The following is a 72,089-nucleotide window of genomic DNA, read 5'->3' as shown; positions in this document are numbered from 1 at the left end:
TCATTACAACATGTAAATCTGTATAGCAGCACGTTGGGCCAAAATAATATCAATGTACCTTTTATTTTTAACATCCTGAATGGAAAACTATAAAATGCAAAAGGCAAAATATCTATTTACGCACTTTATTTTCAGCACTTTAAGACACAATCACAATAAAAATAAGTTGTGTCATAAACTCAATTAATCATGGAGATTATGTTGTTATGTATGGTTTTAGGAATATTCAACTAAGGACATCAAAGCAAACTTTACTTTTTAGCATATCAAGCTTTTAGACATTATGGGTGTGAACACATTTTCAAAGGGTGCTTTATTGTGCTGCTCACTTTAACTGTCTGTCAGTCACAGATTTGCAACTCGGGAGAGAGGGACTGAACCGTCCCTCTCTCCCGACCCACTAGTCACCTAGCCTGGTCCTGACCTACCCAGGGAAGCTTTACTGTCTGTGTGCATCCATGGTTCACTGTGAGGGAAGGGCTATGTCTACGAGTGTGAGGGTGGACATGTCCCCATGTTAGTGCGTGTGTACACTGTGTAAGGTGTGAAGGAGTGAAGTATTATGTGCGCAGTGTGAATGCTAGCACATAGCAGCTGTGATCGCCTACGTTAGCTTCTTTCCTGCAGGCAGAGTACTTTATTAACAACTGCAGCAGTAGGGTGGCTGGCACTGAGCCTTCCCAAAAGCACTGTATGTTTAGAATCTGTGCCTAATAGTAGTAGGCAGCGACCAAGGAGCAGGTGCTGCAGACATTTAACCGGGGCTTTGAATCTGTGGGAAGCAGACGGTGTATACCTGCGTTCTAGGATATGGTGCAGTTCACGTTTACACCCGGTTTAACAGAACCCCGTGAAATGAGGCAGGCCCAAATAAAAAGAAATACATGCAGTGGTTACATTCACAGACCCTGAGCCACCACTCTGTGTGGGTAATGCAAAAAGCGGTGAACTCACAAATTTACTTTTGCACCCAATTCATATTGCCATAGAAAGCGGTGCAGTGGTATAGATTGTGCTGTGTTGTAGATATGTAGCTTTGTGTGTGTGTGCTTGGTTTGTTTCATCGCCATACAGTCACTGCAAGCAGTGCCGGCCTTATATGCAGCAGCGCACCGGGCAGAAAAAGAACAATTTGGCGACCCCCCTACCACCGAGCCCCTCGCTGCAGCACCACCATGCTGCATTTTGCATTGCTTTTGTGATGGTGTTTTGTATGCCTAGCACTAACAGTCTATCGTGCTTGCGGCGCGTGTTCCAATGGAGTACCTTTTAAAAGAGTGTGAGTTAGCCCGCCTGCACACAGCTGCACTGCAGACTACACCAGCAAAAGTAAATCACAGCCAGATTTGTTAATGCTGCTTACAAAACATCAACATAATAACGCGGGAAAGGTTACCAGCAAAATCAGTGTGCAAACCAAAGCTTTACATTTAAGACCCTGCGACATCGGCGTCATTAAAATATCGTGGTTACTGGGAGTAATACAAAACGCGAGCACATTTGTATCTGGCAAAGTCCTCACAGAGGGAAGGCTAAGCATGGAAGCAGTTTCCTCTTGCACCCCAAATAGCTGAGAGAATTACTGGTGAAACAACATGGCAGCCTTTTATGGCCGAAGATACCTCCACATAGATGGTGTGTGTGTTACCCAGTGATGCCTTCCGGGTGACAGCTCAACTGCAAAATGAGTGGGCCCAACAACGCATAAGAACCCTCTATCCACTCCAAACCAATAGTAAACGTCCATTCAAGTGCTTAACAAGTCGCCTGCAGCAAAAAATTAAGAAAAATCTACCTAACTGTTCTGTTACAAATGAAACCTTCCTGGTTACAGGGGAGATACTGTGCCCGCTACTGCAGTAGTACAAATAAAATTAAAATATGCTAGGGTCGGGAGAGAGGAACGGCACTGAACCACCCCTCTCTCCCGACCCACTAGTCACAGGGCCTGGCCCTGACCTAGCGCCTGCATCCTGCACTGCAGACTACTGCAGTACAAATAAAATATGCTCGTATCACACCCATGTCTGAGGCGGGCGTCCAACCCACCGAGCTATGTTCCGCACATGGGCACAATATGTACATACAGCTGAACCCAGCACTCTAATCGCCAAATCATATTTAGACATATGCTTTTTCACCAAGTTTGTCAACTTGTCAGATAGTTACTCATGGTAAATGAGTCAAGCTCACTGATTTCAGCATGCGCACACAGTTGCTTCCACAATATTTGTGATTGTATTGTGGAGAACGACATATTTTCATGCTTAGATCACAAACTTTGCTGGAGAGCCTTGTAGTTGTTTTTCAGCCACACTCTCTGTTCTGGTCTTTTGAAGCCTTTTCAGAGGGAATGATACTTGCTTTGCCAACACGTTTCCATGAAGAATTCTTAAATATTCTTAGGGTGGTTTAATGCTTTTAATTGAGCTTTGTGGCACACAGGACAGCTTTTTAGAGCCAACTATGCAGCAATATGTGTTGGTGCACAGCTAAAGATGGGTTGGGGTGACGTATAGGGCCTGATTTACAAAGCGTTTTTCAATGGGAATTTTCCATTGAAAAACGCTATTGTGAATCAAGCACATAGAGTACTGCTTAAAAGGGAAAACGATGATCCAATGAACATTGACTCAAATCCCAGCTCACCAACGCGATCAAAATGTGTGATACTGGGCAGATCACTTTACAAACTGGGGTCACCGAGAAGTGATTACTAAATATATATAATAATGACAGTTTATATAGTTCATGCAACAGGCTGGACTGCCTCTTAGCTCCAGGTTCTCGCTCCACATAGCTAAGTGAATTAAACGATACTACAATATTTGGTGGGTGGTAGGGGCTTGAAGAATCCCATTCCGAATTCATTCACAGTTCACCATGTTCAGAATCTGGCAGCCCACAAGGCCTGCCTTCTGACCAGCCTTCCCTTCTCGGATGGGCCGGGAGAGAGGGATGGCACTGAACCGTCCCTCTCTCCTGACCCACTAGTCACCTGTCCTGGCCTTGACCTCCCGCCTGCACCCTGCATTGCAGACTACTGCAGTACACATAAAATATGTTCGGGTCGGGAGAGAGGGACGGCACTGAACCATCCCTCTCTCCCGACCCATAGTCACCAAGCCTGGCCCTGAGTGGCCTCCCGCCCGCACCCTGCACTTACAAACCCCCTCATTACCTACCTGGCAGCAGCAGCCCGCAGGAGGTAACAAAACTCCGACAAGAGAGAAGCTGCTGGCTGGGTCACTGACCCACGCTTGCGCATACTGAGGGCACGTGCAGAAATGAACCGGACTGCACCTGAATGCGCAGGCTTGGGCCAAGGCTCTGCCATTTATACTGTCTGCAGCTGCATTAGACAGTGCAGTCATACAACGGTCCTTACCTATAATTTTATTCTAAAAAGGAGCGCTCAGGAGCGGTTTCTTTTTAAAATCAAAGTATAGGAATGGTAATTGAGGGGGAAAAAAAGTATAGGAGCACCGCTCCCTTCCGCTCCCGCTCACTTCAATCACTGCCAATGGGCCTCATTACGACCCAGGCGGTAAGTTACCGCCTGGGCCGTGACTTTACCACCATGGCGTAAACTACGTTTACGCCATGGTGGTAGGCGGACTTACCGCCCATTCCGAGGTCGGCGGGGCGGTAAGTCCCCAATCCCCATTTACCCTTCCCCATTCCCATTTTTGCCCCATAGGGCATAATGGGAGTGGGGAAGGCGTTAATTACGCCACCGTAAATTACGGTGGCGTAATTAACTCCATGGTCCCTTAGCGCCATGGATTTTAACACCGCGGTGTTAAAACCTCCATGGCGCTAAGGGACCTCGTACTCAGGCGGTAAGGGTCGGCGCTGTTTACGCCGCCGTAAACCCCTTACCGCCTGAGTCGTAATGAGGCCCAATGTGTATTTTGAAGGTATAGCAGATTGCCAAAACACTGAGAATCCCATCTGCATTTACTAGGTATAGGATAATGCCAAAGCACTGAGAACCCCTGAAGCACTTATCGAAGGGATAGAGTGAATTATATAGACATTTTAATCTACTGCTAAACCCAAATGTGGTAAGGGATGTGGTTAGGGTTGGGGAGCAGCATATCCATTGTGTATTATTCACCTGCTACAGCAAAAGCTCTTTGCGTGGGAGAAGCTGCGGTAGTGTGCGGGCCTCTGTGCCAGCCCCCCTGGTGAAGCGGTAGCTGCGGATCTTGATCTCTACAAAGAAGAGCGTTATCTGTCTCAAATGAATCTGGTGCATCTGGAAGAAATGTAATGGTGCAAGCAGTGTCTTTGCACATTGCACATGCACAAAGTGCTAGAGGATGGAGTTCAGGAGAGAAAGAGGAAGTTGAGAAACTGCCAACTGAGGCACAAGTTAGAGGAGATATGACATCACCTCAGCAACAATGAGAACAATGCATAGATTATGAATAGGAAGGGATTCCTGAAAATGCCCAAAGATTAGTCCACACCCCCTAATTCAAGACTGAGAATGAGGCACCACTTCTTTGACGATTCCAGAGATAGCGAGGGGAGTTGACGCGATAGAAGAAGATGATTCAGGGGTCAATTGGAAGCACTATTCACAGAAAGCAAGCCCCCCTAACACTGCTCAGGCACAGTCTTTTCCAAACGTGGTAGGAAAGAAGCATTCTAGTTGTAATACAACTTTGCACCCTAAACCCAGTCACATCAATAGCACCAGCTTCTCTGTGACAATCATCCTCATAGCATCCTCTGCAAACTACACCAAGCAGAGCTTGAGAAGGAGAGGAAAAGCCTGTCTTGGCCCTCCCATAAAACAAGGTGTGTAGTGAAATCCTATGGTGGAAAATCATCAAGCTCATTGTGCCACCTGCCAAATAGATAAGTATAGTATCGTATGAGGGAAGAAGGGTACCAACGTGGTTACATTTTCCCTGAGGGCCCACATGAGAAGGCATTATCCACATGCCTGGAAGAAGGAAAGGGAGAAAGGGCACACGCACACCCAAGACTGCAAACAATAGGTACGTTTGCACAACCATTGTGCCCTTCTCCTATAGGCACCTTGCTTGGATGGCCACACAGCAGATTCCTCAGATAGTAAAGATGTGCGTGCAAGCCTGCTAACGTGGCACAGATGGAGTGGCAAAGGAAAAGGTGGCAGAGACGGTGCTTACAAATGACTTCATGTAAAGGTGGTGCCCTCTCCTTTGCTTTCATAGACTGTGGGCCTCATTATGAATTTGGCGGGTAACCCCAGCAGGTTGCCACCAAACTCGTAACACTTTTCTGCCACCTGATATCCCGGTGCCACCGGGATACTACAAGTCCCTGCGGCCCGGGATGTCGGTCGGCCAAATGTGTAAGTCCCCATTCCCGTGGAGTACTATGGATGGGGACACGGAAACACCGGCACCGCTGCTAACGGTGCCGGCGCTTCCGTGAAAAATATGCCTGCAGGGGCCAGTGCCTCGGCAGGTCAAACCTGCTGGGAGTAACGGCCCCTGCAGGCATACTTGTATTTTGGCGGTCCGGAAAAGGTGCCGGTACGTTGTTACCATTATTCCCAGACTGCCAGACTTAGAATGAGACTGACAGCAGTGGTTGTATTCTTTGCCTTTGTTTGGAAAAGAAGAGTCACATCAAAAAAGTGATGAATGCAGAGCTTTGACTTCATCATAACTACTATCTATGCTCTGGCCAGCCATCCTTAGCATCATTTTTACCCTGTCTGCGACCTCAAGTAAGGGGACCAGCCACAGGCAAATGAGTTTTGCTCCTGTCACCAAAAGGTGCAGTCCAGTCCAGTCTGCTAGGCCATGTTCCCTCTGTACGTAGACACAAGAAACATAACACAAACCATGTTCCAATCTTGTGATCTAGCTTTTGCTGCCTGATTTCTCACGTATGGAAGGAAGATGATAGAAGGCTGTCGAAAGAAATACCAATGGCTACGATTAATTCAAGGTCTTCCATTTTGGTTTCAGTGTGTCTTCTAAAGTGAGAAACTGTATGGTCAGATGTGGGTGCATTGCTTGCAATACCTAGGTATGAGGACACCCAGCTGCATCTCATGATTAGGTCAACTAAGGGCGAGACATCTCTGGGTTTGATGGTTGGGGTGCACTGCTCCTATTGGAGGTAGGTGCACGACTGGTTTGCAAAGGGATGGTCCACTTCTGTAATGGTGCAGACAGGCTAAATAAGTAAGGCTTTGAAGGATGCCCAGAGTAATGCCGGTGGTTATGATTAATTTTAAATCCAGCACAACTATTTCGTTTTTTGGGAAAGAGGAATTTCATGTTCCTGTGATGTTACTGCCCGCAATGTCACTTTCCATGAAATCACCTGGGCTGGAGGCTTCAAAGTAATGTTTACCTGCGTGCCCCCAACAAAATGTGAAAGTTGGCACCCCTGGCAAAGCTCTTAACCTACCATGGGGAAGGTGAGAGGCAGTGCAGTGAGTATCTGCGTGTCACTCTTCCCTCGTGGATGGGGTGATGCAGAAAATGTTAAATGTGATATTTTGGGTTTCTATCCATGTAGAACACAGCTTAATTATAAATAATCTTCCAAGCTCTATACTGCCATGTATATCCTGATGACTGAATGGGCTAAACAACATATTGCGCTACATAATTGCTGATCGGTTAATGGGTATTTACCGGTATACAGTGCCAAATACGTGCTGATGCGCAAATGGTTAATTAACCATGCTTAGTAGCAATAAGTTGCTAATGGGTAAATAGGCAGTTACCCATATATAGCAGCAATACATTACACATGAATGAATAAGCATTACGCATGCATAGGCGCATTCCATTGCTAAAGAGTAAACAGGCATCTTGCTTTGCACAGAACCATTGCATTCGAACGCACTAGCCATTTGCACATGCGCAGTACTTAGAATGTGGTTCAAGGCGCACCAGCCAGCAATTGCGAATTGTTACACTGATCTGGATCAAGAGATGCGCTCATGCCTAAAGGTAACTGATTACTAAATGAAGATTCACGATCAGGATTGTATCTCGTGGGGAACGAATTTCACTGTTCTGTGTAAGTGATCAGAACCTGGCAAGTTTCCCAGTAGCCAAAATCATATTTTCAGAAGTCCACCACCACAATGGCCACTCTTTTGAACGAGTGATGGAAGCTGCAGCAGAGAGACCGACGAGTGCTCACAGAACCGGAACTGCTATAACGGTCCCGTTCAGTGTGCACGAAGGGAACCACAACCACAACTCCCGGAATGCATTAGATTATTGTGCAAAAGCACAGGGCTCGAGCAGGTGCGTGTCCAGGAGTGGTGTTCCCAGTGGCATCGATTCAGCGTTCAACGCTACAAATAGCCTCAGATAGGCACCAGCACCCGAGAGTGCAGGTGGCACGGGCCTGCGTGTATACATGCCTGTGCGTGCACTGGAGGCGCGTGTTCTTCTCCTCCTTCTCCGCCTCCTGCTTTCTATCTTGATCTTGTGACATCCCGCCAGGAGGTGGGAGAAGGGCAGGGACGCGTCCACTTGCTGGCATTGCCGGAGCCCACGCGCTCCCTTTCTTCTTTCTCCAGCAGTGCCCAGGCGCCCGGTTTCTCGCATCTTTTCAGCATTGGAGAGCGCGCAGTAAGAGAAGATGTGCTCGGAGGAAAACAAAAGGCCTCTAGTGCCCCCTGCCAGCCGCTCCTGGAGCAATGCATCGGTCTCAGGCATTTCAGATGGCATAGGAAGGATTTGGAGCCTTCCAAAGGCATATGGGCGCAGAAGACGCACATGCAAGCTAAATAAGATGACATATAGGCAGGCGACAGACGCAGACATGCAACACAGAAAAGAAAAGAGTACATCAGAGAAGCCCTCACACAGCCTGGCAAGCAGCAGGGATGAAGGAGACAAAGCGAAGCTAACAGTAATAATAACATTGGGTATTCACAAATGCATAAATAAATATATCTCTATATATGAAAGTCAAAATGTGTCTGCGGGTTTGTGGTGGGATTTGTGGGTTTGTGGCTTGGTGCAGCATTCCTTATACAATTCCACACCGTTTCACCAATCTGCACCACATTTTACATAGGTACCTGTTAGACCCCTCCGGACAATACTGGCTACATGGCATTTGGACATCCCACCCCTTTGCCTGGATTTCGCCAAAGGTTAAAATGTGTTTGTGGGTTTGTGGCTTTGCAAAGCGTTGTTGATTATACAATTCCACACCTTTTAAACAATCTGCACCACATGTTGCATACTTACCTGTTAGGACCCTCTGGACAATACTGGCTACATGACATTTGGACACCCCATTCCGTTCTCCAGATTTCAACACAAGTGAAAATGCGTTGGTGGGTTTGTTGCTTGGCGAAGCGTTGTTCCTTATACAATTCCACACCGCTTCACTAATCTGCACCAAATTGTGCATACTTACCTGTTAGTACCCTTTGGACATTACTGGCAACATGACATTTGGACACTCCACCCCTTTCCCTGGATTTCAGCAAAAGTAAAAATGTGTTTGTGGGTGTGTGGCCTGCGGACAAAGCCGTAAACCATGTTCACTGGGAAGGGAAAAACAGAGCAAGACAGGAAAAGATAAACAGAGAAATAAGGAAAGAGAAAAAAAGAAGGAAGATCAGCGCCACACAGGGAGGAACGAGAATTACCTGGAGCTCTGGCCACTGCAGCCTACGCAGCCGGTGCTCATCACGGAGTGCACTGGGTCAGCGTAGACTCTGCCCAGATGGGCAGGACCTGGAAGAAGCCCAATGACATCAACACCCGTTAACTTCCACAGAGGAAATTGACACGAAGCACTGCCCCAGAGGAAATAAGGGCTCTGGTAGCTCTAGATTGACACTTAAAGCACTGCACTGTCACACTGGAAAAATAAGGGCTTGTTAAGCAAAGGCCATACAAGCAGTTCTCTATCTGCATGTGGACTGCCACGGAGAACAGGTTTAAGGCAAAGAAGAAAGTCAATCCAGGGAGCTATATGATAGCTCGGCCTTGCTCAAGAGGAGTAAATCAAGTAGCCCATAGCAGCCACCCGTGGCGAAGGGGGGCAGTCCAAGCCGGGAAACAACAAAGGAAAGATTTTAGAGGGACTGTACTGGGACATGTATTATGACTACACTGTGCGGAACTTGGACTGACACTTAAAGACAGACTGCAGCTGCCCAGGTTATAGAAAGGGATGCACCACTGTTGGGAAAAACAGGAAATGTATGACAGAGATCGTTAAGATGTTGTGGATGGATAACCTGCTCAAGCCGCACATTGATAGGGGCTTGTTGTTGATGGGTATCTTTTATCCTGTATAAAGAAAAACAAAGAAGCAAGGGACATTGAAGGGGGCACCCCATGAGAGAAAACCTGTTTAATTAGGTTTATGTATTTTTATATAAAATGCCTGTAAGGGTAGAAAAACTGCCCTCCGGTCATGGATGTTATTTGGGGGTCACTGGGGGTAGCATATGCGACCCCTGGTGGCTGGTCAAGGAATGCAGAGGCAGTCTGAAAACGACAGTAAAGCATATTCGTAGAGCACTCTGTAAAGTTGGAAACTACCCTATGAAGTTGTACTATATCCTCAAAACTGCATGTGGAGAGTAGTGTTTGTCTTTATGAGCCAGACAGGCTGGATTCCCGAGACTCGGAGATTCATATTTAGAGTCAAGTTGATTGATTTAGGTTTTTGAAGCCTTTCATTTTATGAACAAATACTCCACGTTTTGAAATGATTGTGCCTTATTATCCCGTATCCAGGTAGAATAGTTGGTGTCATATCCTAATTCTATGTATACCGCTTCATGCTCCCGACCCCTCCTGCTTCTAAGAGCTGCAAACATAGGTATTATTACTGTGATATGTTATAGTACTTCAATTATCAACAACAGAAGGATGAAGGGCTGATTCAGCACTGCTGGAAAATCAACTTGGAAAGTGTAGGCTGGCACATGCAGCGGTTGAGCTTTTAACTCACTACGCTATCTAATTGTGACGTAGTATGTCGTTGAATCAACTGTGCAGTCAAAAAGAAACATGTATTCAGAATTTAACTCACCCCGCCAGTCCATTTTAAAACACTATGGGGCTTATTTTTTATGAGCAATGCCGTAAAGAAAATGTGCAAAAAAGGATTGAGTGAGCCTTTTCCACATTTTCTTTAGGGTATGGCTAATTGTTTTAATTTTGTATGCAGGAGAGATGGAACGCAACTTGCGATTCCCCCTCCTTTCTTCTTCTTCACCGTACAAATGCCAAGTATTGGCCGGATTTACACTCAAGCATAAAGCTGGCAGACTTCATAGCAGTCATTGTACATGATGCCTGCCATGCTGACATGGCAGGCAGCATGTACAATTAAACTCTGCCTAGAATGCTCACATGGTAGGCAGCATTTAATTGTAATTGCAAATGCTTCCTGCCATGCAAGCATCCTAGGCAGCGTTTGCTCGTTTGCCCGATGGAGTGCAAATGTGCAGGGCAAAAGGTGGTGTACACGTGTGCATGCTGCCTTGTACGCTCTACATTTGCACTCCCCGGTGCCAATTACCAAAATTTGGCATCAGGGAGCTGCCTATATGTATGTCTAACATGTAATGGGTCCCGTGCCAAATTACTCTTCGGAGCAAAATGAGCTCCAATGTAACACAACACTACATTTATCATGTTTGCTAGTGGGCCATAACATTCCTTCTGCTTCTAAGCGCTGGAATAACACGTGTTATGTTAATAAGAAATGTAACCCCCAGAGCCAAAGCATTGCTGAATGGTAAGGAATGCACATTTAAGGACACATGGTTGGTAAGATAGAACTGCAGATTAAATGCTCATTGGTGGAATCGAAATGTGATCTGCAGGTCACAGGTTTGAACCCCAGCAAGGCGTTATCAACCTTTCATCCTTCCGAGGTTGACAAATTAGTATTTATTTCCTTAAATGGGTAATTATCATTTTATATAGAAATGTTTTATGTAAAGTGCTTTAGTGAAAACGACAGATACGTAGTGGATTATTATTATGAATGCCCAAAAGCCAACCTCAATAAATGCAAGCACAGGCTCAGAATAATGTCACAACCTACGTCTGCAGCCTCTCTGCCAATCCCTTGCCCTCTTTCTCCCTTTCCTTTCCTTCAAAGACCACGATCTGGAAATCCCTGATAAACATATAAGCCTCAGTGCTGTGAAAACACTATTGTGGTAATTGTGTGCAATATTATGCTTTCTTAAAGAATATACTGTTTTTGCTTGCCACAGTTTGCACACCGAATTTACACTGGCATCAAGCTGCCATGGGCACCATTATGAAAGGGGTTTGCAGTGAAACTAGTGGCATATAGTAAGGCAAAGGTGGGATGACAGAGTGTTTTACCTGGCCATGTATTGTGGGTATCATCATGAAAGTGTTTTACACTGTACTACTGGTGCATATTTGAGTGCAGGAAGCATGAAACATATATTACGTGGCCATGCTGGCATATATTGTGGATACATGCTAAGCACCATGAACATATTATTCACAGTGGTTGTGCTGGCATAAATTGTGGGCACAATCAAAGTATGTTATAGTGAGAATTCTGGCATATAGAGAAGACACAGCATCATGAAAGCATTTTCAAAATGTTCTTCCATTGTACTGTTGGCGACATCTGTTCGCCTTTCTCCATGAGTTGCCCTATAGAACAAATACTTAATGACATTTTATCCAATTTTTCTCACAATTTATATTGTCAAATTCACCCTTTCTTGCTGTTATTTAAAAAAGTGTTCCCGGTGAGACCACCTGCTTCATCACTCAGGCTAATGTATGGGACTATTAATGCAGCTCCATTGAAAATATTCCCCCACCACCACTAACTTTGAATCATTTAAAATGTCGGTTCCCCTTAGGACTCCTGCACTCACACCTCCACGAAGTCCTAAAGTTGCCTTCGCCACTGGTCTGAGCGAGAGGACTATAGATGTGCTTCTCCTCATGTACACCAATGACTGCAATGAATGTAGAGGGTGTAGGCAAGGGCTTCACTTACTTTATTAAAGATCATTTGCACATTTAATATGGCAGTGGTAGCCTGGGAGAAAACGGGTCTCGTCGAAAGGACAGCAGGTTTGAGGTTGTGCTTGTTTGTTGAGGGAGCCGAGAGATTGAGCTGAAGAGGGAAATGTAACTTTATGGAGGGAGGACACTCCCTTAACTCCATGGGCCTCATTACACGGTAGGCGGAGAACCATGGTGCAATTAGCGCCATGTTTCATGCCGGTAAAATACCGGCACCGCCTTGGTGGAAAGGGGAATTAGCACCCCATTCCAAGGTTGGCGGGGCGGTAATTCCCGCTTCCGCCATTGCCCTTCCCCATTCCCATTTTTGCCCCATAGGGCATAATGGGAAAGGGGAAGGTGCTAATTACGGCACCGCAAATTGTGGTACTGTAATTAGCTCCCTGGGTCCCTTTGCGGGTTGGTTTTTAACGCCTGCAAAAAGCAGGCATTAAATTCCCCAACCCGCAAAGGGACCTCGTAGTAAGGCGGTAAGGATTTACCGGTACCGGTAAAATACCGGTACCGGTAAATCCTTACCGCCTACCGTGTAATGAGGCCCCATGTCTTTTTGCCCCTACCGTTCTGCTCAGTCCTTAATGCTCTGTACAGCCCCTTTTGCTTTTCTCTCTGCCTCTCTTTCTGTAGACTCACTCTTTCGGTCTCTTTCTTTTTCTGCACAATATTCCGTTCTGCCTCTCACCTGTCTCATCCCATTACTGCCTCCCTCTCACACCTTAACTCTTTCCCCACTGCATCAATCCATTTCTCATCATTTTCCATACCCTAACATTGGGCCTCATTCCGACCCTGGCGTTAACCAAGGCGCTATTAGCGCCTTGGTTGACGCCGTTATCTCTCCGACTCCGCCATGGTGAATGGCGGAATTACCGCCCCATTCCAAGGTTGGCGGGGTCGGTAATTCCCCATTCACCATGGGCCCTTCCCCATTCCCATTTTTGCCCCATAGGGCTCAATGGGAATGGGGAAGGTGCTAATTACGGCACCGTAAATTACGGTGCCGTAATTAGCTCCAAGGTCCCTTTGCGGGTTGGTTTTTTAATGCCTGCAAAAAGCAGGTGTTAAGTTCCAACCCGCAAAGGGAACTCGGAATAGGGCGGTAAGGGTTTAACGGCACCGGTCTCGTTACCGGTGACCGTTAACCCTTACCGCCCGACTCGGAATGAGGCCCATTATCTGTCTTTCTGTGATATACTTCCTCACAACATCTCCTTTTTATGTCCCGGCCTCTCTTGTATGATTCTTACTTCATCACTTTCTCTGGTATTTCAGGGGCATGTGAGGCCAGGCTTAGCATATGATGGAATCAAATACACACATGAGGATGCACATCACTTATTGCAGTGGCCTGCTATCTTTGCCTCTCCATATGTTTTGGACGAAATCTCCCATCAGCCTTATGCAGCATAATTGATTGTGAGGGATCTTTATTTATTTATTTATTGTGCATTTGTAAGGAGCTTATACATCACGTAAATTGTGTTTCAAAGTGCCCACAGGGCAGCAGGGAGGGAACATGTCAAAATGTGAATGAAAATCAAATATGACCAGGAAAGATAGAGGCAGACACACTAGGCCTTGTGAGCATTCAGAACGTGCAAGTGCAGAGAGAGAGAAGGGATTAGGCTGTGTGGGGTGGAGGGGGTAAGTGTTAGGTGTACTAGGAGGGAAGTGCTAGTGAATGAGCAGCTGTAAGTGCCCAGGTGAGTGCAGTCAGCTTCTAATAAATAAGTGTGGGCCTGTGGTGAATAGGCCAGTGGGTGCCAAGGCAAGTGCTGGGAGCAGGCAGAGACTGGAGGCGATTAGGTCTGGGAGGCCAGGACCCAAGAGGACACATAAAGGCCCTGGCCACCAATCTCTGTGACTGTGAGGTTTAGCAGAGGAGGGAGGAAGGGAAGGATACAGTGAAAAGAAAGTCTTGAGGATCTTCTGGAATTTGAGGCGATCCGGGTAAAGACGAAGAAGAAGGGGGAGGCTGTTCAATAGGAGGAAGCCTACTGAGGAAAGAGACTGGCCACCAGCTCGCTGTTTACCGAAGTGCTTGACACACACAGAGTTGGTGCCGGAGGAAAGTAAAGCTCTGTAAGGATAGTATTTGGTGAAAGCAATGTGTAGATAGTGTGGTCCCCGGCCCCAGGCAGCCTTATGGATGATGCAGACGGTTTGAATTTGATCCTTGCAGTCACCGGGATCCAATGGAGAGGTTTTAGGGCTGGAGAGAGGAGGTCCCTGGGCTTGAGGACAGGGATACGTCTTGAAGCCATATTCTGGATTAGCTTGAGGGGTCGTAGAGAAGAAGAGGGCGGATTAAGAAAAAAGATATTGCAGTAGTCTAGCCTAGAGAGAACCAGAGCTTTGGAGACATTGAGCTTCTGGGGGAAAGTGAGGAAAGGAAGAATTCCTTTGAGGAGGTGGAGTTGAAAGTGGGACTTCTTGGCAAGGTCCCAAATGTGAGGGCGGAAGGAAAGTGAGGAGTCGAAGATGACTCCAAGGATTCTGGCTTCAGATGAAGGAGAAGGGGGAGAGCTCATAGAAGATGGCCAGAGTGATGGCAAGAAAGAGGGAGCCAGTGTCCCAATAGGAAGGATCTTGGTCTAGCTGGCGTTGAGGAAGAGATCATAGGAAGTACGCCAGGACTGGATGGCAGATAGGTACTCAGGAATGATAGAGGAAGTAAGGAGAGGGTCAGAGGGAAGTTTGAAGAAAAGTTATGTGTCATCTGCGTAACATTGGGACGATAGCTGGTTGGACAGGAGAGGTCTGCAGAAGGTTTTTCAGGAGGGGGTGCACAGAGGAGTGATTGATGTAGGAGATGAAAAATCTCGTAGCAAAAAAGTGGTTGCAGAAATCAGCAAGTACAGGGCAAGAGAGACAATATTGTCCTTAATAGTTCTGGAGGAGCAGGGGGAGGAGACCTGTTTGGAGGAGACCTTCATGGAGCGAACAACTCTGGTGACCTCATCAGGTGTGATAGAAGAGAAGGTGGAGAGAAAAGCAGATGGAGGTTGGAAGGCCATACGAGGCAGGGGGTGGGGGTAAGGGAGGCACAAGTGTGCCCAGGATGTCCTGAGTTTTTGCAGAGAAGTGTGTGGCCAGAGAGTTCAGAGGGCTTGGGAGGGAGAAGGTGAGGAGGTCACTGCTGAAGGTTTGGCTAGTTCCCTGCAGATTTTGAAGAGTTCAGCCATGTTGTTAGAGGCACCAGAGATGTGAGAATGGACGAGGGCCCTCGTCTTGGTGCTGATGGAGAGTCTGTATTACCTTTGGAGCAGTCGACAGCCCAGTTTGTACGAGGGTGAGCCTGAGGTCTGCTACTTCCATTCCACACATCTGCACTTGCGTTTCAGGGCTGCAAGTTCAGAGTTGTACCAGGTGTTACGCTTGGAAGCATGTTTCAGGCGAATCCTCATGACGGGCAAGAATGTCAAGGGTATTGGTAATGGCAAGATGGAGGTTGCTGAGAGCAGAGTCAGTGGTAGAGTCTGAAGGGGGAGAAAAGGGAGCATGAAAGTAGATTTGAAGGTTGCAGCTGACACTCGTTTCATCGGATGGATGTTTGTGAAAAAGGTTGGTAGGGCTGGGGGAGGTGCAGTCAGAGGGCCGAGATGACCCAGGTGATAGGAGAGGAGGTAGTGGTCTGACCAGGAGAGTTGGGTGATCAGTGGGGAGGAGAGTGAAAGATCAGTGTGGAGGAGGGCATCAAGAGTGTGTCCAGCCGAGTGGGTAGGTCCAGAAGGGAGAATGGAGAGGGAAAGCGAGGTGCAGAGGTCCCAGAAGAGAGTGGATGCCGTGATTGAGGAATCAAGGTGGATTTTGAAATCTCCCACGAGAAGGAGTTTAGAGGTGGAAGTAAGGAGAGAGGAGGAGAAATCAGCCTATTCAGAGAGGAACCGAGTGGTAGAGCTAGGTGGCCTTTAGATGGTGGCAATGGTCAGGAAGGCGGTGGGAGAGATGATCAGTGTGCAAACCAGCCTCTTGAAGGAAGAGTAAGGCTGGGTGGGTATGAGGGAAGAATGGTCCCACTCTAGGAAGATCAGAGGAACCTCACCACCAGCCCAGTTAGGGAGCGGCTTGAAGATAATCTTATAGCCATCAGGGAGAAGGCAGTCAAAAGGAGTGACTGAGTTGGCATTGAACCACATCTCGGTAAGAGTAAGGATATCGCGGTCAATGTCTTCAAGGAGGAGGCAGATGTCGGCAGAGTGTTTGATGGCAGAATGAGAATTATGTGTGGATAGATGAAAGAGGTCTCCACCTTTTTAGGTTTTCTGAGGACAGGTACAGGGATGTGGTATACCAGTCGGAGGGGGAGGGACAGAGAAAGTGGAAGAAGGAGTATCAGGTGTGGGAAGGAAGTTAATGAGGGTTGGCAGGTTCTGGTCAAAGAGGAGGATGTTGGGTTGAGGACTCTGAACCAAGATAGTGCCAGTATGGCAGACATTAATGATACACCTGGATGATGCAAAGCCTGCAAAGAGGACTTCCAATTGGATGTCACCAGTAGGAGAGATAAAATGAGGAGTGCATAGATCTGAAGAGGGGACAGAAAAGAGGATATCTGTGAAGATCTGTCTGGAAGTTGCGGTGACATAAGTATCTGTGATAGGTAGGCTGCGATTAGTAGTCAGGATGTCTTTTTTTAAACTTTTTTCTTCCAGACTTCATGAGAGAGGGAGGATAGGTGACAGTGTAGCAACTAGAGAAGATGGGGAGATGGTGAGTGTCATAGGGTGAAGGAGCATAGTTGGAAGAAAGATGAGGGGTTGCACAGTACAATCCGAGCACAAACTCACCATGGGCCTCATTACGACCCAGGCGGAAACCATGGCGCTGTTTGAGCCATGGTTGCCACCGGTAAACTACCGATTCCGCCATGGTGAATGGTGGAATTACCGCCCCATTCCAAGGTTTGCGGGGGCGGTAATTCCCCATTCACCATGGCCCTTCCCCATTCCCATTTGAGCCCCCATAGGGCTCAATGGGAATGGGGAAGGCGGTAATTACGGTACCGCAAATTGGGGTACCGTTATTACTACGTAAAACCAGCCGGTAAAACCAGTCGTTAAGGGAGTACCTGCAAAGGGACCTCGGATTTGGGCAGTAAGGGATTACCGGTACCGGTGCCCTTACCATTACCGGTAATCCCTTACCCCCCGGGTCGTAATGAGGCCGCATGTGTCCTAGTAGCCAAAGCAAAAAAGAAACAGATGCACTGGGAATACTTTAGTACTGCATATGGGGTGCAGAGAAGTTAAAAAATACACTAGACTTCGAATTTGCAAAAAGTGACACAAAATGCAATGCAAAATGGGGTGCAGAGATGTTAAAAAAACACTCCAAGCTTCGAATTTGCAAAAAGAGACAGAACATGCAATGCACAATGGGGTACAGGGATGTTAAAAAACACACCAGGCTTCGAATTTGCAAAAAGAGACAAAACAAACAATGCAAAATGGGGTGCATAGATGTTAAAATACACACCAGGCTACGAATTTACAAAAAGAGGCACAAATGCAATGCAAAATGGGGTGCAGAGAAGGTAAGAAATACACCAGACTTCGAATTTGCAAAAAGTGACACAAAATGCAATGCAAAATGGGGTGCAGAAATGTTTTTTAAAAACACACCAAGCTTCGAATTTGCAAAAAGAGACACAACATGCAATGCACAATGGGGTACAGGGATGTCAAAAAACACATCAGGCTTCGAATTTGCAAAAAGAGACACAACAAGCAATGCAAAATGGGGTGCAGAGAAGGTAAAAACACACCAGGCTTTGAATATGCAAAAAGAGACACAAAAGTTATGAAAGAACGCATACATGAGAATAAGTAAGGCAAAAGAAGGCAGAATGTTTTAGGCTCACCTTGGTTCAACAGTTGTTAGGGTTAGTGGAGAGGAAATGACAATGTCCAGTCATCACTCACTGGTATTCTGCAGGGTGTGTAGAGTTGCATATGGGCAAGTTTGTGGGGTAGCAAGCTGCTTTCCTGGGGATTCTTCCATGGTTTGCTGCAGTGGGGATAAGTGGGGGGGTGGGCTGTGAGCCCTCCTAGGCCAGAATAGGCTCCAACAGGGGCCTCAGCTTTGGGCCCTGAGTGGGGGCCAGCATTCGCCTGCCGGCTTCCGCGATTGGTGAACACAAGGACTGTGTAGCCCAATCACTGCAAGGCTGGTGTGGCTGGGCAGGTCCTCCAGTGAAAGTAAACTGCTGTCGCCATGTGAAAAGATCTGGGCAGGTCCCAGAAAGCAGAGCCGGGCTAGCTTTTACACAGTGAACTTGCTCAAAATGCTCAAACACATGCAAAGTAAACGCTAGTTCCCAATCATTCAATCTTCAGCATTTTTTGTCAGAAATCCAAACAGGCTTGCCGCACATCTAATTATGAGAGCGCTTTAGGCTTCAATGGCAGGAGGTGCTTATCTTGCCGGCAGATGTTGATTTCAGCGAGGGGACAACAGTAGCAACAGTTGTTTCCCCCAACACTGGCGGCTACAGACTCCTGATTGGAAAGATGCCATTCATATGAGGAACTAAGCAGTGTTTAATTTGCATTGGCTTGCTCTCTAATCTTGACTCTATTTCTCCAATCGTTCTTATCCTCCTAGATCTCCTCTGACTTCAACATGGTAAATCATGCCATCCTGACCAATCAGCTCCATGACACCCTGGGCATCACAGGCCTAGCACTGGACTGGTTGACCTCCTTCCTCTCCAACCGACAATCCCAGGTTCAACCTGGCCATTTTCTCTCCCCTGTCGCAATCTCCACTTGCGGCATCCCTTAAGGTTCTAACCTCTCGCTGTGGCTTTTCAACATCTACCTTGCCCCTTTGGCCCACTTGATCTCTTTCTTCTCTCCTCACTTCCATTGTTACACAGACAATACACAGCTCGCCTTCAAACTTCCTTCCTCTTCCTCCTCTTTCATCACTGACTGACTGCTATTCAGTCATGGTGTGCTGCCATTGATCTATGCCTTAATGCCAGTAAAAGTAAGATCCTTCTCATTGGACCTCCAGCTCACACCTTCCCTCCCTCCGGCTGCCCTCTGTTGGTCCCCTCTCCACATCCGCCTGTGAGGCAAAACAACTTAGTGTCATCTTTGATTCCTCTCTCTCCCTCTTTCCTCACATCACAGACCTTGCTGTTGTGTACCTCATATCATCATCAAATGATAACAGGAGATCATCTTCATGACTGTACTTCTTTATTTATATTCTCGAACTGAACTCCCTCTTCCTTTCCCATTCCATTGCATCCCCAAGTTCTACCCAGGACACATTCCACATTCCATTCAGCTACAACATCTCCCCCTTGCTTATCATATAACTTCACTCTCTCCATCTGTCCAGCAGAATCACATCTATCTCTGCTCAATAAGACGTGATGGTTTGTTTATGGTCCTTTGAGGGCGACCAGTGGCCCCTCAAGCGTCGTTGCCATGCAAACAAGGTGGAGAATGTCCAGAGTCCTTAAGTGACAAGAAACCAACATGTTGCTCATTTCTCCTTTCCCAACACACTGCTCCATCTGACTCATCCTGTGACATGAAGCCAACAGGCTCTGCATTTATCTTCTTCCCATGTGTTTCTCCTTCTGAATCATCCTGGAACATTTCATGACAGAGCGAAACATCGCAGTCATCTCTCCATCATTCTTTACAGCCGTAGTGTGCCTTTTGGCAGTCGTGGCTATTAGTGATTCTGGTTCATAATTAAAACCCATAATTAAAACCCATCTTTCTTTGCTGTTTCTGCCAGATTAGTACAGTTTCACCTTCCTCTACGGGCATCCGATACTCTTCAGCTCTCATGTTGCAAGTTGTCCAATCTCTGTCCTGTTTTCTTTCCTCGCTTTTTTTCTCCAACTTCTCCACCTTTTATAGGCTGTGAAATGTGGGTTCTGAGCTGATATTGAACACTTCTTGCTTCGTCCTGCCCTTGACTTGCTGGGGCCACTTCACTTTCCGTTCTGGCTAGTCTCTGCATCTCCCTCCTGTCCAAGTACACCTCCCCCTTCTCAAACTTTTTCATAATATCATTGAGCCGAACAACTGCGTGAGTAGATAGATTACTCCTTTGCACACCAGGCTAAATGTTCCCTATTTACCAGGATAGCTTCCCACCAGGGAAGTCCAACATGCTGTGTCTCTCATTTGATATTACTCTGGGTCTGTATGCTGGCAATAATGGGGCCCCTTCTCTGCAAACGGTCTGGAAGTGATTCACCTGTCCACATCGCATACACATCCGTCCAAGGGCTGGACATCGACCTTTGTGTGGAAATTCAAATCCACATCTATAACACCGTCTCTCCAGTCCATATCCACCATTAGCATTCCATGCGCTTTGGTAAGTCATCCATCCCTGCATGTTAGATCTGATGTCAGCTACGTCGGTATCCAGCTCTTTTTTGTTTCCCATCTCGATCACTTGACACTCAATCCTTTCATATACTCTTGCCAATTCCAGGATATCCTTCAGTGGGAGGGGTGTCCTTAGAAGATGTCTCCGAAGCTGTGACAATGTACACCCTTCAATTATTCTTAGCCTAATCGCATCATCATTACTAAAGTTTGCAAATTCACAGTACTCTGCCTTTTTATATGATCTTAATACAAACTGAGCAACTGTTTCATGTGGCCCCTGAGTGCACTGTTTAAATGAATAATGTTCATAATCGTGATTGGGAGGGACGACCAATCGTTCACTAATAGCAGATATCAATTGTTGGTACGTTGTTTTTTCCCAAGTTGAAACAGCTGCAATAACATCCTTCATCTCTTTTCCTACCAGATTTTTAAATATGTTCTATTTTGTTCGGGGCATCCTGGTTTCCAACGGCCCTCAGAAATCCTTCAAACTCATCCATCCACTCTAGCCAGCACTGTCCTTGATCATCTTGTGGTTTAAGGCTAAAGGGATTAGGGCGGTGTAAATAACTACCAGGGTCTGTTGATTGCCCAATCGTATTTTGGTTTGATGTCGCATCACCACTTGAGTTACTGCAGGACATCATTATTTATCTCAATTCCTATATTTCTTTGTTACCTTGAGAGCGTGATTTATAAGTGTTGGTAGCTGACTGCTTTTGGAACTTTGCTCAGGGCAAGCACGCTCTTGAGGTTGTGGTTTTTTCCTTTAATTTCTCTGTACTTTAGCTTTTTACAAATTGTGCACTACAGTCAAGTTGTGAGGCTTCTTCCTTTATTTCTCTGTGCATGCAACCTTTGTCAATTCTGTGCATTATTGCACCGCATTATCATTTCTTAATTTTAATTTGCATGCATTATAAAAACTCAATATGTGTTATTTTGGAGATGAACACACTTATTGTGGTGTTTTGACTATTCTCTGCGTGTGTCCTCTGTGACTTTAACTGTTAAATAAGTTGCTGTTGTTTTTTTCGTTGTCTCTGCTATACTTCACTATTGTTCTTTTTTTTCTCCACTTGTGGTGTTTTTTCAGCTCCTCACTGGTGAGTTATTCATGGTTGATCGCACTGTCTTATTATATCAAACTCGTTTGTATTATGAGACCGGTACTGTCTCAGCCGTAAGGGTTCTTCAACGATTTGTAACTATGGTAATGTTTGCATTTCCAGAACCTGAAACCAAAATGGCTACACGTTTTCCACATTTCTTTGGGTCCTTTCCTCTAACAATGCACTGTTGTTACGTGCTGCATCGTGACCCTCTTGCAGTGTTGGAACCTTGGTTTTCCTGCGCCGGGAAGCAGCGCCTCTTTAAATATTTCAAAAGATTCTCGCTACTTAATGTTCACACTCTGGCATATTCTTAATCCTCCATATTAATGTGCATATTGCGGCGGCTTAGTGTTGTGTTTTTTAAGACAATGTGCCATGTAATTTTGACTTCTGACTTTGCTACACAGCGCATCTTACCTTCTGCATTGTTGCTTGTATTTTCTTTATTCGGCGGCGTTTGCAGCCATTCTTGCATTATCTTTGCTCTGCTTTCCCAATGTCCTATTTCTTCTGCAGCCTCTCGTGTATCATCTCTGCTTCTCTGCACTTGTCCGCCGACGGTTCACTTTCAGTTAGTTTAGTTACTTTCTCTTTCTTCACCTGTTTATGTGTTATGTTCTTTGTTCTTTCGATTCTGAAGTATGACCTCCTCCTCAGGTCATTCACTTGCTCATTCGCCCGCTGCACTCCGACCTCCTCTTTAAGTTATTCGCCTGGTTGCATCCTAGTTTCCATTCACTCTTCCTTTTACGTAAGCCACCTTTATGAGCTGCGCTCTCTTTAGTCTCCTCTGTAGGCTGTCCGTATTTTCCAGAGTCCATTGTCCTGAATATTCTCTTCTCTTCTTTTTAGTCAGCGTTCTCAGTTGTCCCCTCGTCGCCAATTGTTGTAAACCTCATTTCATCATCAAATGATCACTGGAGATTATCTTCATGACTGTACTTCTTTATTCATATTCTCCAAATTAACTCCCTCTACCTTCCCCATTCCATACCCAAGTTCTACCCAGGACAAATTCCACATTCCATTAAGCTACAACACTTGCCAAGTAGGCCAACTATTAGCTGCACCTCCTCAGAACTATTCTCCCTTTCTTCACCTTCCCCCAGAAACTCAATGTTTCCAGAGCTCTGGTCCTCTCTAGGCTTCACTACTCTAACAGCCTCTTCCTCAATCTTCCTTTATCCTCCATTTGCACCCTTCAACTAACCCAGAATAGGACTACAAGACTAATCCTCACTAGGCCTAAAATCTCTCCACTGGCTCCTGGTTGCTGCTAAGATCATGTTCAAGGCCCTCTGCATCATCCACAAGGCTTTCTGGGGACTGGGACCCCACTACATCCAACTCTCTCTCCCTAAATACCTCCCTGCTAGAGCCCTTCGGCCTGCTAGCTCCAACTCTCTGTGAATCAGACACTTCTCTAAGAAAAGAGTGGGGGGTAGAGGTCTCTCCTTCGCAGGAGCCTCCCTCTGGAATGGTCTCCCTGCCCATCTCAGGCTTGAGGTGTATCTCCTTAGGTTCTAGAAGCTCCTCAAGACCCTGCTTTTCTCCCCCTCCCCTTCCCTGCTAACACATTCTTGCCCCATTGACTAGCTGTGGATCCAACATTTTTACCGAAATTTAAACACATATTTTTTTATTTATTTCAGGGTTCCCCCTCAAGCTCCCTGTTTTGTAATGCTTATAACCCCACCCCACCCTGCTACCCACCCTTTTTAATCCGTTACCCCCCGCATATATATATTTAATTAAAAATTCAGTGATTTTTTAATTTTCGTTGAAAATGTTATTTGTTATTCATTTTTCATTAGCATCACTGGATACCACTGGCTGCCTGTTTCTCTCTGAGTATTACAAGGCTCCAGCCCCCCCCCCATCATCTGCCAATCCTCTGCCCCTGTGCTTACCTGCATTCCCTGGCACTTGCCCTCTGACCACCCCTTAGCGCTTGCACCTCTCCTCTTCACTTTTTCCCTTCCCACCTTAGCCCTTTTTTTTAGCAGACCGGCACCCCCTCACGCTTCTTGTCCTGCGCTTACACGATGTTACAAGGCCTAGTAGGACTGCTATTGTATTTTCTCCCTTGCCCCCCTCCCCCACCACCCTTTTTGTCTTGTGGCACCTTGAAACACCATTTGTTGTATAGGTGCCTTACACATATCCAATAAATACAAACAAATACATTTGAGGCTGCATTTGGCATACAACAGCAGAATTGAGGCTGCTCATACATTTGAGGCTGCACATTACATTTAGTGACAACCCATTTGCATGCAGCATTCATTGTGATTTGTAGGGCATGTGTGTCTACACATCACCCATGCTAAATATACCGTCCAGATAACAAAGTATGTGGTGTTTAAGGATCATTGCAGCTTAGCTAGGCCCATGATGGAATCAATTACACCTTTGCCTGCACATATGGTATCTTATTTCATGCATAACAGGCAATACAATGGCATTACTGATTCATTTGAGGCTAAACCTCACATATGATGGCTGTAATTAGACATGTGAGGCTTTCTCTTACATATGATGACCGTATCAGGTGTATGAGGCATTAACTGACACTGGGAGGCATTAATGGATATTTGAGGATGCACTAGGCATATGATAAAAGCAACTAGTTATATAAGGCTGTAACTTATATATTTTGGCTGTACCTATGTTTAAGGCTATACCAGACATAAGATGACAATATCCTCAAATAGAGGCTACATTTGGCATACTCTACTGTATTATGGCAGCACCTGGCAACCAGTGGCACTTTACTTGGCGTGTGATTACTAGACCTGATATGTGGAGCTATAATTGGTACAAGATGGCAGTAAATAGCTATATTAAGATGTAGAGGTATATGAATGACGGTACCCCTGTCCTATTCTGCTTTTACTGGGTCTACCCCTGTCATAGCATGTCCCCCATTGCATATCAAGGCTGCACCTTAATTAAACTATAGTTAGCATCTATTTTATGAAATGTGAGTTCATGTATGTTTTTTTTGTTTACACCCATCAGTCACTTCAGGTGATATCATCAGGGTCAAGTGGCATGTGATGTCATTTCATATGATCTCATCAGTGTCGACGGCCATATGACTTCAATGAGTGTGATTAGTCTCATCCACTAGCCCAGGCATTTTGGTGAATGAACGTCCCTCCCTCTGGTGTGCTTTGCCTTATTTAATATCAGGATCTCAGGATTGGGGCCCATCTACTGCATTACCATATTTAAATTGCAAGTTGCCCAGCGCCTCACCTTACTAGGTAGTCATTGTGTCCCATTACTGGCCATGGGTAAGTTTAAAGTGTGTGCCCCAGGGCCAAGGCAATAAGGTGGCCAAGGCAATAAAAACATGGGCAACACAATCCCATTTAAGGCATGTTATGGTTAGAGTGTCTGAGGAGTCAGTATGGAGGCCCAGGCAACTGACTAAGAATTGTGGGTCCTGAAGTTTTACCATGACATAATGTATTGCAACATAGAACGACTTAGCCTAGCATCTCATGATATAGCATAACACAGACGAAAACCTGGACAAATAGTGTTGTGAATGCAAATAAACAAATACACGTGACTAACTTACAAGTCCCAGAAAACCAAGTACTCCCCTGACATGCACGCGCTGCCATTCTCGTAAATTAACTAAGACCTGGCTTTTTGTCATAAATAATGTCTATATGATTTCATCTGTTTCACTCCTAAAGTGTGTGCCCTTTGTTTAAAAACTACCTGACACTCACCTGTATTGCCTTGCAAGCATGCAAAGATTTGTGAGTAATTTCAGCTTTCTGGGGGCTTTCATTGGAAAGTTTCCCAGTAGTTTCCATTGTCTTAAATATTAACGCATCTGCAAACAATGAAACTTGTTCCAGAAGTAATTATGAAAAGCGAGCACTGCCCCAGTCACCATTTATCATCCGGATCGTGTCTTGCTCAAACAGTCCTGCGGTGAAGGAGGTCCAGCTGGGAATTTCAGGCCAGGCTAAAGTCTCATTAGCCCAAGGGTGTTGCACACCTGCATTCTAACCATACAGTTGTAGGCGCCGCCATCTACTCCAACCCTCATGCACTGGGTTTCCAAACATGCTCCAAGCAGAGGCCCACAACAGGACTGAGAAGCCAGCATTCCCTCCTGGCATCCCAGAGACCTAGGGGATGGCCAAGGCATACAGGCAGGTGGAAGAAACTGGCAAAGGCAAGGAGATGCATGTCATGCAGGTGGTCAAAAGGAGCACGCATAGAAAAGGACAAGAAAGGCAGTCATTGATGAAGGCACACGCAGATGAGGGGAACAGGCATACAGAGTGGAAGAAGGAACAATCGTTCAGGCAGAAGGCGAAGGTATGATGAGAAGCAGACATTCAAGAAGCAAGCAAGAACAAATGCAAGTGCAGTGCGTGCAAATCTATGTGCTGGAAAGCCTCATCCAAACACCGGAGACACCGCGAGGCAGCATTTTCCTTTGTTTTTCAGCTCCATTGGTGGCCATTTCTTAAGCCCTGAGTGTAAAAGTGAAGCATAAAACTAAGGTGTAAGTGCGTTATACGTCACTTTTATACCTGAGGGGATTTTCTTTTCTTTTTCAGGCAGAGTATTGGCGTGGAGAAGAGATAATGTTCCAGTCGTGTACTCCTACGCCCTTGAAGAGCACATTGCTTTACATATTCTCTGAGAATTTCATGCAGGTGTGAAACAAATTGATCCCTTTGGAATCTGCCTATATTCAGTACCTTCGCAAAGGATACCCAGTCAATTTACTGAAGCAAATTTCAGAGTGGTACATGTCAGTGCAACCATAATACTGAAAAATACCCAAAATATTAAATATATATATAGGGTAGAGGGGAAAGGGGTTTAAATGGGTGTATGTATTTTTTCAATCATTTGGTTGTACTGAAATGTACCGCTCTGAAATTTCCTTCGGTAATATCACCTATAACCTTCGCAAAGTAGTCAGACTCCATTGGATCCATTGTATATACTCTCTGTCATGCTTTCATGGCAGGCAGTATTTACACTTTTTGACAAAATGCGTGTGAAAGGAACTTATACACCTGTTTTCACACTCTGACTTTGCATTTCCCTTTTGGAAGTACAGAAAATTGCATAGAAAAGGACCTGCAAGCACATAAGATCATACGTTGGTGGTGCCTTCCATGCAATTGCCATTTATCACAGAAAGACCTCCATCGTGTCATTCCAGAGGGGCACTAACCTTATGGAGTCCAGATCAGCTTGGGCCAAAAGGACTAGTGTAGTACCAAATACATAGGACACGTGCACTCTGGAGGGGGGTGGGGGGTAGTAGGCGGTCTCAGAGATGTTCTTGCCTTGCAGTCAAGCATAACTTGAGTCTTAAGCACAACAAGCAAAGGGCCAATGTCTGGACATAAACACACCAAAAAGGGGGAATAAAAAGAGAACCAAAATTAATACCTATCAAGTCCCCCTGATGTTATTGTATGTGCCTACGACTTAGCTCACCTGCATGAAAAGACCATACGCATCCATATACTTTAATGGGCTCTCAACCACCAAAACAGAAACAATGGATTTCATCCACATTGGAGACAAAACCGGTTAAGAGTATGCAGTGCTTTAAGTTGCATTAGAAATTGGGACGGCTCTTGTTAGTGGGTCTGGGGGTGTGGCCCCTAGCAAGAGCCCCACTCATCTAGGGGGTAGGGTCTGCTAAAAGAAGTAGAGCTGGGACGCACTGGCATTATTACTTTTGATTCACCCAGCCCCTCCTTTTAAACAAAACAAGTGGCTGGGCGCACCAAAGGTGTGACACCAGTGTGCCCCAGCTGATACCCAGCAGGCAGCCTTGTCCTTCAAGGAGCCACGTGGTGCAATGCTTTGACCATGGACTACTTCAATGAAAGGGTTGCCTGCTGCTGATGGTTCTGTATTCTGAAACAGGAGGAGGGCTTGACTGCTCAGCTCTCCCTTTGTTTCAGAGCAAATAGACATCACCCAACATGAGAAGCCCAGGGGCTTCATGCTGGGTGATGGCTATTTACTCCGAAAAAAAGGAAGGCTGGGCAGTCCACCCCTCCTCCTGTTTCAGAGTACAGAACCATAAAGCAGCCCATACTGCACGGTTAAACCTGCAGCTTGTAGGTGTCAGCACTTTGGTTTAGAAAAAAGAAAAGGTGATGCCTTTTCTTTTTTCTAGTCCGAAGAGCTGACACCGTCAGGCAGCTCATGTAACCATGCAGCCACTACATGGGCTGCCTCAGGTGTCAGTTTGGCTGGGGATAGTCGGGAGTGTGCCCAGGTAGGGACATGGCTTGGCATCCCTTTCTGGAGATTGCCGGGACTCGGCCACGGCTAGCCCTGGCCCACTTAAAGCACTGAGAGTATAAAATATGATATAAACATTGAAGGTAATGTTTCTCTAAATACGAGACTAGCTTGGAGCAGCATTTACATTTTTTTTTTACTATAAAATTGCAGAAGGGGCCAAGGTTGCAGAAGGTTGTAACAACACCACAAAAAGTGAGGACCTGACCAAAGAGCCATTAAAGCGAAAGATTCTTGGGATTCTCAATCTATATTGGAATCCGGCAGCAATAAATGATAACATCTTTATACACGCTCTGCTATCAGCCATTGACGATGTACACAGGTGGTTTAAAACAGCAGAACTTATTCTATGTGGAGATAAGAACATCCACCTTTTTAACAGCAGGGGAACTCCAGTACCTGAAGAAAAATTGCCAACGAAAGCTCAGATATGCCTGAAAGAACTGACACGAAGAGACATTTTACTAAGAAATGGCCAATTGAGAGAGGACATTGTTCCGGTCCCAACATGGAAAAAAGGGCAATCGCAAGCATACTTAGACTATATCTTCACGTCTCCGGCTCTCCGCTCTGACTTGGATACAATGAAGTTCATGCCAGCCACAAACAGCGATCATCAAAAGTTCAATGTGGTATGGAAAGAGAACTGAAGTGGAAAAATGGAAAAACAGACTCCCCTCTTTCCCCTCTCGCGCCTGGCCTAAAGGTTCACGGCCCAAGCACCCGCCACGAGAAGAGTTTGCCCATCTACCAGACGACCAGATACTCTGGTACAGGAAAATACGGATGTGTCCATCTGCCTGCCCAGCAGCCCGCCCTGCCCATGCCGATGCCTGCGGCATGGATCAACTGGACTAAAACTATACGTCGTTAGAGATGCCATGACGACCTAGCCAACGGATAGCACACCTGTGCCAACATACACACTGGACACTCCCGCACCAATCTACATGAAGAATATACTCAGTGCTATGACATAGGCGACAGACATACTCACGGACGTGCATCTTTATTATTTTCCATATAGGCTTTCAGAAATGCAGAAACGCAAGACGCATCATGAACTCATCTAAAGAGCTTGCTTACGCTTCTCCTACACTTAGGTGCCGCAATGAGAATTATAACAAAGACACGATACTGGCCATAAGACAATATGTGACTATAACCTGAAGTGCCTGTGCATGAGACGGTTCCACCTATATACTAGGCCTGAGTAGGCCGCAAGCAAGAGCTCTCGTGGACGATTAACAGAACAAGAGTCAGGTTGCTGATCCTGCAGAATGAGCCTGGGGAAAGCAGACAGCCAAGGTCGTAATGTTGCAAACCCGCATTCCAAAAGCAGACCATCAAGGGCACGATGTTGCAACCTCGCACGCCGCGCGCCAACATCAAAGTCGCACCTGCAATTAAACCAGGCACCCAGTGGAAAAAACAATATTAATTGTGCAGAATTCTGCCTCCAACACGGTCCCATCCCACGTGACCAAGCCGAACCTGACGAGATGCCAAGCCCGGGAAGAAGGAGGCGTCTGGATCCCTCGTTACAAGACACAGGCAGATACACTTGAAAGGATCAATGGACATCTGCAACGATGGGAGTAGTCGGCCGTCTAGCTCATGAATAAGTCTTCACATTGTCTGCATGTACCAATAGTGAAACATTGTTGCAATTGTAGGTACACCGAGAGCTGGGAACAGCGATGGTCCCAGGCTGGGAAGCTCGCGGGCGCACCAATCAGAACATGGGGCTCTTATCACTGACGTCATTAACAGCAACCAACCATTAGGAGTCTTCATGTAACAATTCTCATGTATCTAATTATAGGGACAACCCAGATATATCACCTGACTAACCCTCAGCCACTCGTATTATTCTCTATACGTATGCTATACTAACTCTACCACTCGAGCATCCAATTAAGAGTGGCGATAGGTTTTTTGTTAATTTTCTAAAGTGACGCAGGTAGCGCGTCATACTACAGTAAAAAGGGCCTGCGAGCCCCACGATTGTGTGTGTGTCAGGTCAGACGCCTATGATCCTTGACCCATCCCTGCCGTTTGTGTTTAATAAACAGCAGAGTCACATTGCTTCTTGTGTGTGTCTCATGCTCTATCTCTTTTGGGATATACGGGAGGAGTTGGGGCCTCCCTGCCCGAGGTCTGCGGATGGCCCGGCCGACCCCGGCTGAATTTCCCCCCGACAAATTGGAGGCACTGCTGAGATCTGTTTAAGATCGGCATTTTTTAATTTTACTTTTTCCAGGCACTCCAGTGCGAGAAGGCCCGGCGGCGCGGCCCCCTCTGCCGTTGCCCCCTTCTGAGGACTACAGGACCATCGCGGAACTGCGAGAAGACCGGACAGCGCAATCCGAATATTGGCCCTCGGGAGCCGGTTGAGAAGTATCCCGCCCGCGGTTGGCGAGTGTCCACACGTGGTCCAGACGAGGGGAGGTGGCGAGCCGCTTGGAGGGGTGCACGCAGTCGAGCGGCCCCGCATCAGGAGAACTTGGTGAGCATGCCACGCACAACAAACAATGTGAAATTGTGAGGGAGGGGGGAAGAATTAAATACGGGAGGCGGGAGGTGTTGAACAGGTGAATGGCGAAGGTTTGATAGTTTAGTGTTAGATATAGAATGAATGATAGTTGAACAAGCGCGAGAGCAGTTGGCAACGTAATACGAGAGAAGGGGGCGGAGCACAAAAACATCACGTGCGGCTGCTCGTAGAAACTGATTGGCCTAGGCCGCGACTGTAACGCTCACCTGATTCTCGCAGAGGCGCCGGTCTTGACTGGGCGACTACCGTATCTTCAAAGGTGATGTGCAGCACCCGGTTGGCTCTTTGGGCTGGACCTCTGTGCCCTGTATGCCTGACGTGCAGAGAAGATGTCTTAGGTAAGTGAATGCCGAGCTCTCCATCTGCCTCGGGGCAGGGTGCTGTAACCAGTTTCTTCACTGGATAGGTAACGCAGGCCTCTTGACTTCAGAGGACTGCTGTCCGTCGTTTACTGCACGAACGGTAAGTTTCGAGTAACTCAAATGTCTTTAAAGTCTTTAATAATGATGTCTCTTGTTTTGCAGGGTTCCGGCGATGGCGGATGACGGGCTGAAGTGAGTTGAAGATGCAGCCCGTGTGATGAATAGAAGCGCCTGGAAGCACGTAAGTAAGCGCTTGTTGCCAGCTTCACGATGCGCTCTAACTGTCTTTTATTTTGCAGGTACAAGTTCGGAGCGGCTGCAGGGTGCCGGGAAACCCACTAGGTTAGATGTGGAAAGGAGTAATGGCACGTGAGTATTAAAGTTCCTCAATGTCTTTAAACGCACCTTGTTTTGTCTTTCAGATGCGGGATGCAGCGCCGACGGCCTCCGGAGCGTGCGAAGAGTTGGTAAGCTTTTGTCTTTCAGATGCCGGAATGCAGTGTGAAGACCTCCGGAGCGCACGAAGAGTAGGTAAGCCTTTGCCTTTCAGATGCCGGAATGCTAACCTGTTCTTTCTTGTCTTTATAGGAGTTGCTGAAGACTGGATTCAGGATGGTAAGCCTTTTTCCTTAGGCCCAGGACCGGATGCAGAAGACACGATGAGCGTTCTGCTGCAGAGGGTGCAGAATAACGCAAAACAAGATTCATCCACCGGGTGTGGTTTAAATAGCCTCCTGTAGTGCTTAGGTGTCTCCTTCCACAGCCACGCCTAAGTAAGAAAAGAGTTCCTGGTAAGAAAAGAGTTCCTGCCTTCCAGAAGAGTTCCAGTGTTCTGAATCTAGGGAGTGGCTCCAGCCCCACCCAACAGGAAAAGTAGTTCCAAACAGAAGAGGATCAGAGACTCAACTGGCAGGCAAGTAAGCAGCATGGTCTGCTGTAGGTAAGTCCACCCAAGCATTATGAGCCCGGCGCTTCCAGTGCTGGGACTGGGCATATTTATGAGCCTGGTGCCACTGGCGCCAGGACTGGGTCCAAAAGGTCCCAATTGGGACTGGTTGGCACTCAGAACCTGGGTTATGGATCTGCTTCCACGGGAGTTGGGAAAACCCTGACCTTTTGGAAGCAGAGACCATGACAGCGACTACGTGTAAGGGTGTGTGTGTGTGTGGTTTCCTACGATTTGGCATTTATTGATCAATGAGTAGATGAGGATCCCTATTGTTCGAGCAAGACACTCGATAGGTAGATGACGTTTCCCTGTAGGCGGTAGCTAGTAAAGTTGCCTAAATACGGAAGATAATTGGCTGGTTAAGCCCTCCTGTCGAGGGGCGTATCACACGCGAGGCGACGCAGCGTGCGCAGTCCGATTATAGTGTTGATTTGGTTACCTTGTTCCAGGAGTGACAGGAAGACAGCTGTGGGGTTAACGGGGGTAGATTGCAGGTGCATTTTGGTTTTAAAAAGTATATGAAGAACTTACCAGTAGCTCTACGTGATCGGTGACGTCACCAGTAGGGTTTTCATAGGATATCGCAAACACGAGGCATCCTCGTTGTGAGAGTGATGAGGAAGAGAACGGTGGTAAGGGAGTAGACACGGAGATAAACGGTAAAACGAGTTGATCGAGAAAAGGCGAAACGGGGAACGTGGCTGCGCACGGAGAACGCCGGCCACGACAAGTGTAGAAGGGGGAGGAGCATGTGAAAACAGGACGACTGTATAAGAACGTACTAAGGGGTACACAGCCGCAGGGGGCTACGTGCGCCTCAGCCGCAGGGGGCCGTAAGGGTGTTGTATAAAGGAAGAAGGGCAGAGGAAAATGTACAAATGTGATATACTATATTTTTATAATTTCCCTTAAGCAGACTATCGTAAGTCCCCAAACTTACGGGGCCAGGTAACGATATAAGGTTGTATATTGTAAACCACTAGTGGGATAAAACTGACACCAGATTAAGGGAGGGTAGCGAGTGGAGCGCTACTATGTCATACGGAACAGGATCAGGAGGGTGGGGGAACACCCTCACTACGCCACTACAATACATATGCACAACACTGCCACCCCATAGGGAGAAACTGATTAAGTATAGCATAGAATGGACCCAGGGGACGGATAACAAAATGCTAACACCGTGGCCGCCTAACGGTAGCTTCGATCCATATGCCCAACATTCACTATTAAATCATCTGCACAATACCTATAAAGGGAAGAAGTTGGCAAACCACATGGAGGTGTTTAATTTATGGAGGATGTTCCAGGGGTCCCGACCAGGACCAAATGGAATATTCACTATGGGGGAAATACCAAAAGAAACAGAGATTAAGGTGGAAGAAGAAAATGGGAAACAGGGGTATGAGGACCCAAAGAACACGGGGAACAGAGGTGAGGGAGGAGAAAAGAATAATAAAGCAGATGAAATAAAAAAGGAACCGAGCAATGATATACCCATAGGAGCGGTAGTAAAAGCAGAGGGAGGGGGGTTGTACCCTTTAAGAGAATTGGGAGAAATAGAAAGAGGACAGTTAAGGGCGGCTGAGGGATACTCGAACCCGGCATACAGCCCTCCACCATATGTGGCTCATAGGAAAATGCCAGCAGGGGAAGGGAGGACTGGAGAAGACCAGTCTGTGGAGATAGGAAATGATGAATGGGTAGCTGCACAGATATTATTAAAATTACGAGGTTCATTAACGGGAGAAGAGAGGGAGGTAGTGAAGAAAACAGACGAGGATAATACCAGGGAGAGTGAATTGAGGGAGGAAGAGCTTTTAAGACAAACAGAAGAGCTTTTGGAGGAACGATTAGCAAAACTAAGGGATGAACAGAATGAATTGACCAAGCAGCTTGAGAGGGAAGAGAGAGAGAGAGCGAGGAAAAGGAGAGAAGGTAAGAACGAAGTGGAAAAAATAAGGGAACGAACTGAGGAGCAAAGGAGAGAAGCTGACAGGGTAAAAGCAGCAGCAGAAAGGGTATCAAGAGTAGTACTGCGGGAAAAGAAAAGGGAAGAAGAAGAAAAAGAAAAAGAAATGGCAATATGGAGGAGGAGGTTACTATCAGAATCAACTAAGAAACACGAAGAAGAGAGGGTGATGGAGAGTATAGTAGAAAAAGAAAGGGCGAAATGGGAGAGGGAGAAAGAGGATGAGAGAATATTAGAACAGATGAGAAGTGAAATGATGGAGGAATTGAAAAGGAAGAGGGAGGAGAATAATAAGGAGATGGAGGAAAGGTATGAAGGAGAAAGAGGAGCTAGGGGAAGAGAGAGTGGAAGATGGGGGAATATATATCATGACACAGAAATAGCAACAACGTCAGCACAAAGGGGAGCGGTGGACAAAAGAGAAAGAGGAGAACTGGACCTAATAGATTTACAAACAGTAACGATCAGGGGGAAAAAGACCGAGTGGGGGGTGCCGTTTATAAATAGCTTTTGTAGTGAGGAAGAGAGAGTGGAAAGTGACGGGAGGAAGAGTGAAAGGGAAAGCTTAGACAAACTATACATCACCCGGACCAATATGGACCCACCATGGATCAGTAGGAGAAAGGATGAGATGGAGAGAAGTGAGGGGGGAAAGACAGGAGTAGAGGAAAGACGGGCAAATGAGGACGCAACATCCCCATCCCCATCATCCCCTGAGCACCCATCCCCATCACCCCCATCACGCCCTCCCCTATCGCACCCTACAGGATCAACCACCTCACGTTCATTACGTAAAATAAAACTAGCTCCCTTCACAGACGAACTGACACCCTATACATGGCGGCTTAGAGACCTCCCTAGTCGCAGGCAGGAAAGAGGTGTACACATGCCCACATTAAATACAGAGGAAGATGGAAGAAGGGGAAAAGATGGAAAAGAAAGGGGTATGAGCAGGGGAAATAAAAACGAAAGTGAAAAAGCGGAAGAAAGAGAAGTGGTGGAAGGGTGTGAGGACTCAATATTATGGAACACAAAGGGTGAAACGGAACTTAATTTGATGCCACTGTTGGAGAGAGGTGGGGTTAGACCACAGTATGTTCCTTGGAAGCATACCGATAAAGAAAATATCAAATGTAGGCTCCCATCATTAAGTGGAGGTGCGGGTAAATGGATATATGAAATGGAAAAACACACCGCAGGACAGAAGCTAGCAGTAGGAGATGTAAAGGGCCTTTTAATATCAATATTAGGGGATAGAGCGGATGACATATGGAAAAGAGCGGGATTTCATGGGGTAACAATAACAAATACATCGCACGACGGGGCACCGTTCGCAAACTGCAGACATGCACTATGGCAGGCATTGAGGGTACAGTACCCAGACACCTCAGATATAGGAGCAATTACATCTCGCAAAATGCATGAGAACGAAGATCCTGTTGATTATATTCAGGAAATCCAAGAGAAGTGGCGCATGGAAACTAGAGAACAATGGGATAAAACACCAGCAATATTTTACCATATACTGGTACAAGGGCTCCCGGAAGGAGTTCAGAAACAACTAAAGAAAGTAGTGGGAATGGAAGCAAAACCATGGCCCGAAATACAACTGACTATAGTGCATCATTGTAGGACGTGGCAAGGAAAAATGAAACAAAAGGAAGAGGACAGGAAAACGGAAGAGGCTAAACTAGTACAGAAAAAGCTTACTAAGTACACAATGGAAGAGGCACTAATAACTACACCTCCAACAATGACCCAAAGCCCCACACAAGTAGTGGCTGCACAAGATTCCTCACAAATACCACCTTCACAGATTACAACACAACAGGTGCCGCCACTCCAACCATACACGGGAGGAGGATACCCAATGCAAGGAAATGGATATTACAATTATAACAGGGGGAGAGGAGGACTTATGAGGGGGAGAGGGTACGGGTATGGTACCCAACCGCAGGTGGGAGGATTTAGAAATTCCTATCCCACAGGGCAACCAGTATACCAGGACAACACCGGGAGCTTTCCATGGCAGAATAGGGAACCACCGGTGTGTTGGAGCTGTGGACTATTGGGGCACATGTCGCACACGTGTAGAGTTAGACCAGGAACATCATCATGGAATAGTGAGGGACAACCACGGCCCGCACAAGTACAGCAAGGCATACCACAACAGCAAATGTTGCCACAAGGAAATGAACAACAACAACAATTAACACAACAACAGCCCCAACCATTGCCACAACAACAGGTAGCGATCACACAACAACCGCAAATACCACAAACGCAATTGGGTAGGGTAACGGTTTTGGGACACAACCCTTATACCGGGAATGGCCAGTCGTTGTACCCCCAATAGGACAGCCCACAGACGGCCTTGGTGTGTCCCATCCTATCAGTAACACCTAATAGTGCGGAGGAACCACGCATAGAGGTAACGATAGGTGACAAAAAATTATCATTCCTTGTTGACACCGGGGCGACCCGGTCTTGCATAAGGGAAGGTAAATTTAAGATGTCAGGTGAGACCATGAACACCCAAGGATTCTCTGGGGCTAGAGGGTTGGTTCCCTTTACTGATAACATTCCCTTATCTATTGGAGATTACGATCTGTCAGTTCCACTTTTATATTATAGTGCTTCACCAGTAAATATACTGGGGAGAGATATAATGAACAGGTTGAATATGACGATCTCCTTTACTGAGGACGGCATAATTTGCTCTACTCCAGGGATTAACATGCTCACAGCACGGCAAATTATGCAGGCATACTGTGGACAGACAGCGATTAGGGCGGAGCCAGTAGATGGTGAACTGTTCCAGTATGGAACCGACATGGCAATTGCATGGATGCCAGGGATAGAAGGGAAAATATGGAGAAGGCCAGCAGCCTATCTGTTCAGACCAGAAACACCTGTTAATGAACCAGAAGGGAAGGTGGTTTCAATGGATATTGAGAGCATTATTGCAACAGCTGATTATATTGCTGTACATGCCCAAGACAAAGAAGGAAGAGCATGGAGGGCAGTGATAGCATTAGCAGAAAGATGTAGGCTCACCCAGGTGTCAGATGAAGAGCTGTTTTCAGATAAAAAGGAGGAAGGTGAAATGGTGTTTATGATGAGTGTGGAAATATGGCTAAGAGTGGCCTACAAACAAATAGCACAGAAAATTGCAATGGCACTTGAGGCACCCACATGCACCCCGGTCCCTTTCTTTAAGGACGATATGTCAAAGGTACCCAAATCATTGTGGACTACTGGCCCCCATGACGTGGGCTGCATAAAAAGTATAGGGGGAGTAAAAATAAAATTGAAAAAAGGTGCAATACTCCCCAGAGTAAAACAGTACCCACTATCAAGGGAGGCAGATGAGGGCATATATGAAACCATAACGGCCCTTATAAATAATGGTATATTGGTCCCCTCAGAATCACCATGTAATACGGCTGTGTACCCTGTGCGCAAGGCTAAAGGAGGGTCTTGGCGCTTTATACAGGACCTCAGGCCCTTAAACAACATAGTAGAAGCAGAATATCCCGTAGCTGCAAACCCGGCCACAATATTGTGTGGCATTCCAGCAGAAGCATCACGATTTACAGTGATCGATCTTAAAAATGCTTTTTTCTCAATACCATTACACCCAGACTCACAAGATCTGACGAGCTTCACTTACAGAAACGCTAAGTGGAAGCACACCAGATTACCACAAGGGTATTGTGAATCATCTTCAATTTTCAACAGAGTGATACAGATGGATTTGGGTAACATTGAAGTAGAAAGCACGGTGTTGCAGTACGTGGATGACTGTCATGATCTCTGCTTCCAAAAGGTCAGGGTTTTCCCAACTCCCTTGGAAGCAGATCCATAACCCAGGTTCCGAGTGCCAACCAGTCCCAATTGGGACCTTTTGGACCCAGTCCTGGCGCCAGTGGCACCAGGCTCATAAATATGCCCAGTCCCAGCGCTGGAAGCGCCGGGCTCATAATGCTTGGGTGGACTTACCTGCAGCAGACCATGCTGCTTACTTGCCTGCCAGTTGAGTCTCTGATCCTCTTCTGTTTGGAACTACTTTTCCTGTTGGGTGGGGCAGGAGCCACTCCCTAGATTCAGAACACTGGAACTCTTCTGGAAAGCAGGAACTCTTTTCTTACCTAGGCGTGGCTGTGGAAGGAGACACCTAAGCACTACAGGAGGCTATTTAAACCACACCCGATGGATGAATCTTGCTTTGCGTTATTCTGCATCGTCAGCAGCAGAACGCTCATCGTGTCTTCTGCATCTGATCCTGGGCCTAAGGAAAAAGGCTTACCATTCTGAATCCAGTCTTCAGCAACACCTATCAAGACAAGAAAGAACAGGTTAGCATTACGGTCTTCAGTGACAGCTCTTCACTTACCTGGTCCATCGGCTGTCACCAACGCCTCGCGCTGCATTCCGGCATCTGAAAGACAAAGGCTTACCTACTCTTCGTGCGCTCCGGAGGTCTTCACACTGCATTCCGGCATCTGAAAGACAAAAGCTTACCAACTCTTTGCACGCTCCGGAGGCCTTCGGCGCTGCATCCCGCATCTGAAAGACAAAACAAGGTGCGTTTAAAGACATTGGGGAACTTTAATACTCACGTGCCATTACTCCTTTCCACATCTAACCCAGTGGGTATTCCGGCACCCTGCAGCCGCCCTGAACTTGTACCTGCAAAATAAAAAGACAGTTAGAGCGCATCGTGAAGCAGGCAACAAGCGCTTACTTACGTGCTTCCAGGCGCTTCTATTCATCACACGGGCTCCATCTTCAACTCACTTCAGCCCGCCATCCGCCATCGCCGGAACCCTGCAAAACAAGAGACATCATTACTAAAGACTTTAAAGACATTAGAATTACTCGAAACTTACCGTTCGTGCAGTAAACGACGGACAGCAGTTCTCTGAAGTCAAGAGGCCTGCTCCCCTTATCCAGTGAAGAAACTGGTTACAGCACCCTGCCTCGAGGCAGATGGAGAGCACGGCGTTCACTTACCTAAGGTGAGAGCGTTAACCTTTGGGGTTCTACAGGAGAAGAGAAAGGGAAGAAGAGAGAGACATTCAATAACCCAGTTCATTAATCCAACATTTTCTATCTGCAGACATCTTACCCTTCGAGCCAGACATACAGTGCACAGAGGTCCAGCCCAAAGAGCCAGCCGTGTGTTACACATCACCTTTGAAGATACGGTATACGCCCAGTCAAGACCGGCGCCTCTACGGGAATCAGGTGAGCGTTACAGAACGCAAAGCCTACCACAAAACTCCCGTCCAGGCGCTATGGAAACCTCGGATACCGACCAGCTAGCCCAGTTACTTGGGGAACTAAGGGCAGAAGTGCATGCAGCCCATCAGGAAACGAACGCTCTAAGAAGGGAACTGATTATTTCCAAGGAGCGAACAGATGATCTTGCTAGACAATTGCTACAGTCACAAGCCGGACAGACCCCGTTACCCGCATCTGGGAGAAATCTTCCTTCTACATCCTCTATGAATCCAGTGCAGATCAACCTACCTGGGAATGTACCTCTGGCTCCGCCCGAACGATTTTCTGGTGACCCAAAGAGGTTTGCAGTATTTATCAATCAGTGCCGGTTGCATTTCTTATGCCGGCCAGCAGCCTTTCCAACTGATCAAGCTAAAGTAGCTTTCGTGCTTTCGTACCTTAGTGGCAATGCGGCAGACTGGTCGATCCCTCTAGTAAATCAAGATGATCCGGTCCTCCATGATTTTCAAGCTTTTCAGCTCAGTATGGAAAAACTGTTCGCAAGACATTCACAGGGGCAGGCTTTGGACAATGAGCTTCTTTCGTTGCGACAAAGTAATCAAGACCTTTTGGCTTATATTGCGTCTTTCAACAGACTGATAGTGGAAACTCACTGGCCTGAGGACAAAAGGATTACGCTGTTTTCTAGAGGTCTACGCGGAGAGCTCAAAGATGTGTTAGCCCAAGTAGTGAATCCCCCACAAGATTGTTCGGACTATATAGACTTAGTCGTTCAAATAGATCACAGACTGCAGAACAGGAAGGCCGATCGTTCCAAGTTTGATGCTCGAGTATTTTCCAAACCGCCAACTCCTTCCAAAGGAGTAGACTCCGGGGAACCCATGCAAATAGGGGGTCTGAAAGGTCCTCTAACACAAAAGGATCGGGAAAGGAGAAAACAGTTGCAATTATGCCTCTATTGCGGAAACTCAGGGCACTTTCTTCGAGACTGTCCGGTGAAACCTGCCAAGAAGGCAGTAGGAGCTGCAGTTACCAAAGTTACAAACTCTGAGCAGGGAAACGACCTCGCCCGACAAGAATAGAGGTCCTCTTGCCGAGCGTGAAAACCAGTTGACCTCGCATTTCGTGATACCTATGGTCCTCATCAGCCCTGATAATCCGGATCGATTACATGCAATTGAAGCTTACGTCGACAGCGGTGCCATTGGCAATTATGTGGATCATGAAATGGTTTTGAGGATGAATCTAACTCTTTGTCCCAAGGCTGTAAAGGACGTCATTACTACGTGGATGGTACGGAGATAGCCTCCGGGCCAGTAACGCATACCACTCAAGAAGTGACGCTAGTAAGTCAAGATGAACACCATGAGAAGATCGTGTTCGATGTGATCAAGGCCCCTCAGTTTCAGATTATTCTAGGAATACCTTGGTTAGAGAAACACAATCCTCTGATCGATTGGCGAGCAAGAACGGTCCAGTTTCCAGAATGTGTCTCTACTTGTCACCCTCCACCTGGTGTTGCACTGGCAGCAATTTCTTCAGAGACTCCCCAGTTACCTCCCGAATACCTAGAATACCAAGATGTTTTCCGGAAGGATCAGGCTAACTCTCTACCTCCTCATAGGTCTTATGACTGCCAGATCGACCTGATACCTGGATCTACTCCTCCTTGTAGTAGAATTTATGCCCTCACCGAGCCTGAGAACCTTCACCTTCGACAATACCTGGATCAATACCTGGCAAATGGGTTTATTCGTCCTTCCAAGTCCCCTGCTTCTTCAGCTTTGTTCTTCGTTCCAAAAAAGGAAGGAGACCTTAGAACTTGTATAGATTATCGCTCCCTGAACCAGATCACTGTTAAGAATAGATATCCGTTACCTTTGATCCCTGAACTCCTGGACCAAGTCAGAAAAGCATGCATATATACAAAGCTGGATCTTAGAGCAGCTTACCACTTGGTACGAGTAAAAGAGGGCGATGAATGGAAGACGGCCTTCCGCACCAAGTATGGGCTATTTGAATATCAGGTCATGCCCTTCGGACTTTGTAATGCCCCGGCCGCCTTTCAATATTTTATGAACGATGTCCTCAGAGAGCTCATAGATGTGTGTGTTGTTGTTTACATTGACGACATCCTCGTTTATTCTTCATCGGAATCTGAACATCGGAAACACGTGAAAATGGTCCTCGAAAGATTGCGTCAACACAAACTTTTCGCTGAATTGGAAAAATGTGTTTTCAACGTGACTGAAGTTGAATTCTTGGGATTCATATTATCACCTGGCGGAGTGCGTATGGATTCAAAGAAGGTCGATGCAGTTCTCAAATGGCCATCACCATCCTCCGTAAAAGGTGTGCAAAGCATGTTAGGCTTCGCTAACTTTTACCGCAGGTTTATCCCCGAATTCTCTCGAATAGTCCAGCCCATCACTGCCTTGTTAAAGAAAAACAAACGTTTTGAATGGTCTACCGAGGCGGAACAAGCTTTCCAGGATTTTAAGACTAAATTTATCTCTGCACCAATCTTAAAACACCCTCGCCCCAAACTCCCCTACATCGTGGAAACTGATGCTTCAAGCCTTGCCATGGGGGCAGTTCTATCACAAAAGGACCCGGTAACCAATCAGTTGCATCCCGTGGCATTTTGGTCCCGCAAATTCTCGCCTCCTGAAATCAATTACACGATTACTGACAAGGAACTTCTGGCTATCAAGTCTGCCTTTAAGGCTTGGCGGCATTATCTGCTGGGGGCCCGATACACCGTTACTGTGATTACGGATCACCGAATCCTGCAATATTTGAAAACCGCAAAAGCCCAATCCTCTAGACAACTCCGTTGGGCATTATTCTTTGCCCAGTTTGACTTCATAATTACCTATCGACCTGGTACAAAAAACGGTAAAGCTGATGCCCTTTCTCGGATGGGAGTGGAAGAACACTTGATCAACCCTAAACCTGTACCAATCATTCCCGAACAAAGAATTCTGGGTGTAATCGCCACAGAATCCATAGAGGAAGTTAAGGATAAAGCCAGGCAACTTGTAACTCCAGCAGACATACAGAATTGGCATCTGCAGGGAAAGGACTTTGCAGTAAAGGACAACTTATTGTATTTCCAAGAACGATTATACCTACCCAGCACAGATTTACAGAAAAAAGTAATCTCTTGTTATCACGATTCTTTAATGGAAGGACATCCCGGTATGGCCAAGACCTCAGAAAAGATCAAGCGCTACTTCTGGTGGCCGTCTTGGAAAAAAGATATCAGAGACTTTATAATGTCCTGTGGAGTATGCGCCCAAAACAAGAGTCAAAAGGAAAGACCAGCAGGCCTCTTACGCCCTATTGACATCCAACCTCGCCCTTGGCATACGCTTTCTATGGACTTCATCACCGATCTACCTCCATGCTCCGGATACAATACGATTCTAGTAATCGTGGACTTATTCTCCAAGATGGCGCATTTCATTCTGCTCAAAGGCTTGCCAACAGCAGCAACTCTGGCCCGAGAATTTCTCGAAAACATCGTCTGACTGCACGGTTTTCCTTCGGTTCTAATTTCGGATCGAGGTAGTCAATTTATTTCTCATTTTTGGCGAAGTTGCTGTCGGTCGGCTCAAATTGATGTGAGACTATCGACCAGTCACCACCCTCAGACCGACGGACAAACCGAGAGGACCAATCAAACTCTGGAACAGTATTTACGCTGCATGCTGCAACAAACTGAAAAAACTTGGAAAGACATCCTTTGGATAGTCGAATATGCCTACAATAACTCTGTCCATTCGGGAACTGGGAAAACCCCGTTTTTTCTTTTGTACGGCAGTCACCCTCGAACCTCGGAGTTGGATCCCCTCCAAGATCTTGAAACACCAGCAGTAGACTACCTGCATTCTACAATCACCCAAGCCTCTAAGGAAGCTGTTTCTCACCTTCAAAGGGCTAAAGAACAATACAAGAAAGGAGCAGATCAACATCGGAAGGAAGCCCCTCAATATCAAGTAGGGGATCAAGTCTGGTTATCCACCAAATATCTACCTCTAAAAGGGCCACGCACATTCAACCCAAGATACCTTGGTCCCTATTCCATCACTACCATAGTAAACCCAGTAGCGGTCAAGTTGGACTTGCCCCCGCACATGAAGATACATCCGGTCTTCCACGTCTCTCTATTAAAACCCGTGCAACCTCAAACCCGACTAACCAAATCTCCAAAACCTATCCTAGTTGATGGAGAACTCGAGTTTGAAGTCAAAAGCATTCTGGACTCCAAGATCTCCAAATCTAAACTATTCTACCTAATTGACTGGAAAGGCTACGGCCCCCAAGAGAGATCCTGGGAACCTTCTGAATATGTCCACGCTCCTCGCCTAATCAAAAGATTTCACCGAACATTTCCTGACAAGCCAAAACTACCGGAGAAGCCCGGTTTGGGAGGGGCCTTGATGGGGGGTACTGTCATGATCTCTGCTTCCAAAAGGTCAGGGTTTTCCCAACTCCCTTGGAAGCAGATCCATAACCCAGGTTCCGAGTGCCAACCAGTCCCAATTGGGACCTTTTGGACCCAGTCCTGGCGCCAGTGGCACCAGGCTCATAAATATGCCCAGTCCCAGCACTGGAAGCGCCGGGCTCATAATGCTTGGGTGGACTTACCTGCAGCAGACCATGCTGCTTACTTGCCTGCCAGTTGAGTCTCTGATCCTCTTCTGTTTGGAACTACTTTTCCTGTTGGGTGGGGCAGGAGCCACTCCCTAGATTCAGAACACTGGAACTCTTCTGGAAAGCAGGAACTCTTTTCTTACCTAGGCGTGGCTGTGGAAGGAGACACCTAAGCACTACAGGAGGCTATTTAAACCACACCCGATGGATGAATCTTGCTTTGCGTTATTCTGCATCCTCAGCAGCAGAACGCTCATCGTGTCTTCTGCATCTGATCCTGGGCCTAAGGAAAAAGGCTTACCATTCTGAATCCAGTCTTCAGCAACACCTATAAAGACAAGAAAGAACAGGTTAGCATTACGGTCTTCAGTGACAGCTCTTCACTTACCTGGTCCATCGGCTGTCACCAACGCCTCGCGCTGCATTCCGGCATCTGAAAGACAAAGGCTTACCTACTCTTCGTGCGCTCCGGAGGTCTTCACACTGCATTCCGGCATCTGAAAGACAAAAGCTTACCAACTCTTCGCACGCTCCGGAGGCCTTCGGCGCTGCATCCCGCATCTGAAAGACAAAACAAGGTGCGTTTAAAGACATTGGGGAACTTTAATACTCACGTGCCATTACTCCTTTCCACATCTAACCCAGTGGGTATTCCGGCACCCTGCAGCCGCCCCGAACTTGTACCTGCAAAATAAAAAGACAGTTAGAGCGCATCGTGAAGCAGGCAACAAGCGCTTACTTACGTGCTTCCAGGCGCTTCTATTCATCACACGGGCTCCATCTTCAACTCACTTCAGCCCGCCATCCGCCATCGCCGGAACCCTGCAAAACAAGAGACATCATTACTGAAGACTTTAAAGACATTAGAATTACTCGAAACTTACCGTTCGTGCAGTAAACGACGGACATCAGTTCTCTGAAGTCAAGAGGCCTGCTCCCCTTATCCAGTGAAGAAACTGGTTACAGCACCCTGCCTCGAGGCAGATGGAGAGCACGGCGTTCACTTACCTAAGGTGAGAGCGTTAACCTTTGGGGTTCTACAGGAGAAGAGAAAGGGAAGAAGAGAGAGACATTCAATAACCCAGTTCATTAATCCCACATTTTCTATCTGCAGACATCTTACCCTTCGAGCCAGACATACAGTGCACAGAGGTCCAGCCCAAAGAGCCAGCCGTGTGTTACACATCACCTTTGAAGATACGGTATACGCCCAGTCAAGACCGGCGCCTCTACGGGAATCACGTGAGCGTTACAATGACATAATAATTTGCAGTAAAAACGAAAAAACATGCAGAGAGGACTCATTAAAGATGTTGACAATATTGGCTGACAAAGGCTACAAGGTAGACATGGAAAAGATACAGTACTGTCAGGAACAGGTACTTTACATTGGTCAGTTTATATCCCAACATGGAAGAAAGATCGCACCACAAAGAGCACAAGCTATTTCGGCCACTCCAATGCCACAAACTGTAAGGGAACTGCAGCAGTTCCTGGGGCTCTGCAACTACTGTAGAGCTTGGGTATTTGATTACAGTTCATATATAGGGCCCCTGCTTGAGGCGTTACGAGAAGCTAATAAAGGGGAGAACAAATTGGGGTGGACGAGGGAAATGAAAGAAGCTTTTGATGAATTAAAAGATGCGATATCAACTGCTCCGGTGCTGGCATCCCCAGACTATGAGCGGCGATTTTTTATATTTTCACATTGCGACTCAGCAGTAATGAAAGCCGTGTTGGCTCAAAAAACAAGCATGGGCTACAAACCAGTAGCATTTTACAGTGGCCACTTAGATCCTGTAATGTTAGGACACTTCCCCTGCGAACAAGGTCTCGCCGCAGCCGCTTTTGCGGTGGAGAAAGCATCAACAATAACCATGGGGTGCCCGACTACACTATTTGTGGAACATGCACTTTTTGCAATATTGAATAAACCTAAATCCACCCTAACCACGCAAAGGGCATCAGGTTATGAGATCATCCTATCCAGAGCTGAACTATCAATTGTTAGATGTAGCACGGTCAACCCTGCAAGGTTCCTAGCAGAAGTAATTGAGGAGGGAGACTATGCCCATGACTGTACTGAAACAACTGATATGTACTCATGTACTAGAAAAGTTGAGGAAAACGCACTAGAGGGGGGTGAGCTGTTATTTATTGATGGGTCATCAACCATCGATCAGGGGGATGGTGTGAGGAGAACTGGGGCAGCAGTGGTGAAAATGATGGAGGTACCGGTGTGTGTGGCAGTGAAATGTGTACAATTACCACAGCATTACTCCGCTCAAGCAGCTGAACTGGTTGCACTGATCTTGTCGTTGAAGGAAAGCTTTGACAAACGAGTGACTATATATTCCAACAGCGCATATGTTACATCAACTGTCCACTCAGGGTTGTCGAAATGGAGAAGAAGAGGGTTTAGGAGAGCTGATGGCACCCCAGTGCAACATGCTCTCTTATTGGCTGAACTGATTGAAATAATAAATGACCCCCAGGAACTAGCTTTAGTAAAATGCACCGCACACACCAATGGTGAAGACCACGTCTCAAAAGGGAATGCAGCAGCAGACGCACATGCGAAGTATGCTGCATACTTTGGTGAGATATGGAACCCCCCAGAGTCACAGAGAGGGAGAGGGAGGGGAATAGCAAAAGAGATGTTGTTAAAAGAAGGATATACCCATCTCCCAGCCACGCAGATTATGGAGCTACAAGCGGCTGCACCAATGGCCGAAAAGGAAATATGGGTAAAAAGAGGATGTACAATGTCCCCAACTGACGCACTATGGCGCCAGGGTGGCACTGGAAAGGTTGTAATACCATTGGCACTTTTGAACACTGCCCTGAGCCAACTACATCATCCAGCCCACACAGGCAAGGAAGTAATTGCAGCACGAATTAGGGAAGACTGGTTCTGCCCCGAGTTAAATTCGCATGTGTCGAATTTTATCAGTAACTGTATCACATGTCAACAGTTTACGGCCGGCCACACTCTAAAGGTGATAAGAGGTACTATACCCCGGCCTGAGGGACCTTTCCGGCATCTCCACATTGACTATGTTGATATGATCAATATATGTCAAGGAAATAGGTATATGATTGTAGTAGTATGCCCATTCTCTAGGTGGATTGAGGCAGGGCCCTGTTCACACCCAGATGCATTTAGAGCAGCCAAGTTCTTAGTGAGGGAGGTCTTCCCCAGGTGGGGAGTGTGCGAGGTGTTAAGGTCAGACAACGGCCCACATTTTGCAAACGAGATGTTTCAGCACATCACATCGCTGCTGAACATTAAACATAAATTTGCATGTCCATACCACCCACAGGCCAACGGTGTATGTGAACGCCTAAATGGCCTATTAAAGGAGGCAATTGCAAAGATACAGCAAACAACAAAGAAGAGTTGGTTATATTGTCTTCCCTTAGCATTATTTGAGCTGAGGAATAGGCCAGGGTCCGACCACCACCTCACTCCCCATGAGGTGGTTACCGGACGTCAAATGCGCCTTCCCCTAACGCCAACGTCAAGAGCATTTAGCGACCATGAAAGTACTGCAAGTGTTCTGGGTGATGAAATGTACCAATATGTGTCTTCTTTGATTACTAGTGTAGTGTTTGTGTCTCAACAGCTCAAGCGCACACGGGGCGGGTCTAATAGAAGCCAACAAGAAGACACGGATAAAGAACTGGAAAAGGAAGGACTGTGTAAGATTGCTAAAGGTGACCACGTACTACTTCGCAACTTCAATAGGAGATGGAATGACCCACGCTTTACGGGTCCCCATCTGGTAGAGGAGGTATCAACAAGAGCAGTAAAATTACAGGACAAGCGCGCCTGGAACCACCTACACGACGTAAAGATCTACGGACAACAGACCCGCCCCAGCGCCACCGACAGGTCCATTGAGAGAACAGCAACAACATCGACAACAGGAGAAGGAGGTTATACCACAGCCAGCGGCTCAAGTATTTCCATACCCTGTCACTCCCCAGACTCCCCAGAGACAATAACTGAAGAAGAAAGGGGTGATCCCCATCCAGCCCACCCCATGATCACACGCTCAAGGAGTAAAACAACGCCCACCGGTTGAACACAAACACCCCCCGCCCACCATCCACTGACCCCTGTACCCATTACAGTAGTAACTGTACTAAAGGACATTGCCTCGCACAAATACACATGTAAACACGTGAATGCTCTTTTCTTTTTCTCTCGCACACGCAGGAACCGCGTATTATTGTATTGCCAAGAAGTAGATAACTAACAAATTCACTGCCCAGGAGTAGATGGTACCCTCAGACGATAATTACCCAGAAGAATTGTCACACCAATTTGTATATGAAATAAAAAGGCCAACGTACCTGAAAAGGAAAAGGGTACGAGTTTACTACACAGCGTTCCTTTTGGCCATAGAATATTCGATGCCCCACCTTCACCCGTACTTACCTGCCCTAAGAGATAGATCGCTCAGAGTAGGTTAAACGAGCACTGAGTGTCAGCGTACCTAGGCTAGAACTACACAATGGCAAAAACAGGCTTTCCATCACACAATAACAAACTCGGGGCCTAAAATAAATCTTTACAAACACCTCATTAGATGGAACTAAAAAGCTTGAAAATGAATGGAATTAACATCCATATCGATTAGGAGACCCCAAACCACCAAATACACTGCATCAACATGATCATGCCTATTTTAAAGAGATTGCGGTTAGAAAGAGACAACTCCGGCCTGAGCCAAATAACCTAACCCCCATTAAAACCAAGGAAAGCCGGAGGCTCACAAAAATGCACAAGAAGAGATATCGAATTGGCACCGCAACACATGAGCAAGTCGCTCTCAAATGGATGCAGAGAGGATGCTATCTGTAGTAGCCAAACGGAAGACCAGAGACTCCTGGGGGCTCCTAAATGGAAACCTGCAACAGCCAGATCTCCTAATCTCAAATGTTTTATACCGGCATGGGTGACCTATTTCACCCAACTATACTACAAGACCTCAGGATCCGTTGCACCTCAACAAACTCAGTCTACTAAGGCCTGGAACATAGTATGGGAACGCAATGAGATTGTTTCTTATATCAACCATCTCAACTCATTACGTGCAACCAGACCCGATGGGCTGACTAATGAAACCATAAAAGCAAACCCTGAGGCCTGGATGGACTTTTGTCAGCAGATTTTCAAATTAATAATGGACCTCAGACAAATTCCAACTACATGGAAAACAACAGTTCTAGTCCCAATTTTTAAAAAAGGTGACAGAATGATGGCCGCAAATGATCGGCCGATAGCATTGTTGGATCCCTTAGGCAAATGATTTGCATCTGTGCTATTATGCAGACTAACTGAATGGTTCATACTCTCTAATAGAAAAGACGAAAGACAAATGGGGTTTGTCAAAGGTGCGGGAACCAACATCAACTTGATCATTTTGAACCTTCTCAAATGGGAGGAAATAAGAACAAAAACAAAAACTTTTGCAGTGTTTGCAGATTTGCAATTGGCATTTGAAAGTGTAAATCGACAAAAATTATGGAATAAACTACACTCCTGGAACTGCCCAGTGGACCTTGTGGCAGCAATACAAGCACTGTTCTCGAATTCCTCCATATGTGTAAGATTATCAGCAAAAGGGACAACAACAAAGGAAATAATAACGTGGAATGGTTTGAAACAGGCTGCCCACTTGCAACCACGCTCTTCAACTTATACATCTCAGATCTGGCAGGCTCACAAGAACTTATATCAGCAAATCTTCAATTCTAAATGGTACACCTGTGCCTTGGATCATGTACGCAGATTGTCTTGTACTACTTGACATGACGCAGGTGGGCCTTCAAAGGCGAATCATTGCCCTAGAGTAATATGTTGAAGCTAACGACCTTACAATCAACATGAAGAAATCACAAACCATGTCTCTCAGATACCAACCAGGAAAAAAGAGGCAAGATGCTGTTTTGTATCTGAAGACCTCCAAAATGGAACACGTCAAAACCTTCAAATTCTTAGCGGTGTGGCTTAACCAGAGCCTCTGTGAACAGGTTCGGGAGAACTAACTAAGAACCAAAACTGAAGCATTAACTTGCCAAGGCTTGGTCTTGGTCTCTATAAGAAATACAGGGGGTTCTCTCTGTGACGAGTATTTGCTTTCTATTGCTAAAAAGCTGTTCCTATAGAGGCTACATTTAATCTATATTGGCAAAATAGGGACCTCCTTGAGGGTATCTTTTGGAGAAAAATATTATCCCTTCCAAAGGCTTACCCTGTACAACACATTTTCTTTGAACTAGCCCTTCAATCCATGCAATCAATAATAGTATTGAAATCGTAAGACCTTTTCAGGAAAACCATAGTGGAAGACAACCTCCCACCAATCGATATATTGAGAACCAGACTAAAATGTTCGAATGATATACTGCTCAATTTATGGAATGCGGCTTGTGTACAAATTATTTATAACTTGGAATGCACATTGAAAACATTGCGACTTCGGCCTCCTTCAGTAAAAACAAAGATACGGAGAAACGATTGGATAGAGACCATAAATAAGAAAAGCCAATAAAAATTGTTGATAAACTGTACCTACGAGAGTAGAGCTCTGAACCAGCTACCACCATATCTGAAACTCTTTCCTTGTCAACGGACCGCACTCTTTTCCTCCAAATGCTTCTCAATTTACTTCTCAATTTACTACCAACAAGGGAGGTTCTGGGACAAACGAAACAAGCCTTGGATACACTTTAACATCTGTCATTTCTACCAAGACCCTTCTCAAATAGAAACCCTTTATCGTCTTATTATGGAATGTGTAATCCTGACTAAGGAAGTATGGTGCTGTGCTTCAACCAGAAGCTTTTCGCTTTATCACCAGAGGACCGCTGGGCCACCTTGATGCTGGGCGCTCAAGAAAGCCTTATATTTAGAGTCTCCCCATTTTGGAAGGAGGTGATTGGATAGACTTCCATTTAGTTTAGCTAAAAAGCTAGTAAATGCCTGTTATTTGACTGGACCCTGCTATCAAGGAGCATATCAATCCATTTATTTCTTGCAAGATAACCGCCAATGTCTTTTCAATTTTTGTTTTCTGCGGTTGTGTTTTAATTAATTGTATTTAAGGATGGAATTAGGGAATCTAATGAAAACGTTTGTAAAAAAAGTAAATCATTAAAAAAAATAAAAAAAGAAGGGGACAACGTTGGTCAAATCCAATTGCCAATTCCCCAAAAGGAGTTTGATTTCTTCCTTAGAGCAACATTCCTTGAAAGTGCCCCCTGAATTATTGTGGGTAATGTGAGCCCCAAAATCTCATCACTAAGGGGACCATTTGAAAATGATATCCATCCATTGGCCACTGACCACAGCTGACTGACTATGTCGGGTACATTTTGTGGTTGTAGAGTGATAGTGGTTGGCGGATAAGGAATTGGAGGTTTGGAGCACTGGGAGGGTAGAAAAGATGGTCCTGTGGCTGGACCCCATAAAACCAAGTTGAGTGTGGCTGGAACAAGAGGAAAAATGGATTGCTCCGCTAACCCTGTGTTCTATGTTAAGGTTTCTTCCTGCTGCCTAGTTAACGATTCCCCATAGGTGTTGCTCAAGACGCCATATGTGTGATAAGAGTTAGAAGAAGGGAGGGTTTGGGGAACCCTGTCGTACCTGGTGCTGGATTGGTTAAGCTGTTGCATAGAGTGCATTTAATGACAAGTCATGCCACGTATATATCTGTAGTGCAGTCTTTTTTAATTATTTCATACATATGGACATACATAGTTTATTCATTAACAAATCCAACACATGTTTCGACCCAAAATGGTCTTTGTCAAGGCTATGAAAACAGGCATAGTCATAAAGCTATTAGTGATGCCAAGTGATTGTGCATGAGGGTGTGGTGTGAAAGGTGTTTTAAGTGCACAATGATGTGAAGAATTGAATATTTATATGGCATAAGTGCCCATTTGTATGGTGAGCATGTTATAAAACGTTTTTGCATATTTGCATCACAATTCAGTTGGACATCAGTCACAAATATAGACACCATAGACAATTGTAGTTGTAGAAGGCTCCATGAAAGAAAGGCAGGTCAGAGCACCAAGGAGCAAAAGACAGGAGGGGTAGAATAGGTTCTGAATAGTAAGAAGGGAGAGGTATTATAAACACTATAATAAGGTTATTTCCGTGGTCGGTATATAGTCAATGGACCGTGTGTAGGGGAGCTGGTAGGCAGTTGGCAGATGGAAAAAAAGGATTATTAACTCAGTTTACCATGTATGGAGACTGTCTAATTGCCAAGCAGTAATGTTGGCTGGGGCAGCAGCACATATGTCCTTGATTAGTGGCTAACCGCCTAGGTGGGACATTGTGATGTGTGGTATGTTGGTAGGTCTGTGGTATGTGGGGACCGGATAAGCCTGTGTTGCCATGCGGCTAGGTGTCCTGAGTGGGTTGGCATGTTGGTGTGCTCATAAGCGAGGGGTGTGCGAGGATTGTAAAAGTGGCAGCTAAGGCCGTGTGCACCACGTGGGGGTGGTGGCCAGGCCAGGATGGACCACGATGGAGATGGAGCTAAACATGTGGGCCAGGAAGGGACTCTTGATGTGGGGTGGACAGTCCAGATTTCTTTTGATCCCGGCCGCCATCATTGGTAGGGCATATATACATAAAATGAGCCAGGATTGGCCCATGGCGGATGTGTGATTGGTCCCTCTTTTGAGGGTGCGTGCATATTCCGATGCCACGATTGGATAGCGGTTTCCAATGGTCCTGATGTACCAGGGAATCCATATAGAACGGAGGTTTGCATAACCATGTGAGAAGTAATAAGGTGTGCAATACAGGGGAGGGGATGCTTGTAATGCTGCACTGGGATTACTATGCATTTGTATGAGAGGAAGAAGGATGTGCACGATATGCACTACGACAGTATAGGTGAGAACGACTATGTGTGCGGCATGAGCAGAACTCAATCAGCAAAGAATGCAGATCATGTTAAGGGAAAGGATTCCCCATCAATTATGCATGGGAGGCTGGACATAAAATAATATTTGTCTCAGTCCCATAGTTGCTTGATACTGTTAGGCAATAGTTAGGAGTGCATGCGGCAGTTGCTTGCCAATCAATTGTGTATGGGAGGCTGTACTCAAAAAGATGTCTCTGTCAGAGGTTGCCTAGTAGTGACAGGCAGCAGGTATGGCATTTTGTCGAATATATGACGGTATGGCAGAAGGCCATTATACGTTATAGTGCGATACAGCATGATGCATGCACAGGTTCCCTAATCAGCACCCTTGGGAGAAAGTGCACCCTGTGGGATGTACCTATACTGATCACAGATGTCTGTGAGGCTAGCCTCAAGGTTGAATTAGGCCAGTGATTATATGGTGTGTCACTGATTATATGGTGTGTCACACTGCAAGTGGTGAAAATTGCCTAATAAGGGACGATTTGAAGCCTTAGTGGGATGAGGCATGTCATGTGTGCTGGACGTTCGGGATTGAAAGATAGAGCTTGTATGATTAGGGCCATGAGTTAAGGGGGGGGCAGACTATGTTTAAGGTACTGTGGCCCGTGGGCATGGGTGTTGCTTAGGTACTTCAGGGTGAGGACCAGTAGGTGGGTCCACATGCAATGAGGATATGGGTGAAACATGTTAAAGAAACACATTAAACTCATGGTCTGTGTTGAGGCCAATGCTGACAGTCCTATATTTACAAATGAGTTTGGCTTCTTGTTATCGCAGTCTTCATTCTCTGTCTCCACCTCTCTGATCATGGTTGATGATTTCCAGTCCTGCAAATTTGATATCTTCTTTTCAGTCCAGTTGATGTTTTTCCTACCAGTGCATGGCAAGAGGATATCTTGTATCTTGAGAGCTAAGCAAGCTCAGGTATTCTATCACTTTTGTTCTTAGTTCCATTATTGTGCTACCAATGTATTTCAAGTTGCAGATTCAAATAATTAAATAAATGACAAACTTGGATTTACAGTCGATAAATTGGGTGACTTTTTGTGACTTTTTGATTGTAAGCTTTGGTGAAGCAAATTGACTTGACATTCAGCGCATGTTTACACATGGTGCAGGTTCCACATTTATAGAAACCTGCAGCATTAGCAGATGAGAGCCAGTTTGACTTCTTGGCTGCAAGGGGTGCTATGTAGGGTGGGCTTAGCAAGTTTCTTAGTGTGGGTGCTTTGCTGTATGAAAGTTGGGGTTTTGCAGGTATCCAGTCTCGTATATATTTATCAATATTTACCAAATGCCAATGCTTGTTGAGAATGTTTTGTATTCTGTGACTATCTTGATGTAGTTACGTATCTGATGGCATCATTCTGCACCATGTTTTTAGTCCTACGGGTTAGTAGAGTTTTACGTACCGTCTTGGTGGCCATAGATAATAAGGCTGCATTAATTGATTTATCTGTATAACCTGTATCAGAAAATCTGATTTGTAGTAGTCCACATTCTTCTCTGAATGCTTTACCAGAGCTGCAATTCTGCTTAGCTCTGATGAACTCCCCTTTCGGAATGTTCTCAATCACTGACCTTGGATGGCAGCTTGTGTTGAAGAGTAGCAGATTTACCTCTGTGGGTTTTGGATAGGTGGTGGTTTTAAGTTTTCCTCCATCAACCATGATTGTGATGTCCAAAAAATCAATGTGTTGATTACTGTTGGATCCTTTAACTAAAGTCCAAACTGATTGTTGTTCAGACACGCCTTGAAGGTTCCAAGTTGGCCCTGGTTGCCTGTCCATATCATGAGAACGTCATCTATATATCAGTACCATTTATGTATGTATTGGTTATGTTCTTGGTTTGAGAAGGCATGCACTTACTCATACTGATTCATGAACAAGTGTGCCATGGCGGGTACATTTTTTGCTCTCATTGCGACAATTCTTATTTGTTTGTAATAGCTTTCTTGGAAAATGAAGACATTGTTGGTTAAAGAAAATTCCCAAATTTCTTTCATCATTTCCAAATGTGAGAAGAATGAGGCTGAAGCTTCAGAGAAGGTACAGTCAATTGCTTTAATAGCCAAAACGTGCTCTGTGCAGAAGCACATGCCTTTAGACCCCAATTGCAACAGAGCTGCCTCCCTGCAAAGTACTGAGACTGTTGCAACGTGTGATTTGCACCACGCTGTACACACGGTTGGCCATAGGATCACCTTTAATGCCATCAACCCCATCCTGGCACACAGAGCGTGAGGACTGCTTGCATGTCAAATCCTCTAGCCAATGGCATTATCGTTATTGTATCCTTTCTGTGCCACCATGTTTAGCCTCACTTCATCCCTTTGCATTGACACCAGCACCTGTCATCCTGCATGTGTGCTGTCCTCACCACTTGACTGAGACTCATGCAGGAAGGTCCCCCACACCTCACTCACAGCGTAACACTGAGCATACCTCCAATCCATGGGCAGCACATAGCTACCAATATACCACACATCACATTGTCCAACCTAGTAGGTATCCAACACTCAGGGACATATCTGCTGCCGCCAGAGACACAATTACTTCTTGGCAATTAGACAGCCTCCATAACTAATCAACTGTGTTAATAATCCTTTTTTTCCATCCACCAGTAGCCTACCAGCTCCCCTACACAGGGTCCATTGAATATATACCGACCACGGTAATAACCTTATTATAGTGTTTATAATACCTCTCCCTTCTTACTATTCAGAACCTACTCTAACCCTCTTGTCTTTTGCTCCTTGGTGCTCCGACCGCCCTTTCCTCATGGGGCCTTCCACAAATACAATTGTCTATGGTGTCTATATTTATGACTGCTGTCCCACTGAATTGTGATGTAAATATGCAGACATGTTTTATAACACGCTTGCCATATGAATGGGCACTTATGCCATATAAATATGCACTTATTTGCCTCATTGTGCACTTAAAACACCTTTCACACCACACACTCATGCACGATCACTTGGAAACACTAATTGATTTATGACTATGCTTTTTCTCATAGCTTTGACAAAGACCTTTTTGGGTAGAAACACGTGTTGGCTTTGTTCATGAATAAACTATGCGTGTCCATCCGTATGATAAAATACAGCTATAGGTAGCATGACTCATCATTGAATGCGCTATACACACCAGTCTAACAAATCCAGCACCAGGAATGACAGGGTTCCCCACCTCCCAACCCCCATAAATAACACTGCAGTAAATTGTGTCAAGTTGTCCCATGTAGCCAGATGTCTTCATCTCTTCAAATTACCCAGAGGGATAATGAAGGGGTTAAAAGCATGTGTAAAATGCATGGTTTAACACCCACTTCTGTATTCCTGGCATTTTGATGTATGTAAATGGATGTTGGAGGGGAACAGGAGAAATGTGTGTTCCTGCCACCACCACCAGCATTACATTTTGAGGCTGGCAGAGATGCTCTGCATGCTTTTGGAATTCATGCAAACGCCTCCTGCCATGCATGTACATTTATGATTAATTGAATTGACACATACACCTGGTTTACTTGTCTAGAATGAATCAACATTTTGTGGAGTGATCTATATGCTTGAATCTGCACAAAGATGCACTTCTCTCCATTCCAATACCACAAAACTCAAAAAACGAGGGATTAAGTGTGTTCATTTTCCCTAACCCGACCAGTTCTAATCTTTAAAAACAGTGTGCATAACATAGATTACATAGGTTGATGGTTTATGTTTTAAAAAATAAAGTGCCAGCACCAGCCTCTAGGCACAGCAAAGGAAGGATCACAATCGAACAGACCCAGCATGAAAGCAAACAGTGCAAGCAGGCATATTGGCAGACAGAAAAAGGAAGTATAAAGACAGAGAAAATAAGCAGGCATTCTTGCTGGCACTACAAGCAAGCATTGTAAGTGACTTAAATCCAGCACTCCAACTAAATATATGCCTAGTCTGGGATGCCCAATGGAAGCCCTTATTTATATATTTTTATGTCAAAGTTCTTTAAATCTGGATGATGAACCCTTATATAACGCCCCTCTCATTGAATCTCCCTGACCTCACTGAGCCAAGAAGTAGGTTTGTTTTGCAAATTAAAAGGTTTATTTGAAGAATTGAACAATATATATATCACACTTTTATGAATAAAATAATATCTGAATAGCACACTTATGAATATGAACAGTAATCAGTAATGGGTAATATCACAATATCAACAATCTCTTTAAACAGTTAGGAGAAGGAATAGGAGAATAAGGTAGCAGAGAATACTTTTATGGTTCAAGGAAATGCAAGATGGGAAAGAATGCAACACAGAAATAAACTAGATATGGTTTCAATCAAAAGACAATATGATCACTTTTTCCCCTGTGACTACTCACTCCCTCCACTATGCAATATGAAGAGATGGAAATTAGGGCACACAGGTTCCAGGAATACTAATCAACAATGCAGTTCAATCCCAGCTCCCCCCAGCAAGCTTAGAGAAAACAGGTATGATTTTAAAACAGGCAAAAATACTTTTGAATGTGATTGCAATGTAAGGGAAAATATGCTAAAATGACTTTAATTCACTAAAGGAGATTCAGGATAAGTGAGAGTTACTTTGGATTGGTACAGGTCAACACTAGCAATGATTCATGAAGGATGATCAGATTGGAAACGAATTTCAGCAGTTGAAAACAAGAAAAAGCTATTTTGGCATGTGGTGAAATGGAGCTAAATTGCAATTTGCGTCAACTTTCCCGTGCGTGAAACGCAATTATGGAAAAAATATAATGAATTGGAATGTCGTTTCAGGGAAAGCTCAGGATCTTAGCTTCAAAATGACAGTTACATTTCGGCTCTAGGACGTGTAGTTCAAAAGTTACAGAGGTTTTTGTGAAGGTAGATTTTTCAGAAATAAAGTCAAGATTTCAAAAATGACAGATCACGCTTTAAAGAATCGGAATCAATATGGACGTATACTAAGGAGCTATGAAGAAGCAAGACACTCAACAGGCGGCCATCAGAACAGGGCACCTCCGCTCTGATCTCTGCCCGTCAAAACACTTTCCTCTCTTCAGAAATATCAGCGCAAAGATGATTATTGCTACAATTATCACAAACAATATAATGAGAAGAATTCAGGATGGACACAGGATTCTATAATGCAGTTCTGGATAAGTGGAAATTGATGGAATAGTATTACTTTAAACTAAGAGATTGGTTATGGACAGTTCTAGACTAAATACTCACTCCTAGGCTTTGAACTGGAATGGGCCTCGTCAAAGATCTGGTCAAGGGTATGGCTTCACTCGTCACTGGACAGGTCTCAGGCACTCTGGGTTCTGCTCTCAGCACTGCACTGCGGTCTGGATCTTGGTTCTAGCACAGGGTTCTTAGCTAGAAGCAAAACAGCTCAGCCAGGCTGTTGAATGGTTTAGTTAGGCCCTGTGGAAGTTCAGGGGTTAGAATCAGTTTGCAAAAGATTCTGAAGGCCTGCTGCAAAGAGTTCAGTTTTGGGTTAGGCCTCTGCTTCAGGGTTCTAGAGTTTGGTTCTAGAGTTTGGTTCTGGAGTCTGGAGTCTTCCTGCAAGTTGCTGCGCCAAAAAATCAGTTGAGTAGTGGAAAAATGTGTGTGCTATCTGTCCTCACAGTCCCTATTTATGTATTTGCAAAGTGGGTGGGGAGGCTTATTCTACAATGACCAACCATCTAAGGATCTGATAGGTTAGAGGATTTCCTATCCCCTAACTGGAGAAAGGATCAGCTTGTCAGAATGAGTCAGAGTGATGCTGTGTTTATGGTCCAGAAGAAATCCCTCCCTTTTGCTTTTACATACATCCCAAAAAACATATTTCCCAGATACACAAGTTGTTGAGAATACATAATTACATGACATATTGCTTAAGGTACATTTCTGTTCAAGTCCCATGTTTCTACGAGCTTGGGTTCAGAAATGACAACATTTTCACGCTTTTGGAGGGTTTCTCAATATTCATTCTGCACCAAATTTGATACATGCATGCATATCCTCTCTGAGCATATTATTGTAAGTTTCCATGTTTCTATCATAAACACAGTATCTACAATATGAATAAACTCCAGGGTTTAGTCTCAGAACATCGAGTCCAGCTTAGTCTTAAACTGTGAGTGAATTTTCCATTTTCACAATCACAAAGTTTCACATTTTTGTCATTTCAGTACTCTTTCTTATAAGCATTTTTTATAAAACATACATTTACTCCAATGTTAAATCCACATCTCAGTCTGGTCCACCCCCAGAGCTGGGCTGAATCAGAGGGTCACATGTCTTGTTTCCTGCCAGCAGTTTGTGGTCAGTTACACCCCAAATTAGCATTCCCTATTCAGTCCAAGGCATCTATTGTTCCTTTCTCCGGGCTGCAGAGAAAAACTCCTCCACTCTTGATTAACATGGCAATGCGACATCCTCCTTCTGGTGGGAATGACAAGGTGTGAAGGGTTCGCAGGGGAAGCAAGACTTTAGGAGTTTTAACTGCATCAGGTTATATTCTGATCAATTGTAACATAGTTCCTTGTGAAAAAAATGACATTTATAAACTTAAAATAAGCAACATATCTTTAAATCAAGTCTTTTTCAACATGAAATCACAGTGTGGCACTCTATGCACTCTATATGCCATTTTGATGGAATTCTCTTCCTTGGCATAGTTTGAGTTCAATTGTTCAACTTTACAAAAAATGGTTTTAAAACGCCGGCTTTCTGGTGGAGGTGAGCAACAGTATTACACCCATTTTGACAGCTGTCTTTCCCTCAAGTATCTTTAAAATAGGATTTTGTTCTGAGAACATATGATTCTTGCTGACATTGTATTGATGTGGACTCTTGCAGTAATCGATGTGGAACACCCAACAAAGAGGTTGGATCTTTTAGGTGATTTGTGGGCCATGATTTTAGCATTTTTTGACAATCAAGAAAACGGATTTTCAAACAGCTCTGTGTTCTTTTTCTATCAGCATTGCTGTTTCCAAGTTGTTTCAGGCTACTTTGTGGGTAGCCCAATGGTGGTTTTTGGCATTGATCTCCTGTGCTCACTAAGATAGGCAAAAGTAGATGGTGGCCTATTTTCAGGTTTTCACTGCGCAATTTCTGGTGATTTCTAGCGAGCAGCATGCTTTCCAGTGGCCATTATGATGTTTCTGCTGCCAGCAATGCACAGTGATGTTGCAGGGCTTGGATGAGTGGGTTGATACATCCCACAGCATGCAGGCAAGTAAGAGAAGCAGTCAAAGAGACAGGCAAGAGAAGGAGGCACACATACCTTCAGGATTAGCAGACACACAAGCAAATATGTGAAGCAGTATAGAGGGAGGCAAAGGAAACATTTATACAGACAGGTGCAGAGATGCAAACATGCAAGACACACAAGCATTCAGGCAAGATAAAGAGCATGCATGCATGCATAAAGGTGGCAAGGGGGATTATCATACAAGATGGAATACATGCATCCAGGTGCAGTAGGCTGTAGTAGTCAGTTAAGAGAAATATGTGTACAGGTCAGCACAGGAATCAGTCAGGGATGTCATTTCACCAAAATGCCAGGGGTAGCGGAAGTGACATCACATGACCATGAAGAGATTTACTCACAACATGTGCCAGAGGTCACCAATGTTGCCGGTGCTCGGTGTGGATATATTACTTCATATTTTGAAGTGAATAACAAGGAGAACAAGACTAATATGACTTTGGACAATATGACCGGTGAGATTGAAACGCCCCTAGAGGTCAGTAGCTTGCCATTAGTGGAAAGTGACTTGAATTTTACCCACGAGGAAGTTGATAATATTGACAATAATTCTCTGCTTGAGTTATGCTATTGAATGTGTTAAGCTAACTCACGTTCCTTACTGGAACAACACGATTTCAGTAGCAATCATTCTACTGATTCATGCACACAGACTATTGCAGAAACATCTGGTAATCCCAGGTTGTCTGCATTGCCCAAGATGTTCATGTCAAATTGCACTGAAAATGAGAATACTATGCATGCTGCTTCTGATAACCAAATTGATGAACCTAATATTCGATATGCTGTTAAATCTTTAACTGCGTGTGACCAATTAAGCGACAATCCTGCAGGATTGGTGCTAAATTTTGCTATAAAAATCATGTTGAAACGTTGTGGCTATATACACGATGATGTACAGAAGCAAGGTATAACACTTGCACAATTATTGCCAAATAATAACAATGCTCAATGTTCGAATAATGAAAATGTATCTAGTAACCCCGTGAATTATATTTTATTAAATCAGTCGCATGAAGCGGTAGATGTATAGGTAGAGTCAAAGTCCAATGAGGAAGTGGACTCTCCTCTTAGTTATGCTACACAGAAGCAAGTCCCAAGGATTAAGATTTTAAAGAAAAAAGTTGTTAAACATACTGATTTGAGTTTAACTGTCACCCCAGCAGAGACAGTTACTGTCAAGCCTTTGAATTCGAATATTGTGACAGTAATTACTCAGAGTCAATTGACTAAGAAGGCGAAGAAAAAAGCATTAAGGAGGAAAACATTTCGACAACAAAGTGCTCGCACACTCCCTGGCTAGTTGTTACAAGAAAATTAGGCTAACGTTTCTTATCCTAATGACAGTGATCAACCCGTTGATGAATTAATAGCTGACCAGGTGAGTATGAATGATGCACTGCCTCATGTGCAGTGTGTGCCTGCTATTGAGGGTGTGTAGCGGTAGATTCTGGGCTCAATACTCCTTTGCTAGCTCCGATTGGCACGTTAAGTACTGGAGTAACCCTAGATGGTCGAATTCTGACAATCAAATACAGAGCTGAGGTAGGGATAAAAAAGCATATTATTAGACCAAACCTACTAAAGATATTTGCTAAAATACCATCACTACGGATCCTGAACTCTTGTGATTTTGTTTATATTGCTCCTGAGCAGGGTGGGAGCTGGAGGTATGGCTAGTGTCCATTGTGTATTACTTATGATGGCATCTTTAATTAGAAATCAGATAAACTCATTGGAGTTCTTAGGATTTGAACTAGAGGAGTCCTGTGTAACTCCCCCTATTACTTTTTGTTGTGACCATTTTACAAAATTGTCATCAGAAATGCCACCTGCCAGTGCAGTCCCTTGTAAAAAGTCCACCGATGACTATGATGATAACAGAGGATGGCTATGGCTATAAAAAATACCAGGGATCCAATACTCACAGAAGTGATATTTTGATATTATTTCCTGGAATACCTATGGCCATGCGCATTTTTCGTTTTCGGTAGTCATGCTTCAGGAGACATGGCTGATGGACCAGTTCTTTATGGATGGACATGTTATCCATCAGTCTCGAGCAAAACAGGGTTGAAAGGTTGCCCTTTTTGGAGGCCTTATTATAGGAGTAGAACAAGATATACACTCTTTTATTGTATTACACCCTGATGCCAATGATCATGTACTGGCTGTAGAATTGATTCTCAATGGTGGTATACATAACTAACATATGCTCATTATCAATGTGTATGACCCCCCCCTGGCACATTTTAACGACTGATAATATTTTTGAATCAATCAATTCAATTATCACTAATTGGTGTGAAGATGCAAATACTGATTTGCTATTGCTGTGGGCGGGAGGGGTGATTTGAATGCACGATATGGGGAACACTCAATAGAGGAGTCTTACTCGACTATTGTGAAATACAGTGTTTGATACAGAAATCAGCTAAAACAAAGGGCAAGCAGTGGCTCAGTTTTCTGGATCTTTGGAACATTGTTACACTGAATAGGCGTACATTAGGCGACACACCAGAACAAACAACATGAAAATGTGGATACAAAGTGCCTATTAGACTACCTGTGTGGAAATTCCCAAATTATTAATATCATCAAAAACCTTAGTATCAGTAAGAATGCATGAAGTGACCGGTGTTTGAGCCTAGATTCTACTTTGATAGAGATACAACAATATGCTATAAGTGGTTTGGTGCCCGATCAGGCGGTAATCGTGTTCTATGGTCTGAGCAAAATATTAGTAAGATGTTTAAGAAGCTGGCGCTCTCTTTCGAAGTTTGTATGGGTCTACACACTGGAGATGAGATTGAAGCCTTGCTAAAGAGGATGGTGTGTGAAAGTGTTTATTGCCAAGAAAGAATATATCAGTGTTGCCTGTAAAAAGATATGTACGAACCTTTGACATTGAAATTCAAAAATATAAGCAAAGGTTGTGCACCTGCATTTGTAAATTGAAAAAGGAAGGTATGCATATTCTAGATGCCCATATTTAAATACACAGATTGAAAAATCATTATAAAAATTTGTTAAAACAAAGGAACCGATTAGGCACGGCTGCAATTTGGCAAAATATGATGAGAACACTCAATAACAAAAATACAAAAAATGTATGGCATATTCATAACTTAGCCAGACCTCCTACTGATATAACCATCATTAACCGTATTTCTGAGAATTTATGGTGCTCCTTCATTGAAATGAAGATAACCGATATCAAGGAGTTGCCTTCACAACCTAAAAATGTGAAGTGCCCAATGAATTTTGAACTCTCTGATACGATAGCCCACTTAACAAAACTAAGAAATTCCAGCACACCATGCAGCGGTACCCAGGATAATTACGAATTAGAGGCGTTTGCATTATATGATTTATTCAAAAACGTATGCTGGGAGAGGCGTATCGGTGCCTCATGTGAAAGACGATATATATCCTGTTGTTCAAAATTGGGGACCGACTACTACCGGAAAATGATTTTTTATTGTCACTCCTTGATACCACTGGAAAAGTATTCACTGGGTTTGTGCTTGATCATTTGCAAGCATGGGTTTCTGAGCATAACATTTTACACCCATACCAGACAGGTTTTCATAGGGGGTCCAGTACTACGCACAATATATTCGATTGGACTCTCTGATGGTGAGGGCTAAAACGAAGAATAGCCCTTCAGTCAACATCACTTTCATTGACTTCCGCACAGCATTTGATCAAGTAAAGCGCAAGTTGTTATGGAAGAAACTCCCGGAACTTGGTTGCTCTGAATGGCTACTCCAAATTCTAGTGGCAATATACACTGGAACCACTGCTCATATGCAGCTTGGTGATAATGGTCTCCTATCCGGTGAAATCGCCATAGATGGAGAGGTAAATCAGGGATGCATGCTTGCTGCCCTGCTTGTTAATCTCTATATTGCTGATCTCCCCTCTAGGATGATGATACATGACAAATGTCCTCCTAAAATTGGACAATGCGTTGTTGCAGCCATGCTTTATGCTGATGACCTAGTGCTCTGTGATCATATATTGTTGGGACTGAAAACTATGTTAAATGCCCTTGCCTGATATACTGAGGAAAACCGGTTAGCTGTTAATTTAAAACAAAAAAAAAACCTAAATAAATGCTGGTCACTGCTCTACAGGTTAAAAAGTATACCTTGATCACTGATCTGGGTTACATTGAATATAACCAGTACTATAAGTATTTCAGAATTGAGATGTCAGAAAAAAAGGGATATTGTGAGTTGGTCATCCACAAGACACAAAAAGCCAAACATATCGCTTTCATGGTATGAAGGTTTGTACATCACCAACCTGGATCTACATTAGGAGGTATTCTTGACCTATATAGTCAATGGTTCTGTCCGGTTGTTTTATATGGGCTTGATGCTCTAGAGATGTATGATTTTGAATGGTTGAAATTACTGGAAGGGTATTTTTAGCGATATGTGTTAGGGCTCCCTCCCTCAGCCTCTATAGAACATATTTGACTTGAATTGGGATTAATGTTGTTAAAGTCATTGGTGCTAAAAAGCAGAGGGGATTTCTTCCTGAAATCTAAAATATCTCCTATATGCCCCATGCTTATAAAGTTAGGTAACAACTACTGTTTAAACCATGGAACTGGAAAAGATTGTGGGTTTATGAAACTGGTAAGAAACTTGTTTCAAAGTCTTGAATGGGAACCTGATTTCCTATGTTCTTCAAATAATAAAAAAAACTAAAAGGGTACCTTTTCTCACCATCTGGAAGAGTGGGATTGGAACAAGAACTATTAGTTATAGTCAGGCTGTACAAGTTTGTCACAAATACATGAAACCACAACAATACCTGCTCCATTGCCCTGACCCTGAAATGCGACGGTTTAGACTGTTACTGCGCACAAATCAACTTCCTGTTAGATCTATTCAGAGTGGACAATGGAAAATCCCTAGCGATGATAGAATCTGCAGAATTTGGGAGATCCTAGTGTGTATAGAAACAGCTAGGCATTTACCCATGGAACGATCCAAGCTGGGCCATATTTATAGGACCATTCTGGGCCATCTAACATATGAGTTTGACTCGATTAAAAAAAACATGTTTTGGTCCTATTGTTTGAACACTGAATGTGAAGCGACCCATTTGCATTGTATAAAGTTTGGTGTTATATTTGTTTCCATTATAGAATATGTATATACTAATATTTATGTATGTACTAAGTATTTTATAACAATTCTAATGTATACTTGTTAAGTGGCATGTGCTGGTGTTAAATTAGCAGGATAAAGTTGGTGTATTCACTGATTTTGTAAACGTTATTTTATGAACTAAATAAAAATAAATAAATAACAATAATAATAATAATAATAATAAATCAGCGTCTGCTCCTGAGTTCTGTATAGCAGATGCTGCAGTAATACAATTTTTTTCATCTTGTCATGAGCTTAAATGGAGACATCTTTATTGCAGAAGATGGTGTAGACCTAGTAGCCATCAAGACAAGAGGTAATCCGATGTCCAAACTGGGCCAGAGTCTGCCAAGAACTTCTTTAAGATACTCACAATTGTCTTGTTATATCTCTCTACCCTCTGCTTGAGGCCTGGCAGTAGGGAATGTGGAGTTTTCTTTTTACCCCGAGAATCTCCCACATAATTTACCATCACCTCACTGGTAAAATGGCTTCCTTGGTCCGACTCAATCCTTTGCGGGAGGCCGAAATGAGAGAAGATGGGATTGATCATTAGTGCAGCAGCTGTCTCCACCTTACAATTTGGGACTAGAAGACGTTCTACCCACTTTGTGGACAAGCATGGCACTGTCAAAGTGTACTTGTTTCCTCTAGAGGAACAAATCACTGGCCTGATGAAATCAACTTTCAAATCGGACCAAGGCAATGTCATTCCCCATTTTTGTAGGGCGGCACTGTGTGTGAATTGAGCCCATACACCACTCCCCTTTAGGTAAGTGTTGAGATCCTGGCCCATGGGTGGCCAGTGGGCAACCTTGCGCAAGATTTCTAATGTTGAGTGAAAACCCCTATGACCGACAGTGGCCGTGTCATGGCCGTGATTCAACATCAGGCTTCGGAATAAGGTAGGTACCACCCACTCGTCACAGTCAGATAGGGTTCTCCTTACCAACAAACCATATTTGATCTGAAACATCTTGGAAAACTTCATCAACACCTGGAGATCCTCTTTACTAGTATAATCTGACTCTGTTAGAGGAAAACTCACATGGTCTTCAATGTTAATAGAATTTTCCAATGATCAGGTCCTCTTTCTGTGCAGTGATCAAATCTGCATCTGGGGTATCCTTACTCCATTGGGCAGTCGAGAAGTCACTATTTGCATGAGTTTGTGACCTAGTGACCTAGTGACAGCAGCAACTTGGATTTCACCCAGCAGGTATCCCATTTCTATGAAATCCCCCTGCAGGGCTCAGGTTTTAGCCAGTTGGTCAGCCAGGTCATTCCTACTCGTATCTGGCCCCTTGATTTTGGATGAACCCTTATTTTCTTCCAATAGATGGACATTTCATTGGAGGTCACCAGATCGTCAATTGACTGGATCAGTTTGGCATGCTTAAAGGGTTTGTTGTTGGCCCAAAGCATGCCTTGATTATTCAAGTTAATTTGGTGCTCCACAGTCACATTCATCACATAATCAGAGTCAATGATTATGACCAGCTCATTGAGTTGGTGGTGCAGTGAGGATGGCTTGAGGAACGGCATCAACTCTGCAACCTGACTACTCCAGGGTCCTATTTTATAACCAGCAGGGTATCATTCACCCAGGCATTCCCAATGCCAGCCACTAGTTCCTTTTCCCTGTTGTTATCAACATGGTAGGAGCACCCTTCCACATAAACTGTTGGTATCCCCTGACATGGATCGTCTTCATAGACATTTTGTGGGGAAGTTACGTATGCCTCTAGGTTTTTGTTGGTGATACGACTTTCGTCCTCAAGACAGTTCTCTTGAGCACAATCATGCAAGTCCTCTAAACCTGGTGCTAGGGGACTTTTCTTGTTTTGGCCATATCTGACCTCCACATGAATGCCTTACATGGACAGAATCCAAGAAGTAATTCTGGAATTACTAACATTCCCCACCAGGATTCTGTCAATTTGAAGATATTGCAAGCATTGGTGCAGAGTCTCGACAATGATGTGCTCCCCCTGTATAAATGGGCGGTTATTTGTCAACGCCCACAACATTGCCAGAAGTGCCTTCTCGCAGTCATTGAATTTTACCTCCACAAAGGACAAAGTCTTGCTCGTGTACGAGATGGCTTTGTTGACCTTGTTATGCTTTTGATACAATACCACCTTTAGGCAAGTATCTGAGAACCCTGTCTGTGAGAAGAACTCCTTGTTCTTCATGGGGTAAACCAAACAAGAAGCCTGGCAAAGGCTTCTTTTCAGTTGTGTAACTGCCTCAGCTTGTTCCGGACCCCACTCTCACTTAACTTCACCCCTTAATAAATGGACCACAAGTCAAGTGACCTCTGCGTAGTCTTCAATGAACTACTGACTATGATTAGTGAGTCCAAGAAGGCTTCTTAATTCTCGCAGAGTAGTAGGGTCTTTTTTTTTCAATAAGGCTTCCACCTTCTTTGCCTGGGGATTAAGACTCTCAGGGGTGATCTTGTGCCCTAATAAGTACACTTTTGTCTTACACCGCTGTACCTTCTCAAAGGACAGTTTTGCTCCGCCTTTCTGCAACTAGGTCAGATCGTAGCCAATTTCTGCTCTATGTTCCTCCACAGTTGAGCTCTTATCAGAATATCATCTGCATAGGCCAGGTTTCCCCTTTTACCCAAGTCACGCATGGCCTTATGTAGAAAGATGTTGACCTCATTGGCAGAGTTTATGTAGCCAAAGGGCATTCGTGTCCACGTGTATTGTTGCCCCCCCGAATATAAAGACAAGCTTGTACTGATCTTCCCTACTTACAGGTACTGTCCAGTAGCCATTTGTCAGGTCAATGGCAGTGTACACCTTTGACCTTGGATCTGTGCCAGCCCTTGATCGATGTAGGGAAGTGGCCATCTTATCATGTGAACCCTTTTGTTGAAATCCCTCAGGTCTGCACATAGTCTCCATTGGATATTTGGTTAGTAGCGGATTGTTGAAGGTACTGTGGATCGAACGAATTATCCCACGGGATTCTAAGTTGTTAATAATCTCTGTGAGGGACTCCATGGGCATGTGTCAGGAAACCAGCTCCCGTACCGCCAAATATTATACTAAACATGCAAATCCCGAATCCCTGAGATCTTTGGAGCCGAAGCGTTTCTCCTTACGTTTCCAAACCCTCCGACAACGCTAGGGGTTGCCTTGGAAACGCTGGTCGCCTGAGCACGTACGTGCACGACTACAGCGTGTGCAACGTTCCCCTCGCAGTCACATGACTCTATAAAGCTCCACCCTGACCATGGAACGCAGCTTCTCAATTTTGTCTTTTTGGAGCTCATCTTGTTGTTACCTCTTGCCTTGAACCACGACCTTGTTTTGTCTTACGGATTGATATTGGACACCCATGGCCTTGTACTTTGATACCTGGTTATCCTTGACTTCGGAACGAACAACCATTCTTCTTGTCTTACGCTAATTTGCCTTGTCGCCTCGGAACTCCCTTTCTGCACGTCCTGATACACTCGACCAATCATCTGTTTTGTCCACGGTCCTTTTGCAAACACAAACTCTCCTCTTCATCCACAAAGGAACTCTTTCCACTTTTGGGAACTTGTCTCACGGAACTTGTTACACGGACGTTCACTTTGGGAACTTGTCACAAGGAACACATTTACTTTGGAACCTTATCACAGACTTCCATTCTTCTACAGGCGTCCGCGTGCCGGCGGGTACAGGTTTAGGTTGGATTGTCCTTATTTTTGGAACCACGCTCCTCGGACGGACTTCCTATCTCTTCTGGGTTTCCACTTCCACTGCTGGAACATTTCACGGACAAGCACCAAGACTGGTTTCCTGGATATCTCTGGCCCTCAGTTTGACTTGCTATCATTCCCCAGAAGTATCCCTTTATGTGAGTACTTTGGTTTGCTCAGTTATTGTTTTTTCTCTTGTTTGTGTCGTGAACAAAACTCCTGACACCGTGTTCTCTGTCTAGGCAGCTGTGTTCCGACTCACCATAATCTTCCGGGCAATTCCCCTTCCAAAACAGTTCTTTGGTACTATTGGGAGTTTCATTGTCAGGAAGATTTCTACGGCTACACTACGCGCTCAACTGAATCCTGGTCTCGCCACCAGGTCCACGTGGGTGATTCCTCACAGCATGAGCGGTAACCAGTATTTTTTCAGAAATATTGGAGCCATCTCAGGGTCCATATGTATGGTAGTTGAATGAATGGATGTGCGTACACAGTCGTATGATTCCACTGAAAAGATATCTTGGAATTCCAGTAACACCCATTTGAACTTTTGTCTTTGCTCCTCAGTCTCACAGGCGTCAGCAAGATTGATCTTTTCCGCAACCATCTTCTTGAAGGCTGGAAAGACCTCAGGCTTGTCAATTTAAGCGGTTTCCTCCATTTTGGTGGAGAGATCTCTTTTGATGGTGTTTACCTGGACAGCAGGTACCAGGGATTCAAGGAAGCACTACCTCTTCCCTTCCTATGTCACAGGTCACCTCTTTCATCTCGTAGGGGCAGGAAGATCCCCTTATGAATAGTCAACATGTTTTCTGGAGGAATACTGTAGTTGAGGTCGAAACAGTCATTTGGGATTGGCCCCACAATTTCATTGCTTAAATCAATAGAATAATATTGGGCATCAACTGCCATTCCAATAAAAGTGTCTGCACCCAAAGTGCTACTTTTATGGTCGCTGTTATCCACCAATATTTGCATGGTGTCGTGTTCTAGGTCTACTATAGGTGTTGGATTTAAATACAAACCTTGATGTTGGAGATTGGAATTTAAATGTATATAAACATTGTGATATTTGAGGTTCTGTCCTCGCATAATTTTAAGGGGGATAGTTAATGGTTACACCTGTCCTGGGATGGTAATCTCTTCTCACACTTCAACTTCAACGGCATAAGGCAGCATTTGAGCTCACTGGAATTATTTTTCAGTGTTGTCAAAGCCCATGTGGTTACCGCCCGTCGTGAACAGGCTTATATTATTAGTTAGGTCCAAATTTATTGTGAATCGGTTGAGAATGACATCTCTCACGACCCAACAATGATGTTCTATGCTTTTGTTGCTAATGGACATTTTTACACTACACCTCCTAGGCAGGATAAGCTTGGAATTTGGGGTTTCCAGTCCTACTTCCCATTTGTCAATCAATTTAAATGTCTGAATAGTCTGCTCTTTTTGGAGTTTCCTGAATATTTCTTCGCTGTTCAAGCTCCTTCCATTATTCAGGCATATTCTGGCCAGTAGCAGCTCCTCCCTCTCTCTTACCATCTGTTCTTTAGGTTCCAGTCTTTTGGGGGTATAAGGGACACTTTCAGGCTGAGAGGTTTCCAGGGGCTCTGTCTGGGTGAGAAAGGAAGCATCCTCTAGGGCTTGCATCTCCCCTCCAATCGGGCCCCCTCCTCAGGAACCTGTGCTTTTCTTGGTTGTTTCCTCCTGTCATTTCTCCCCTGGGGCATCAAACCTGGGTGTTGGGGTGTTCTGGGAAGTTTGTTCCAGTTGAGGTTTCGACTAAGCCCTCAGCATGGATCCCAAGTTGTTGATCAAAAGCTGGATCTGTAGCTCCAGAAAGGGTAAGTGCCCCTTCTCCCACAGTAGCTCAGGTAGTGGACATTATCCCCATAATTTTCCATCCTGAGTCTCCCTTCTCGCCTGGGGCATCTTACCTGGGTGTTGGGGTGGTCTGGGCAGTTGGTTCCAGTTGAGGGTTTGACTAAGCCCTCAACATGCATCCCAAGTCGTTGGTCAGTTGCTGGATCTGTCGGTCCAGTTGGAAAACTTTTTCTGAGTTGTAAGGAGGTCTCTGGTCATGCCTCTGCTGCTCTCAGAAAGGGTAATTGTCCCTTCTCCCAGAGTAGCTCGAGTAGTGGACATTTTCCCCATAATTTTCCATCCTTGGTCTCACTTCTCCCGTGTTCAGAGATCTATTGTCCTGAAAGCATGTAGAGAGAGGAGGATTATTCTGAAAGTTCTTGTTCGGGGGTAAATGGGGAAAAGGTTCAGGTTGGGAGGTGGCATAATACTTATTTCCTGAGGGAAGTTTGGGGGGGGTTTCCAGGGACAGTACTTACATGGTTGGGCCCCTCCTCACATCCGGCTGAGTTTATTTATACCCCACGATTGGCCTATTATCCTTGTATCTCAGCCTGACTACCATTTGATTGGGCTGGGTCTGAGGGTCTCCTCTGCCTTCCATTCTGCTTATTGGCAGAAGTAGTATTTTTAGGCCTCCCTATCTCCAGTTCCAATTGAGGGGTAGTTTTCACCTCTGCCGCCTTCATAGCTGAAGGTGTAGTAGAGGATTTAGACTTTTTGTCGTTATTTCTACTCTCAGTGAGCCTCTGGACCTTGTACATCCTGGTGGCCTTTTCAATCACCCAATCCAGGGTCCTGTGCTCATGAAAGTCCTGCACCAGCTGAGTTATGATTTATTTGGGGAGTGCATGGAAGTAGGTGGTCACAAACTCCATACAATAGGTGTTCATGTGTCGGGAGTCTGTGCAAATGCTTGTTTTAATTCCTGCACAAACTCCCGAGGCGCCTGGTGGTCCCCACATTGCAAGTTATATACTACTTTAAGGGCATTTTGTGTGTTCCGGTGGGTGAACATTTTTTCAATATGGCCCTCTTTTAGGTGGACCTTTTGTAGTGATCCTGATCCTCCAACCCTGCTAAGAAGCTGCAGTATTCGGGGGAGAATGTCCACTTGACAAACTCCATGAAATTCACATCATTTTTTATTCCAAATGAGGTCATCATTTGCTCATAAAGCTCTAAGTGCTCCCATACTGAATACTTTGCATTCTTGTGGTAGGGAGTCAAAAAGCTCTTAGTGGCCTTTATCTGTCGAATCAGGACTTTAATACAACCCTTCTTCTGTTTCTGTGTCTTTTTCTTCTTCTGCACCAGAGTCCATTTCCCTTCTGACTCAGAACTGCTAGTGGTTCTCACTTTCCTGTCTTCTAGGTGCTCCCTATCTCTATGAGACTGGGAATATCTCTGAGAACCATAGGGTCTGTACTCCTCTCTCCTGGGCAAAAGTGAACTCTCAGGGTCACCTTCCCGGTACTTACTTTTAGACCCAGGATTACACTTATTCTCTTCTTCCCTCCTTTCAGGTAGTCTGGGGAAATCCC

Source organism: Ambystoma mexicanum, chromosome 12 (assembly GCF_040938575.1).
Source record: "Ambystoma mexicanum isolate Mex_15411 chromosome 12, UKY_AmexF1_1, whole genome shotgun sequence".
NCBI lineage: Eukaryota > Metazoa > Chordata > Amphibia > Caudata > Ambystomatidae > Ambystoma > Ambystoma mexicanum.
Note: the sequence above shows the minus strand (reverse complement) of the source record.